General features: G+C 36.8%; 4 protein-coding genes across 6 annotated transcripts in view; 2 read left to right on the top strand and 2 right to left on the bottom strand.

Annotated features, from left to right (window-relative positions):
* LOC136842165 (uncharacterized) overlaps nucleotides 1–14,655 on the top strand; it is a 139,371-nt gene extending 124,716 nt beyond the window's left edge. Inside the window, 10 exon segments of the mRNA XM_067109526.1 lie at nucleotides 1,915–2,172; nucleotides 2,312–2,578; nucleotides 5,535–6,355; nucleotides 6,548–6,717; nucleotides 7,627–7,657; nucleotides 9,522–9,641; nucleotides 9,808–10,027; nucleotides 11,491–12,008; nucleotides 12,149–12,403; nucleotides 12,929–14,655. Coding sequence (XP_066965627.1) covers nucleotides 1,915–2,172; nucleotides 2,312–2,578; nucleotides 5,535–6,355; nucleotides 6,548–6,717; nucleotides 7,627–7,657; nucleotides 9,522–9,641; nucleotides 9,808–10,027; nucleotides 11,491–12,008; nucleotides 12,149–12,403; nucleotides 12,929–13,378 — 3,110 coding nt within the window. The 3' untranslated portion in view covers nucleotides 13,379–14,655.
* Nucleotides 14,656–28,519: 13,864 nt separating this feature from the next.
* On the bottom strand, nucleotides 28,520–29,627 carry LOC136841425 (ceramide synthase-like). Its single transcript, XM_067108353.1, is given in 2 exon segments — nucleotides 28,520–29,429; nucleotides 29,432–29,627. Coding segments are annotated over 2 exon segments (807 nt in total). The 5' UTR covers nucleotides 29,478–29,627; the 3' UTR covers nucleotides 28,520–28,668.
* Nucleotides 29,628–31,525: 1,898 nt separating this feature from the next.
* Nucleotides 31,526–60,384, top strand: Dip-B (Dipeptidase B). Of its 2 annotated transcripts, none has more exons than XM_067108351.1 (11): nucleotides 31,526–31,820; nucleotides 49,829–49,971; nucleotides 50,689–50,830; nucleotides 52,342–52,459; nucleotides 52,622–52,722; nucleotides 54,120–54,295; nucleotides 54,813–55,036; nucleotides 55,955–56,128; nucleotides 56,672–56,830; nucleotides 57,445–57,597; nucleotides 59,892–60,384. In XM_067108351.1, exons 1-11 carry the CDS (start codon nucleotides 31,801–31,803, stop codon nucleotides 60,024–60,026), a joined length of 1,545 nt encoding a protein of 514 aa, XP_066964452.1. In that variant the 5' UTR covers nucleotides 31,526–31,800; the 3' UTR covers nucleotides 60,027–60,384. The 2 variants fall into 2 exon arrangements, with proteins under 2 accessions (XP_066964452.1, XP_066964453.1); XM_067108352.1 differs by lacking the exon at nucleotides 31,526–31,820 and adding an exon at nucleotides 48,429–48,587.
* A 1,960-nt stretch (nucleotides 60,385–62,344) lies between these two features.
* LOC136841426 (pyridoxal phosphate homeostasis protein) overlaps nucleotides 62,345–72,089 on the bottom strand; it is a 251,700-nt gene continuing 241,955 nt past the window's right edge. The window contains exons 1-7 of one of the 2 annotated variants that reach the window (XM_067108354.1): nucleotides 70,607–70,764; nucleotides 68,006–68,155; nucleotides 67,150–67,218; nucleotides 66,837–66,978; nucleotides 65,295–65,437; nucleotides 64,064–64,162; nucleotides 62,345–62,990 (exon numbers count right to left, since the gene is read on the bottom strand). In XM_067108354.1, coding sequence (XP_066964455.1) covers nucleotides 62,910–62,990; nucleotides 64,064–64,162; nucleotides 65,295–65,437; nucleotides 66,837–66,978; nucleotides 67,150–67,218; nucleotides 68,006–68,155; nucleotides 70,607–70,696 — 774 coding nt within the window. In that variant the 5' untranslated portion in view covers nucleotides 70,697–70,764 and the 3' untranslated portion in view covers nucleotides 62,345–62,909. Of the gene's footprint in view, nucleotides 62,991–64,063; nucleotides 64,163–65,294; nucleotides 65,438–66,836; nucleotides 66,979–67,149; nucleotides 67,219–68,005; nucleotides 68,156–70,606; nucleotides 70,765–72,089 lie in introns of those variants that run through there. The other variant, XM_067108355.1, reaches the window with a different exon arrangement.

The raw sequence follows: 72,089 nt of genomic DNA, 5'->3' as shown, positions 1-72,089 counted from the left end.
TCTTTCCCTGATTTTGTAAATATTTCTGTTTATATTAAGTTCTTTATCTTGTAGTTGAAAATACAATTAGTGACAGATCATGTTGTGCTTAACATCAGTGGATTTGGAATGGCATCACTAATAAGAATGAATTAATTTTAGTTTTGTAGTTCTTGCTGCTTCTTTTCACAACGCAGTTCTTTTGTATGTTGTTTTAACATGTCTCAGTGGCTTTTTTGTGTTAAGCTTTATTTGATTATTTTTTGTAGTATGATTTTTGTTGAAATTCTTTGTTCTCCATTTCTTTAGGAGTTAAGGATTGAATTGCAAGTCGAAAGTTTTCAAACAATAAAAGGCAAACCAATGAAAAATTTGATTTATTTAAAATTCCACAGTGTGATGAATAGATTTTGTAGACCATAGAAACTAGTCAGGAAAAAATAGAGGTATATATACAGTATATATATATATATAGCACCTTCCTTCAAATATAATTGTGAGTAGAACTTGTAGTTGAAATGTTATCCCCTAGCTTAGTTAAGGTTAATACAGTGTATCCTCTTTCCTTAATAAGAGTGGTAGTTCAAGGTCTCACTTGAAGGTAGCCCTACCAGTGTTGTACGCTTATTTTCCTGTCGTCATAAGTTCAGTTCACATGATGGTGCCCATTATACTTGTAGGGCCAGATTTGATTAACTGTGCAGGTTCTTTAACATACTGTGTTGTGTACTGTCTATACCAGAGGGTTAGTGCGTCCTTTACCAGACTTAGTTCAAGCTATATTCCCAGGCATTGCAGTCTCTGTTGATGATATTAGTTAATTTGCGTTCAAGAATGTTTCTTTGATTTTGAGGATTCTTGAAATGATAAAGTGAGTGAAATAAAATTATTTTTTACAGAAAATGTTTACAGTTTGATTGAATGTGGGTGGAGGACGTTGAAAGAATATTTTAACTGTTTATAGACAATTTTATAGTCAAAACTTACCTTTTTCAGTACTGCAGTATCATTCAGGAACAGTTACATATGACATTTTTTATGGATACATCTTTGCCAGTGATTCTGAATTATAGCTCCTAATATAAAACCAAAAACCCAGTCTACATACCTTTACATTGCTTCTGATTCACTGGCATCTTTTAATTTTTTACTTTGAATTTTGTGAGAATGAATAGTACTACATTTGTATCTGTATTTATAGGGGTGGTGTATGGCAAGGTGCCTTTCAGAAGTGTTATTTTTGTAGATTTTTAGTCATTATTTTGCCACTGAAGTCGGCTGACATACCTGCCTGGCTTTAAGTCAGCTGACATACCTGCCTGGCTTGAGCATGAAGCATGCATGTGTCGCCCAAATTAGACGTGTGTAGGGTCTTAATCCTGTAGTATGCTGTTGGTCGGCGTACCACTGGTACCTGCTGAAAAGGAAGATGCACTGAGATGGTTATTAACGGGGAAAATATGTAAGTGCAGAACATTCATCATATTGTAGAGATTAGGATTTACATTTTTACTGAAAAACTAAGCTCGTCAACTGAAGGAAGGTTTTGTATTATATTTTATAGGACCTGAAGAAAGAAATTTGTTTTTGTTTCTTCAGTAGAACATGAAAAAGGCCATGTTGTCTGTGTGATTTTAGGGAAGCACAGAGGATCTAGAAATTATTTATCTAAGAGATCATGAGTTGCCTCACTTGTCACCCGTCCAGAGTACTTTCTATTTTCCATCCTCTAAGCATTTTGGTCTGCTTATCTGTGTTAATATATTTATGCAGAATATGTTTTAGCACAGCATGCTAAACTTTTAATAGTTCAATTACTTCTACTGTGATATACTTTCATTTCAGTCTTTTAAACCGTAGAAATGTAATATTGAAAATTATGAGAGTGAAAATGTTAAAACTGAGAGTTAAAAGTTCTCTTATTTGTCTTTTCAGAATATACAACAACAAGAACACTTCACCTTGGACTAGACGTCGAGTCAGATGTGGACGATGGCACGGAGTCAGCTGTCCCAGAAAGGGCCACCCCACTCTTGGGCAGAGGTGGAACACCTTTAGGCCGGGCCATGACTCCACTTAAGTTATCGTCGTCTAGGAAGTCCTCGTCAGCATCGGTGGATGGCGGCAAAGGTTTCAAAATTGGTGAGGGAACCATAGCAGAGGATGTGGAGGAAGAGGAGAAGGATCAGGGAAGTAAGTGTCTATTTGAAAAGTTTACATTATTGTTTTTTAATGTTTTTAGAGAAACTATTGCAAGCATCATTAATGTACTTTGTGTAAAGAAGGTGATTTCTTTTTCATATTCATATTTAAAATCATCATTTTCATCCAGATGCAGTTTGGAGATGGAGCAGGAAAACAGTCAACACCATAACGCGAATCACAACAATCATCACTGCCTCGATAGCAATGATGGCGGCCCGTGCTGTCACGGCATCGTCGTCTGGCGAAAAAATAGAAAAAGAGGAAAAGTCGTCGTCCATGTCCACCCTTGAAGTCATAACTACAAAATATCAAGCATTTTGTGATCGTCTCAGAAAAAATCCCATTCTCCTGTGGATTCCGTTACTATTTATTTTACTTCTCCTGGCCCTTGCAAGTAAGTTTCATTTTGCCATTGTGAAAGTGGCAATCTTCTCTTTTAGTTGTGATCATGTCTAGATGTCAAGTTGTTTATGGTATACTTGTAACTTGCATAAATTTGCCATACAAGGATATTCAGTATATGGCTGAAGTCTTGATATATTGATTTTTATTAGTAAGTATATTTTTTGTGCAAAAATTCTTGGAAACAATATTTACAATGTTTTAAATCAGCATTCAATTATATATATGCAGTACACTACTGCAAACATATCTTTGGGATATCTATTTTATTCATATTTCATCATTTACCTCTTGAACCTTGTGTTGCAAGTTTGCCATATATATACAGTATTGCCTTTTTTATATTTTATTGTGCTTTAGTTTAATGTTCCGTCATAACATTTTTAACAGTGAGTTCTAGACTTGACCTTTTCAGTTCTGACTTATACCTACCAACAAATTCATACCAGTTTTTTCTCTATTTTATTATATTGACTAGATACATATTTGTGTAAGTTTTCCAATCATTAGTGTGATTTATAGGCTTAATATTTGAGATACTGTTTACTGTTCCATAGAAGGGAGAAGTGTATCAGAAATGTTTATATGTAATTTTTCTTTCGAGTATTTGTGAAATATGACAATATGCAAATAGTCCTCTACTTGGAAAGATACTGGTTAATTGAGCTAGATTTTAAAAGGCATAGCACTATTATTATATACTGACATTCTTCATTCTGCACTCTTATGTCAGTAAAAAAAATAATGAGTACAATGTGAACATTATAACATACTTCTTTCCCTTATACAAGTTACGCAGTAACATTCTGTTTAAGTTTTCAGAGTGGGTATAGTATATTGGCAACTCAGTTTTCCATTTAGTTCACAGCAGATAATTCAACAAAGGCTATTTTCTGAATGAGACATTTTTATAACTGTGGATAGATAATTATCTTAAGCACCAGGGTGGTTACATGTAAAAGCATGCGGTATGATTTTCCAAGTAACACAGTAGCTGACTTCAGTCAGTGTCAGTTCAGTCTTAGCTCTGTACTCAGTAACTATACCCATTTCAGCCTTTCGTGGGGCAGTTTGTTCACCATCCTTGAAAGGAATTCTTTCACCTTAGGAAAGTTGTAATTTGGTGGGTGTATGTAGATGTAATTTATGCATATTAGTGGGATCAAGAAAATTAAACTGCAAAAAATTGACTTATTTTCATTTGTATTTTGGTCATTTACCAACAACTTAGTAAGTTCATTGGTCAAAAGCAGAAATAGAGGACATGCTATGTTATTTTGTAGATTGCAAACTTAACCGTAGTATGTAAATTTTTCTTAACTTTTAATGGTAACATGGTGGTAAATTTTTTCAGTATTTCTTGCCTCAATTATCACAGTTACTTTAGAAAATATGAAGTTATATATTAAAAAGTTGTTGTATATGGAACTGTTAAAGTGTTTTCATAAAAATTTATTACGTTTACAGTATGCGATGAATTGGCTATAGATAAGTTTTTATGAACCTGTAGTCTGGAAATGTGATATTTGATAAATAACAGGGCTCTAAGTACTGAAATTGCTTTATATTAGTTAGAATCTGTGATTTGGGAGGAGGTGTGTAGAGTAAGTTTTATATGGTTACAGAAGGGGAGAAAATTGTATTGTCCTACTTTTAATTGTATAAGAAGTGCACTAGGGTATTATTATTTCAAATCTTTCCTTCTGGTACACAGGAGAAGCTGTACAAGATCAGTGTGATATCTGTGTATGTTTCAGTATGTATTATGGTTCATGAGGGGTTATTTTTTCCTTGTGTGTAACTGCTGATCATATGCACTTTAAAAGTTTTCCTGCTCAAACACTGCCACTCTGTGATTCAACCTGTTTTCAGGTTCCAACAAGCCACTTGAAAGTCAGGGGAAGCTACCAATGACGAATGTTGGAAACGCAACTGAAACAACCATCTGAGAGTTGTGTTTCTGAAGTTGCTCTCCTCTTCTCTCTCAAATAGACACGTGGCACATGAGCTACATTGATGATGGGGTTACCGAGACTTGTAGTAGAAGTGCTTATTCTCTCGCTTTTTCTTCTGTATCATAATTTTCTCTCTGGCTCGGTATACAGTTATTGTAGTGTTGCACCGTTCAAGCGTTTGAGAAGCATTGCATTATCATGTACCTCTTAGCATCTTGGATTAAGATGGTGCTTGTATAAGTACAGTATTGTAGTAGTCTGGTAGTTCTGATGTGACATTCCGTTGAATTGTTGACAGACACTGCCTCTCCTAATCATATTGTAGGCACAGGTAAATTAACATGTTAAAAGTAAGGGAGGTTCTTCAGCTATGAATCTTTTCACCACTGTTCCATCAAATTAACCTTCACTTAAAAACAGTAGTGATGATTAATGATGCGTATGATGTTAATTATATATTAAGAGTAACCTAATTATAATGACAAAACATAGAGGCACCAGCAATCTATTAACAAGTAAAAATGCATGCACGTATACAGTATGTGTTTATGTATATATTTTTATATATATAAATTGCATGGTATGCCATACTGAAGCTTGTAGCACACAAAGTAATTTCTAAGTATGACCGTGATGTGGAAATTTGTAAGGGCTCTAGCGAATCTTTTCATGGTCTCTTATTCTTCTGAACTGGATTTTACCCCTTTAAGTTGCTTATTGACATTCACCTGATAACATGATAATATTGTGCTGTCACCAAAGGAAATGATAACCTCAAAACTTGGATGATTTGTGTTCTTAATATTATGGTGTAATACTGACCAATTGAAAGACCTAGTGCACTTCCTATTTGAGTACCGAGATAGACGGGACATTTTGTGTATTTACCCCCAGAAACCCTTGTTTGCACTTGTTCTGAACCTTGTCACCCGACTTCATGTTATCAGAAGAATGAAAAGAAGCTAATATCATTTTAATTTTCTTTACTAACAGCTTACTGGTGGCTGTTGCAGTCTCATGGAAAGACAGCTGGTGCTTCTGACCAAACAGCAGAGAATGATGGACCATCATCATCTTTCCTCTTTCTCTTCTTTGCTCTTGTCCGAGATCTCACTGTGTCCGTTGTTTCAGGGATTTCCTCCTTCTTTGCTTACCTTGGCTCATCTATAACAACAAATACAATGGGTCTGATTTCTCTTTGTCAAACAGGAGTCACAAATGGGTATGAGTCGGTTGTGGCTGCGTTCCTCTGGCTTGGCGCAAACACCTTATCCCTGTTTACATGGCTTTGGTCTTGGATAGTTCTCGCTTTCACTTACTTGCTGAAGTTGCCTTTTCTTTTGTGGGAATTAGTAAGTAATGTAGTGCTAGGTATTTATAGCTTCCTGTCATCATCTGCCACCTATTTGTACGGCTTCATTCCCTTCATTTTCTCCAAAGACCCTTCACGCAATGAAACAAGCATAGAAAATAATACTTTCAGCATTGTAGCTTGGGTTGCTAACCTGTCCCCTGCTGAACGTCTAAATGAGGCCTATGTAACTGTTGTGGCAGGAACTCAGTCCTCTGGAACTCTGCTCTGGAATGCATGGATGTGGCTTGTTTTAGGTTTAGGGGACCTTTTTACAGCTTCAGCATCCTATGTTGCCATTGGCTTGTCATCTTTGTGGGCAGCTATTGTGTATGGTCTGTCAGGACTTTGGTCAGTTTTGAAATTCGTTTGGCTAGCTTTGGCCAGCATTCTCTGGACTGCAGCAACATTTGTGACAGCACTAGCACCAAATACATCTGCACTCTACACCAGTACGGAAAAGGTGGGTGGCCTTCAGTACATTGTAAAATGTAATGTATAGTGTTACAAAACAGTTTTTGCTTTTTAGATGTTTCATTATATAGTTTTCAACTTGAATATAAGTGCAGTATTTCTAGATATAAGTTTGATGCTTAATTTGCATCAAAGAACAAATTAAAAAGTTTTCATTGAGAGTTTTGTATATTTTCCACAGAATATAGTAATACAGTCCAGTGCCAATGTGGTAAATGTATCATACCCCAAGATTGAAGAAATTGTCCAGCAAGTTTTGGAGAGTGAAAAACTGAAAACTATTATTGCTGCTGCTGTTGCTGAAAACTCTGAAGGAAGAGTCACAGTTGAGGAAGTTTATGCTGCTGCGAAGTAAGTGTTGTTTTTCATTTTGATCGATGAAACTTCTTCATGATGTGGAAATAGGCTCTGATTTTATCCTAGATGGAAGGTTAATAAGTCACTGAAGATGGGAACATTTCAATACACATGAAAGTTTAACCTTTGAGATTGTTTGTACGTACAGCATGTGTTTTAATATGACAGTAAAAGTTTTTTCTCATGGTATACAAGTTTGAAGATTTTAATATTTAAGAGAGTGCCAGTTTTTTTCTAGAAAAGGGAATAGCCTGTCTTTATTTTGTACCAGACGATGGGTAATTACCATGACATATATGTACTGTGAATTATATCTATCTATTATAGTGACTGAGTGTGTATGCTACATTCACTATTGTGTAATTTCATGAATATAATTCAGTCCTATAGAGAAAGATTGTAGCGTATTTGATGACATATCTTGTAGTCTGAATCCCACAATAGCACGTTTATATTCCTTGCGTTTTCAGATCGGTAGTTGAAAGTGAATTGGGTGTTGTAAAAGCAGACATTTCGGCGTTGCAGACTGAGGTTCATGCTAATGCTGCTGCTGCTGCAGAACACACACAAGAAGATTTTACAGCTGCATGAAGAGAAAGCAAATCTTATCAATGAACTTGGAGAGGTTTGTATATTTTCAGATATTTTTAAAGGGCTAACCTGACTAGTTTTCCTTCAGTGCGTGTAACCCTGCATACCTCAACATTGAGTGAAGTTATTGGAAATACCCTCTGGATCTAATGAAACATTAAAGAGGTTTTTGATGTAGTGTGGCCATGTTAAGACAAAGTTACTCGTAAAGTTTTTGTGTAACAGTTCCCCCATCGTCTAACTCATATTGTTATAATTGTTAAGTTTATTTTCAAGTGTTCCATTACATTTTTATTGATATTTTTTTTATAGTGGCTCGAGATGTAGAGCAGATCCAGGACGTGTGAGTTTTAGATCTCATTAATGTTGTGCAATATACTGCGACATTCATGAACTTGTAGTTTGCTCCAGACACTACAGTATATTCTCTAGAAACTTTGGTTTCTCAAATGAGGCACATGCTTGAGCTCACTCCAGTCTTCAAGGAACCATTGTTACTTGAATGTAAAGCCATGCCTAGGGCAAGAGTGATGGCAGTGCATGTTAGAAATGAGTACCCAGCTTCCCATGAGACCTGTTATGAATGTGTGTGCTGTGAAGTCTAAGTTGTAAAGGTCTGCAATGAGGCATAACACTTTTATTGTGCTGTGTCAGTTGCAGTCGAGACTTCTTTGTTATTTTTTACTGTCTTCTCATCACCATTATGGTGAAAGAAAGATCTCTTTTGTGTTTCCTAGTGATTTCAAATGTTCACCATGTCGAGAAGCTGAATTCTATTTCTTCTGTTGATTCCCATGGCCTAAGAACTTTTGAATGAATGATATGAAATTAGGGTCATGTGGCCCAAGTTGGACTTGGAAGGCCATTCAGCGCTATCTCAGTCTGGCTGAGGCCACAAGCAAGTTATGTAATTGCATAAATTTAATATTCAGATTTTCATAGTTTTATACCTAGTACTCTCCAGTTGGAGCTTGTGATCATACTTGTAGTTGCTTTAATGATTAAAAATGACAAGCTATAAAATACATTAAATTTCAAACAGTCTTTACAGGAGTTTTGAGTAATCTTTCTCTTCTGGATTGGTCACCGTTGTACAAGAAGGTTGAGCATATTGGTTTTGTAGTTATTGTTTTTTCATCATAATAAATAAACAGATTCCTTCTTGAATTTGTATTAAAGGTAGAGCCAGGTTTAGCCCATAAGACATTATTATTTGAAGAGTCAGGAATAGGAACAGATCTGTTTTACCCCACTAAGAGGTGGGAGTATATAACTTAGCGGAAAATGACTACAATTTGACTTGCTTGTATAACTCGGGAAAGTGAATGGTGTGATACTCTCAAATCTGCACTTTTTGGTGTAGACTTAACAGCTCCTGTTTTGCTTAAACCACATGGCTCTGTCACTTCCTGTTCGAAAGAAAAGCAACCATTCTAACTGATGTGCTTGACAGTAAGCAGTGCAATGAGAAACTCTTTATGCTTCAGCCATGTTTTCTTGAAGCAAAACTACTTATTCTAGCTTTTCAAGTCCAGTGAAATTTGACCACAGCTTGATTCTCATGGAGATGTTCACCCAAGTGGTATTTCCCCTTTAATTACCAGCTCTAAAGTTCTGGTAGTTTTTGCAGGGTAGCCAAAGAAACCATTTTGCACTTGTTGAGCTTTTATAATTAACTCTACTACATAAATGTGGTTGTAGACATTATGGGAGCCAATAGCGAGGGTTGGACATATGTCCATTCAAGATGTTTTGTCATTCCCAACATTTTTGGTCCGCCCAATGATAAAGTTCTTACAAGGCTGATACGTGTTTAATATATAATTAATTTTATTCTTTCAGTGAGAACAAGCGCTTAGGCTAGATTAAAAGCACTTAGCTTTGTGGTCTGGCGAAGATATTTTTATAACTAATTAAATCTTTTCCATTAGCTGTTCCTATTTTGGCCAACAAAAAGTCCTTACGTATTTACACATGAGTGTATCGTGTGATACCATCTTTTACATATAATACATAGCACATACATTCATTCCTACACTTTTCCAGGAGCATCCACGCGGCCACTTTCCTGACTTGACCTTTTTATCATTTGTTTCCTTTCTGATGGTCATAAGCTTGGGTTTGCTTAGGTTAGAAGTGCATTTTAATAAACACCTTATTTCTTTTTAGTCACGTTACTCATTGGCTGTAATTTATTTTTCAGTTAGGGCAGCGCCTGTACAACATTGAAGGAAAATTGGAGGCAGTGGATGCAAAAGTCAATTGAGGACCACCGTGACATTGAAGAACAGATCAAACAACTTTTACAACAGATTAACAAATTAGAGGTACAGTATACCAATGTAGTTTCAGTGAAGTGTTATGGCTAGGAAGCATGCTAACATTGTTCAAGAAATCACTTTGGAGAGAGAGCTTAAAGTAACATTATGATTTATGGAGATTCATCACCTATCTCAATGTTTATTTGACATTTCAAACCATGTCTTTTAACAGGTGGATCATACAAATCTGGCTGCAGATGTAAAGGCCTGTTGTGATGATAAGAAAATACCAGCTATGTTGGCAGATATATTTGGTCTAACTTCGAATGGAACAAGCGACACAGAAAAACGGGATATTGGTGCCTGGATGAAGAATTACTTTGTCGCCAAAGATGAACTTAATGACAAGCTTAGCGAGTTGATGTCTGTCATGCAACTCAAGCCAGATGATGGTGAGTTTGGATAGTGATTAGTATCATATAAAGGGTAAATATATTTATGGTGTTAAAAGAGTGAGGTCAGTAAACTTTCAAAGGGAAAAAATTACTTACAGTTAAAAACTGTCTACAGGAAAAGAAAATAATGAGTACCATGGAAGCATATTTGAAGGGAAAAAGAGTAGGAGAAATAAAAAAATAGACATCAAAAGTGTACCTATTGAGAACAAAGCTAAAACTCAATTTCTTTTCTAATCCATATTGTAAACAGTTTGCCAGCGTTAAAAGATGAAAAGCAAAACTATATATATAGGAGTGTCTCAAGTGGACCATCTGCAATTGACAGTTCCAGTATACAATGCTGGCTGTTTTGTTTAACACTGGGATTCTCAACCATTCATTTTTTTGAAGATAGTGAAAATGGGAACTTGGAGTGGTTGAACACCAGAAAAACATTGGATAAAGGTAAAACTGGGAGGAAATGACACAGTTTCACTAAAAAAATTAGAGGGGCTGGACAGCAAAATGGAAGACTTTACTACAGTATGTTGACTCTTAGGATACCTGTTTTTAAGTACATAAAATTTCCTTCAAGTTCCTGTAGTTTGGGTTCTAGCAAATTGGACATCTGGTAGAAAGAGACCAAAGATAATGGATAAAATTCAACAAGAGTTGAGAGACTTCCTCAGAATTTGTAGGGAAGGTTTCAGTAGAGATACTACAGAAGATTCACTGTAGCCTTCATTTGGCCGTCAGCGGTATATTTGTTTCTACCCTCTGACTGACTTACTGTCCATTTCCATTGGTCTCTCCTACTTAGGTGTCAAAGATTAACTTTGACCTAGCCCTTTCTTTCAGCCCTTGTACAAGAACAAATCCTTCAGGTGTGATGGCAGCGTGATTTGGTGGTCTAGAAAAAACCTTAAAAGAATCTTGTACAGTGGGAAACCCCAAACCTTTGTATAAGGCGACACCAAGCATAAGTGCCGTATAAATTGGCCTCTATGTGAAGGTAGTAATGCTAACTGGAGATCTAAATGTCTGAGGATAACTGAAAGCAAGCATGGCTGTCCCATCTTAAAGAATGAGGTCGAATGAGGACTGAAGATGAGGGACGTGCATAGTTGCACATCTCTTTGGTTAGCTAATCCCTTGCCTGAAAAGATTTGAGGAAAATCTGCTCTGCAGAATAAACTGAAAATAACTAATACTCAGTAGGAGAACATATATATAGGCAGGACATCAAACTAATTAAAGCATCAGTTACATCCTGGGTTACTTTGATATGTCAGGCAGATGGATGCTGGGAAATGTGGTTATTTACTTGATTTGTTTTACTAGGAAGTTGACTGTGCCGAGATTTATGCACTCATGAAGTAAAACTGTTATGTGTATAACAATTTAATTCTGCTTTAAAAAATAGGAAGAAATAAATAGTAGGTTCTGCCTTTGTTAATAAAATTATTTTCCCTCTTCAGATGCCACCCAAGCAACGATTAGCCAGACAACACAAATGGTCATGGGAACTGTCTTGTTGAAATTGCAAGAGGAAATGAGTAAACAGCAACAGCAGTTCTCTGTGGAAACTCAGCAGGCAATCCAAGGTGAAGTAAGTTCACAAGTACAGGCAGCTGCTGAGATTTTGAGAGCAAAAGTGACAGAAGACCTTGCCCAAGAAGTAGAAACAAATAATGTCCAACTGAAAGAAAGCCTTAAAGAAAATGTAAATTCTGTTGTGCGAGAACAAGTGGGTGCTGCTGTCGAAACTGCAGTTAGTAATGCCGTAGATGTTGCTGTCAAGAAAGCTGTTCTCGTTGAAATGGAAAAATCAGTACCTGAAGCTGTGAAGGAAATTTTACCAAGTATGGTATCTGAAGAAGTCTCGTCATCGGTCCCAGAGATTGTAGCAGCAACGTTACCAGGCGCAGTTACAGCTGCAGTCACAGAGGCTATGGTACACGTAAGTGAAAGTCAAGCAGGTGACAAGGCTACAGAGGTAAGACTTCATTTAAGTGATATATCATCCATTTATTGATAGAATGTCATTTAGTCATTATAACAGCAATTGTGATCACATGACATATGTTCAATGTCCTGTGTTTGTTTTTCTGATACATAGCTTCTTTCTTTTACCAGGTGAAACAGGGCAGTGGTAAAAATGAGATCGTCGGAGTTACTGGTTCTGCGTCAGTTAATATGTCGCATGATGGAGGTGATGCTGTGTTTGTACCTGGAATGCATCTCTCGGGTGGATTAAATGAAACTGAGGTTCTGAAGATAGTTCAAGCTGCCTTAAGAAAATATGACGCTGACAAAACGGGCATGGTTGATCATGCATTAGAAAGTGCTGGAGGAAATATAATCTCAACAAGATGCACAGAGAGCTACCAGGTAAGGGGTCAGACAGCTCTAATCTTAACGTAAGAGTAAAGTGTGGAATAGTAAATCTTGGAAATTTTGTAATTTGTACTTGTACATATCAGTAAGGTGGCTAATTCCTTCAAAAACTTTGGGGAGAGTGATGTCAGTATGTTACTGCTTTTGTTCATAAGTTGAAACTGATCTGGTAAATTCAGACCACTTTTATTACAACAGAGGGAATTTTAGATCACATGACATTCAAAATATATTTTACATTTGCAGTTGAATGTTCAGTTCCTACATTTAAAATATATCTCCTAGAATAAGTACTGCAGATATTTTTATTGAAAAATGCTTAAGTTGAGGTTTCTTATGCTAGAAAATGACATAATTTTTCATGTTACTGTAGCAAGTAGGTGTTTCCTTCATTTTCTTAAGTAGGCTGCATCATGAAATAAACATTTTCAAATAAATTTAAGAATAAAATTTTCTGCACTATACTTTATCCTTTTCATAAAGCCTAGCTTTATTGCATGGTCATCTTTGTTCTTGCAGGTACACCAGGCAGAAGTGCGGTTGCTAGGATTCCCAGTGTATCGCTATTCTACAAATAACCCTCGTACTGTCATTCAGCCAGAAACAATGCCTGGCCAATGCTGGGCTTTCAAAGGGTCACAAGGGTACATTGTAATTCAGCTTGCTGGAATGGTAAAACCAACAGGTTTCACTTTGGAACACATTCCAAAATCCCTCTCCCCAAATGGGGCTATTGACTCTGCACCTCGTGGATTTGAAGTTTGGGGCTTGTTTTCTGAAAAAGATGAGGGGGTTTTCCTTGGAACTTATGAGTACGTAGAAAATGGTGAACCATTGCAGTATTTCCCAGTAAAGACCGAAAACACCGAGTATTTTCCACTAATAGAGCTGAAAATCAATAGCAACCATGGTAATCTTCAGTACACATGTCTTTATAGGTTTAGAGTGCACGGCGTTCGTCTTTTGTAGAAGTGAAAACATAATGGAACTTTTTGTCTAGTGGCCAATCTTTTTGAGAAGTTATTTTCAGTGTTTTAGAGTATCAAAGTGGCCTTAAAGTTTTATCCTCCTCAAGGAAGTATTTCTAACAGTATACTGAAAAACACTGAAGGTGATTTTCTGTTCACCTTCTGTATTGGAGATTCTGTTTTTATGTTCTAGTTTCTGCAAAAAAAAACTAATGACAATGCTTTTCAGATTTGAGTTGATATTTTAGCTTCATGTCCTCTCAGATGGATAAAAGGATGCATGAAGATTTGAGTACCTGTTTTAATAGAAAGGGAGGAACAATTTCTGTGACAGAAACAAGTGTGTATGGTCTTATCTCAGCGAGAAGAATGTGTGAAGTTCCCCTTTTATGTTTCCTTTTGTTGTGATTGAAGTTTTCCATTGCTCGTATGTGCATTTTTGATCAGGAAAATTTTAAGTTTCATACATCGTAGGGTTCTCGAAAAAATGTGGAGTTCTAAATTACCAGAAATCAAATATGGGTAGAAGTTCCTTCCAGTCTGTAAATCTACAGTGCATGAATGCTGTCCAAATGTTGATATCCAGTACAAATGCATGCATTTGCACAAAGAGATAGCTTGACATGCATATATTTGTACATATTGACGAAATAAATCATGGTGCTTTAATATGGCCTTTATAAGTCCAGTTGAACAGAAGCTTCTAGTTTTTATACTTTAAGCTTACCAGAGATCTCTAACAAAAGGAGATAAGTAGAGTACAGTAAGGAGTAAATTTTATATTTGCCTCATTCCTTTCGACTCTGCTGGTTTCATTTTTTTTTTATTTTTTTTTGTGTAATTTTGGTCTAGGCTGTAACATTGGTTGTTAACCTGTTGCCAAAGGTTGCTTTTGTTTGTACGATCACAACCATCATTGTAATTTGCCCAGTTTTAGCGAAATAGACGTTTCGCGACCCAAAGATGTGTAGATAGTTTTATCCTATTTTTCCTTTTACAGTGAGGTACAGTACAAAGAGAGTAAATGTTAGTGCTGTATGTGTATGTAGATGTATGTACTTATTTTGTACAGGTCTTGGACATAAAGTGAATTTTTGTACATTTATTAAAAAAGACAGAAGAATTATCTAATGGGGGAGCTGTTGTGTATGCATAAGGTGGCTATGATGGTCATATCTACCCCTTTCATTTTCTTCTTTTTTCTAATGCTTCCAAAAAACTTTCTCTTATTTTCTGTTTGTCTTCTGTCAGCCAAACAAATAAATATGAAATTTATTACTTCCTAGTTTATTGTATCCCTTGAGCATATCCAGTGTTGTATTCATTGTGAACTTAGTTATAAAACTAATTTTTCCTCTATCTACTGTAGTAAGTCTACTAATTAGGATGGCATCAAATCCTTAGTAATAATTATTTTCTGTAACTTGGAAGAATAGCCCAAATTGTTCAAGCAATACTGGCTTCACTTGAGGAAAATTACAAAGAAAATGACAGATATTGATAAGGTTTGATCATAAAGTGTTGTGATTCATGGGTGCAGTATTGAAATGCAAGCAGAGGAAAAATTGGTCAGAAAATCAGAAGATACAGGAATGAAAAAGCAGAAAAAGATTACTGGTGGGCTTTCAGGTGGAGTTGATACGTGACAGAAGAAAAGAGAAAATCTCATAATCAAAGATTGATATACAAACAGCTATCTGTCCTGACCTCTTTGTCTGTAAGATCTGGGTCAGTCCTCTTTCTCCATGATTCCTGGATCTTAAAGGTCTTTATCCTGCTGCTTGTAAATCTTTTACTTTTCTGACCAACTGTTCCTCAACTCTTCCCACCAAATGTACAAACCATCTAGATTTTTTTTCCAGCTTCATGTAATTTTACTGCATCAACATTTAAGGTTAAACATTTTAAAAATATCCTTTTTTCCGTTACGGAAAAGATGATGTAAAAATACTGATGCATCATGATGAAATCAATACTTTTTAATATAATTCCAACTTTTACAGGAATATTAATATTTAAAATAGAACACGCAGAGCTATCTCCTGGGTAAACCAGAGCTGGAGGCATATACAGTGAACGTCATGAATTTTACTGCATTCAAGGAATCTGAATACTAAGAGTATTATAATGGAATGGCCTGGCAACTATTGTCAACAGGGTGTCTCATTTTGAGTACAATACACACAAAACATTTGTCTACTTAAAGCAGACTGCGATGACAAATGGCATCAATTATATTTTTAGTTTCAAAGACCCACACATAACTGCTCTGTTAACCAGATTTATTAATAATTTTCCAAGGGATGAAACACTGTCCTCCAAGTTTGCAAGGGCTAATTCTAGGCTAAACAAATGTCACGAACAGTGCCCTAACATTTGTAAATCTATCGGTAATGAAATCACCTATCCACCAGCAATGACTGGCCATAAACACCATCTGTAAACCTGATTCACAACTCTCAAAAAGATGACAATTGTTGAGTGACATTCCTCCAAGATGACAGAAAATGTAGACTGCACCTCTAGCAACAAGCACGAATAATTTCAAGAGCCAATGCTGTATTCAAAAGTAAAAGTTCTAATTACATGCACATCAAAGCTAGATAGCGTCCTTGACAATTTAGCGCTACGACAGACCATAATTGTAGAAGGGCAAAATCCCGTAATAATGAGATTAACACGGGAAATTTTTAGGTAATTTACATTTTTCTAACAAGTCAGGGAAGTCGAACCTTCCTGAACTCTGCATGACAAACAGAATGAGGCTCAATGGAAAACAGATAGATTGCAGAGTCAAAATCTCCAAGATGCCTATGCTGATAATTCTTGCACAAGAAGAATCACCATCATTCCGAGCACAATTACAAAAAGATGGATTCAAAATCAGGCCACAGTCACAAACCACTCGATATCAGCTTCCACAACAGCGTGGTGGAGAGCACATCAAGTCTATCTACACTACACTGGTTGAAGGAGATGGTTTTGTGCATCTATGCTTCAAGGACCGAACCATCTGTTGCCAAGGGTATCCATATAAAGGACAAGTTTGTATCACTGTAGGAACTTGTTTACCAAAATAAAGTTCTCTAAATTACATACTATACCCCAGGTTACAGCTTTTTGTATCCTGATCAAAGTCTTGGACATTCCTTGCCTTCATGCTGCTTCCCATGCCATAATTTGACTACAGTAAGTCTAAAAATGTACACAGTGGTCTTAATACACTTTTTCACAATAACCTGTGCAAGTAAATGAATGAAAACCAAAGTATCAAAAGCAAATAATATAAGAATGTGGAAAAATCCTATGTAACAGTGCAAGTAGTACTACAGCCTTTCTTGGACTGAAGGCTACTCGTGAAAAAATCTAAGGCTCGTACTTTACAACAGAGCTACAAAAAAATGAGAGCCATTTCCTGCTCGTAACAAACTCAAAACATCCGTACATACCTTACGAACCTTGGCATCTGAGTCACGGAACTACGCTTAAGAGCTATTTATAAAGTATAGAGCTGCATTGTGTCTCAGGCTCGGTGCCAAAAAATGTTACGCGTTATCAAGGCTATTTTTCTCGCTCTCGAGCAAGTGCAGGGTAGTCTAGTCTTTGACTCATTCCTAAGAAGAAAATAACTAGATCAATGCTGGTGAAAATCACAAAAAACATAAAAAGTAAACATATACAAAAATCTTCAGTTGAGACAAGTCCCTCAAGTGAGAGAGAGAGAGAGAGTGGGGGATGTCACCTTAAATAAGCACTAGAGTCTCAACTTATGAGCATCAACACCAATAAAAAAATGAACAGTTGAAATACATAATCTTTGACACAGTTCTTTAATATTCAAAAGCAAAAATTTTACAGGACTACATATGAACCAAAAGTTCTTTCATAAATAAAAATCAATCAATTCTAATCTCAAGTGTCAGGGTTTAGAGCATCAGTTTTAAAATCTAATTATTAGATCATATTTAATATGTACTGCAACTCCTTAAAAATTTAATAACTGTATACACTGAAAATTTTAAAGATTCCAACCAAATTTCTTTCAAGGACTTGTTTCCGATACTTGATACAATGTGTTTGTTGAAAGTTGGAATCTCGCGATAGATATGCTTTATTGTAAAAGTTCCGCATTCACGTCATATTGATTACTCCTACAAATAAAAGTTCCAAGCTAGTACTGCATAATGTAATGTCTCTAATTCATGCTCTGCTTTCTAATCTGCCATTGGAAACATCCTATATTAACATTCAATGGTACCTAATAAGGGTAAACAAGTAACCTAGCTGCATTAACATTATGTTACCACATTATTAACATAAACCGGTATATCATGACAACATTGGTCGCCCATCCCAAAAGCGCATTACAGAAACATTACTGCATAATGAATGGAATAAATGAAACAGAAATTAAGAGTTTAGTTTTTAATATTACAGACTAGACTTCTGGCCACATCATGAATATGGTTATGCAAAACTTGTAGCAAAATAGGTAACAAACACTTCCATTATAGTTCTATAAATATCTGAGTCTACTCCACAGCATCCTTTCTCTCGGGACAAGGGGGAAAGGGCCTGCTTCGACTCTCTAATATACAGAGAAACGTCTGAAGCGCAATTCGTGTTGAAACGGTCTTTTTCTAGCGGAATTTAAAAAAAAATACAATTGGAAGAATGACACAAGGCACTTTCATACCTTCCCATGAATCTTACACAATACAAATATCAAATATATTTGCCAGTCACAAATACAGTACAATAACATCTGCGTATGAATATCCAAATTTTTCACACCCTTTGATTTTATTACTTATCAGAAGCAAAATATGAAAAACTTGTAAGCATCATGATATGCATAGCTGTTTCCTTAGCGACGTAAAACCTCTTGGCAAAATGTTACACCCTTCTTTGATGTTTTCCCAACATAAATTCACAAAAAAATCTTCCTAGTTGCTGGAACTGACTGCCTTCACAAGTCCCTACTAGTCTTTAAACAAAGGGTGACACCCTTTCTTACTAAAGGGCCTGTCAGTCACTGGAAGGTGAAGGAGAATTGCACAAAGTGGAAAAACACCCGAACACCAAGTCAGTGTCAGCAAACTACAAATAAAACAAACTGTAGCAAATAAATGAAGCTGTACACTTTGACAAAAGACTTAAGATGCAAGTCCTTTGTTTATTCTAATTAAACATGATTTCCATGAGCACAACAATTCAATCATGGCTCTCTAGTATTTGAAATCGGTGTCTTTTAAAACATGCCAATGTGAATTTGATTTGATATACGTAGGGGGAATAAACAAATATTGCCAATATCACCGTGAATAAATAACATACAAACAATACTGTACTACCTTGAGACTCAAATTCGATTACGACATCCCACTGTGTTCTTCCTAAACAGCAGCTTAACTTTCACCAGAAATCAGTGCAATACTAAGCGCATGGTTAGTATGTTAACAACTATAGCTTTTAAATGGTCAGTGTCATCAGCTGAAAATAATATTCAACACATTAGTTCACACATATTAACAACAATCTACCATCAGTATGCACTGAATGACTGTCACATTCCTTTACCCGGCAAATGTATCTCGATATTCTATTACAGTACAGTGGTACACTGTATCTGCCTTTCACAGTTCTTTAATTGAAACCTCCTACAAGATACTCACAAGAAAGATTTATTATTGACAAGAAAATAAATATTAGTCAATACACGATCATTTGAAGCTCTAGCTACCATGCCCTTCACGTACGGCAAGTTATATACTGCACGTCAAAAGTTAATGTGCTGACGCTAAGTGTATTAGAATAACATAACCATTTAAATACATGATATTCTACAAAATATACAATGACAACAGGTGCAGGCGGTCTGCCTCATCATCAGTAGCACAAACGTAACAAAATGTCGGGGTTGGTGTTAACCTGAAAATCTTCCTGACCACCTAGCACTGCGTACTGGCCTGGGATGTGACAAAACGGAGAAAAAGGTACCCTCAACTATTATTCTGACGTAAGTGTTCTCGATCGCAACGAAAAACATAACGTTATTAGTGTAATTAAGTAGATCAACCTAACCGCTGAATTATATCAGAGAGAAATCAAAACTTCTTGATATGGTACCTAATTTGTGTGATGTACAGCAAATATAATTAGACTACGGAATAATATGTATCGTAACACACAACAGCTGCAACAAATATGAAGGGTTGAAATTACATATGCCATAATATATAGTATATGTGTATACATGCATTTATTTGTAAAACAAAAAGCTGCAATGTTGAAAAAATCTTTATCATTACTGCATTAGTAATTATAACATCACTAATCATCGAAACAAAAGATACATGTACTATTTTCAAAATGTAACATGATCACTCATAGTATGTGATGCCCATACGGTATAACAAACACTACATTCTGAGAGATGAAAACGCATCCTTCCCAGGTGCTTTCATATATTTATGGTGCACACACACACACCTGGAGAAGGATTTTTTTTTATCATGTGAAGCAAGCAAATTAATCCTAAAATGCATTATTTAAATAAAGAATACAAGTTTGATATGAAGAACGACAAACTCTTAATTTTTAAAAGCCATAACATCCATAGTTTTACACAAGCCTTAATGCAAGTCAATCGCTTGATGAAGACAATACACAACATCATTCATATCTCTGCAACTGAAGATTCTTGTCTACAGCAGATGCCCAAACCAGAAATGAACTGCAGATGCCCAAACCAAAAATGAATGGCATACCTTTTAATATTGCTGATAGTAATTCTTGTCAACTGGTGCTATGAGAAATGTTCCCTCAATGTGAATAACAGAGATAAAGTAAATATATCATGAATGAGCATTAAACATCATTGATGGGCACCCATTTTACCCTTTATGATTCTGCCTAACATTCAGATGATGAGAATGAGGCGGTAACACATTCAGACAAACTGTCTTGCCATGAGAACCTTAATGAATGTGAGGGGCGATTTGCAAATAAAGGCAGGTGATGGTAATTTACCATAACCAAGCTATGGATCTGTCACTTGAAACAGACAAGTTGCAATAGGGGCAACAACGTACGCTCATGATCAAGCGAACAAAAGACCACATGATCTACCTTCCACGAACTTCTCCATGGTACAAGGTTCTCTGAGAATGACAGATAATGAGGATGTGTCAGTTACAACTCTGCAATCTCCAGCACCTCAGAAAGAAAGGTTACTGTAATAGCTCACTTATGAATCAGCTGACTTTTGGTCAAATAACACTTGGTAACTTGTGGACAGTACGGTGCCAACATATGATGATTCTAGGAAGCCCAAACTCCTTACATATACAAACATTCTAATTTAAGAAATGATATGAGCAATTGTCAATTTTGCTAATAACCGGAAGATACACTTTTGATCCAGAAGGGAAACACTTAAATTCATAAACCAATTTGAAAATCAGAACCACAGATCTTGATTCATGACTGTGATACCTTCTCCTTCCGTTAACTCCCAAATTCTTCAGCAAAAAACCCAAACAGAGATTCTTCCTTCCAGAGACTGAGCAAACCGCACAAATATTCTACTCAGCGCAGCTGAGCATCATGTCCTGATTAACATATGCACCAGGAGTTATATAAGGAAAAAAAAAAGGACATGTCGATAACAAAAGGGACTGAAAAACTTCCAAGAAATTTTATTCCAAATGAGCAAAAATTCAAATGGGACAAGTCTAAAATTCACAAACTCCTGTGACTGGTAGAAGCCTGCAAAAATACAAAAGGAACGGCTTCTTATGAAAACAAACGTGATGCCAGCTCCGGATTTGTTATTCACAGCAGTACAACCAGCAATGCATAGGAACACACCAACCTAAAAATGCACACCATTCACCAGCAGGTATGCAAGTATTACTAATCACTGTACTGGATATGGTCTATCAAAGGTACCAATGCAAGGCAGCTGGGTTCTCATGTAAGAGCAAAGGTAAAAGCAACGGGTTATCTCGAATAACTCTACAGACATCAAAGAAAAATACGAGAAGACAAAGTGAAAAAATGGGGCCTGATTGCACGGGAGATTACAGATACGTTTCTTGAAAGAAAGAGGTTGAGATGCATAAAAACTCTAAAACACGGAGACGGACGAACAGAAGATTGCAAAACAACTGAATTAAAATACTGACATGGACTAGAGAGTAATACTTTATACAAGCAATTATAAACAACTGCATAAAACATGTAAAACTAGCTTGTAAGTCAATGGAATGTCTTTAAAGAAAGAGATAAATTCATTCTCACTATTCTTAATCAAAAATCACATAGGGTAAAGAGACTTGTACCGCATAAAACCTGCTAGAGCTACGCTTGCAGAAAATACAGTATCAGACTACATTCCTACATCCGGGAGATTTCTGTGTTTCTAGATCAGTATTTCTGCTTTCTAAAGAAAGGCATAGCTTTTCAAGATCAATAAGACATCACCAGTGGAAAGAACAGCTGAATTATGAGTTGAAAACAGAGGCCCAAGTCATTAGTATACAAGGACTCTGGTCACTCCCCACATTGCACAAAACAGGATCATGTGGTAGTTCCCTTTTAGAAGCAAAGATAATATGAATTTACTATATACATACATAAAAAAAAACCTGCTATTTATTAACATATCTACGGTTGTAGTTAGACACCGAATGGCACTTTAAAGTGATTATGAACAAAACCTTGGATACATAGTACGATTTCCATCTTGCCACAATGGTTTCCCGGGAGAGAATCATGGGTGTCAATGTAAAAAAAATTAACCTAAACCTTTCAACATCTTCTAACTAACAAAACCAAATAATTACCCTACATGCTATTTTTGCCTTAACACTGTTTGAACATCATCCAAAAAGGAGTCCTAACTTATTCAGTCAATATGGATTTGGGAGAAATTAAATTGTAGAAAACAACACATAAAAACAAATGCAATACTGTGTATATATAAAAAAACTGGTACAATGCAGTGATAACAAATAGTTCTTTTTATGCTGAAATGGGTGACAGACACTGACTCATGCTGGACAGTATGATAATCTGGGCTAAAGAACTTTAACTGCATATCTTCAATATCATGGGTGCTGAGAAATCGTTAAGAACAATGCACCTTGATTTGAGAACATAAACCAGCAAAACATTCACTTTCTATTCTACATGACATGTCTGACTGCTCGTCATGCTGGTTTCAGGGGGATTTTTAGATGTCACATTTCCTAAATTCCAAAACACTCAGACATTGTCCCAGTCCTTCACACACAGTGAAAAGAAACTCAACTGCATAAGGTTTACGAACAGGAGTTACAGAGCACGTGGTTGGGATTCCTATACTGAAGACAAAAAGAAATAAAGTGCCATCACAAAGTTGTGGAAGCTTCAATATTTTAATTACATAAAACCAAAAGATGGTGAAATATAAAAGAACTACAACTTCCATCTTTCAGTGCAATATGGAACTTCAAAACATAACAAAGCACAACGGAGCTAAGGGCCAAAACTGGTCCATTTTAGACTCCTATGCAATTACCTTTCGCCAATATTAACTACTTCATTAGTAGTTAATGCTCTCCCTGACTTATTAATTTTTTTTTCAGAGAAAGACCACCAAAAGCACCCTATGCCCTTTACCTGAAAGGTCCAGTTTTGGAAGGCTTCAAGTGTAGTAACTGACATTTGCCTAACACCCATGCAACCATTTTTGACATGACATCCCAGCCCTACTCTATATGACGTATGTACTGTATGTTTAAAAACTGTTAGACATAAAAATCAAAATAAATGCTGAAATATACAAAATGCCTTTCACAGGGTGATAGTTCAACGACCTTCTGTCCTTAATGTATCAAGCTACGTGCATTAACAGCCCCACTGATAAGGTATGTATTACCAGTGATAAACACTAGCATAGTGTCAACAACCTCCAGATGAAATAGTGATTAAGCCTAACTTAGTAAATGTTGTTTTATGAATAAAGTAACCGGTAAATCTGTTAAAGGAATGAATAGTTTTATGCTAAACTTTGGTCATAATTTGGATCAAGAATGCTGTTGGACGATACTACAGGTAATGCACATGAAATCTGAATTACTAAATTAAATACAAATTACAATGAATGGAAGAGGTCCAAGTATGATACTGATAATAATCGCATCATACATACACAATACCATCATGAGCATCATAGGTACAATATATCACACGGTAACTTCAAAAAATGTATCCGTTTCATTCACAGCACATTAGCTAAAATTAAAAACGCACAGAATTTCTAGGACAAATCAATTCATTCTAAAAGAAATATTTTACTTTGTGTACTGTTCGACACAGCATCAGGGCATTAAAGTCTGTTGACAATCCTGACCACACCTCACTCCTATATCAGTTTCTAAATTGTATAACTGGTATTTCTATACTTGATTCACGGAGATATTTCTCGAATGAAGTCAGCCGCATCATAGCTAACCAAGCTCAATTGTCAGTTAAATTCTAGTTTGTGACATTCTCTTCTTCAACCAATATCGATAGTTTACCTTTACATTCTGTAAGCCATTCAGGGCATTCATCAGCTTTTCTATAAAACAAAATTTTATTTTCGAATAACTTCTGTGTAGGCAAGAAATATTCACTTAAGCCACTGGGTGTATTCTGCATAAAAAGTGTCCTGTACTGTACATATATGACATCATTAATGTATAATACTTCCTACAGTATACTGTATCAAAGACTGAGCATGTTTGACTAGTGACTTCTTCTTTCCATAATGTTTAAAACTGTAAACCTACAGAAATGACAAAACTGGAAAGGGCATTTATATCTTAGAATATCAAAATAAAATATAAACAAAGTGAATGAAAAGGGCACTGAAGCCATTTAGCAAAATTTCAAAAAACAAGTCCCCATTCAAAGGCCATCTATGAACCGGTTTGTACAACCGCACTTCCCTTACAAGAACATATGGCATGGCTCTCAAATTTTGAATTTCATTCCCTTTTAATTTTCAGACACAAGTGCCTTTCCCATTTCAGTCCTTTCCCACGTCATGTGACAAGAATTACAGAATGTAACTTCCCAGATATTGTTGGAAACTAAAAAATTGAAGGCAATTTTAACATGTCCAAAAATTGGCGAAATTTTTACCTTGAAAATGATTTATTTTATACCACTGTATTTGCCATCAACCCCTTAATATCTGATGGCATTAAGTATAGTAAAAAAATCCCATTTTAAAGCCTGTAAACTTAGTATTATTGAAGGGGAAAACCTTCCAGGAGACACAATAGCAATCAAAATCTCCTCTCAGCAAGAAACACCTTGGCATACTATGGACCAATCACACAACTCCAAACATCTCCTATGGTCAACTTCCCTTGCTATCTCCCCTGCCGCACTAGCCAACTTGTCTTCATGATAATATTCCAAGGAAAACTGAAACTTATTTTGTGTTTCTATGTGGGCATTCCATAAAAAAAATAGTTCTCCTCATAATCAGTGTTGGTGATATGTCAAGAGCAGTTGCACGGTAGAGAGAAAAAAATCTTAATTGAAACGTGTACAGTAACGCAAAAGCTAAAGCGAAGAATACGTCATTGGCAAAACTAGGAAAACGTTGGAGCTAACTGAACCGGAGATACACTTTGAAACGGGTATTTTGAAAAAGCTAGTGATGAAGGGTGCAATGTATTTTCACACGATCTTTGGAGATCGGCCCGTAAGTTTAGATGCTATGAGCCTGCTAGCAATATATAATTCAAGGTGTCCAAGACCAACAGCCATGCCAGCAGATAACGATGAAGGATAGTTTTAAAAATCAATCTCCTAGACAACGGCCAAAAATTGTGTAGTGCAATAAGGGCAAGGCATACACAACCCTTTAAGTGAGTACTGATATGCTTATATTCATTAATAATACAGTTAATAATCATTACTATCCAAGCTATACATTTACTAATTGCCTTCTGTAAATCTTGCTATGCAAACTTCGCCTTCTTACGTACAGCACGTGTATTCTACTTTCTGTAAGAAAAATATTGAGCAGGCTCAAATATATCAAGTAAGAACAATATGCAGCATAAATACTCTTAAACACTTAGACTGCCTAAATGTATGATGTTTAAGCTTTATCATATGAAATTTATACGTACTGTAACACTTTTACATAACTATTTTTTATGCCTGAAACGTTCAGGAAGAAATTCTTATTTTAAATCCTTAAACTGAATCAACGTTCATCCAGGGTAAATCATTACGGTAATCTGAGTTCTATTCCTGCTTGAAGCACATATCACAAAAGTACTCTCACATCCCTGATTACTTAATCAAAGAGATCTAGCAATTAACTTGTGTGGGAAGATGAAAATTAATCAGGAAAGAAATCATTTCCAAGGATGCAAGACTGGGGTAAGGTCAAGGTAGAAAAATTCCCATTATGCCCTCTATTACCAGTGAGGTTAAGTAGCCCACGCTGGGATTCATAGGTAAATGAAATCAGGAGAAATGTTGATAAAAGTTGCTAAGACAATACACTCCGTACTGTACCCTGGCTACTAATGTAATGTGGTTCTGTACAAAAAAAAAAAGAAGAAATTCAAAAGGCTCTATCCAAACTATGACCTAAAACAAATGAAACCCAATACCTGAAGCAACAGTAAGGGTAACTGCCAGCCTCGACTGCGATATTTTGGTCCATGTTTAGATATATACAGTATCTACATCCTTTATAGCCCTTCTAAGTGCTATATATTCTGACGTTAGAGCATTGAGAAACATGTATGTACATGACCGTAACACCCACAATAAATCAGGCATATACTGCACTGTGAACATATACAAAAAAATGCATGTATATATAAAACATTCTAAACCTCTACATACATATACCTACATAAAATAAATAGCTAACACATATCTAACTACATAGAACTTGTTAAACTGCACAGAGAACATTTTGTCAATGCTTACTAACATAAGCATTTCTCCAAAAATAATATACACAAAATAGACAAAATGCAAAAAGCTTCTCCAAACACTTCATATGTTCTACTTTGAGACCAACATTCATTACATTACAATGGAAAAGTAGCAGTGCTAATCACTTTAACAATGATAAAATATTGTTTTCTTCCAATGCGTATGTGAGAAACAGCATGGTTTAGTTTTCATTATTCAAATTCTAAATAGAACTTTATCACAGCAATGCTTTTTTTTTCTCATTAATTTCAGCATTTTTACTTAACCTTTTCCTATAAAATGCGGCACTTTAATCTACCATCCCCGAGTTAACTTTATTTAAAGAGATCATGAGTCAAATCACTGACATTGATTTATCTTAAATTACTGTGTAATCATAATGCTTATAATGAACTCTACAATTTTTTTTTACATACACACTACAAAGTGTCAAAAATATACCACATTTAAGATTAACTGTGTTGTGTTTTGCATAAAATCTTACGGTGAATAATTATACTATTAGTCATAAGACTCTGCTACAGTTCCATTAACCTGGTGCCATCTACAGGTTACCTTATCACAGAAAAATTACCCATAGAAGATGGCCCAAAAATCACAAAGTTTTAAAGCAATTTGTATTCTTCCTAGGCATACAAAACCATAACATTTTATGTAGGAGTATTCCTTAGCATTAACTTGGATCAGCCATTGAAACTTGGTAACAAGATAGTTAACTGGTGGCAGGTGGAAAACCACACTCACAGGCCATCAACAAGCGCCTTTTCGTTCAGTATCAGGGATGAGGTGGGATGCAGAAATACTATTCTCAACTGATGACGCAGGAGAACACTTTTTTAGCCTTCCTCCTTTTCTTCCCAACCTTTTTCAACTGAGAAGGGGACCAACTCAAACACTCCTCACAAGGGAAGATCAAGACTGAAGGTCATAACTCAACAGATGTAACAACATCGATGGGGATCCAAAGACACAAAGGATATGAAACAACCTTACTCTTGCTAACGTCCTTCACACTTTTGCTGTTCAGTCTTTTTTACGACATCAAAGGTCTAACGTAAAATCAAACTACATACAGAAAGCAGTGAGAAAACCTTTCAAATGGGTTTGAACATTTCAAATCTGGTAGAAGGGCAGCAAGATGTCCTTACTTAAGAAAAAGAGCACGGTGATGGCACCACTCAACTACCGTGTTACCAAGTTTCAAACCACTGATTCAAGTTCACGCTGAGGAATACTCTCACATAAAAGGCTCTCGTTTGTACTCCACTAGAAACTAGTACCATTGGGTGACAGGAACCAAACAATCATGCTTGACAATACAATTTTTTCAATCACTGTGGTCTAAACTTGTGAAATAATTATCCTAATAACCAAAAAGTAATAATTGATGCTGTCCACTGCATCTGTCAGCTCACTGTGTTTCCAAATCATGGTTAGTGATTACTTGTGATGATAACCCAATAGCTTTGGTAGTTTTCCTCACACAGAGCTATGAACTAGAACATGAAATATGTTTCACTATGATGAAGTAAACTGGCATGACTTTTATTTTTTCCCTGAAATATTTAAGAAAGCTAAATATACTGATATACATTGTATTCCCTTGTCTTTTATTACATTACAACTACGTTAATTCTTCGCTATAAATTTTGTATTTGGCACTAGTACTTACATGGCTGACATGTTCAAAACATAAAGAATGAAAAACTTGAGTTAATATTTGGAATGACAATACTCTATATTATTGACTTTACAGGAAATAATATAACCATGGCTATCTTTACAAATTCTAAAAAAAAATTGGGCCTATACAAAATATTAACAGCTACAGATTCATATGCTACGAATTTTTAGTAGATTAATTGACAGATCTAACAAGACAGCTGACTACAAATTCTTTTTAAATAAAACTTTGGTGCTTAAATACAAAAATCTTCATACTGAACAAACAATTGTTTAAGTAGACTTTCTATATATCACAACTCATTATTTACAATCACATTAGGCTACTATAAACAACTTACAGACAATCTAGTCTTTGATAAATTCTTTCTTAAATAAAGCATCCCTCAGTAATTGCAACGATTCTTAAGGACATGTCAACATCAATACCCGAATATACATCAAACTGACCCCACGTACAGTTTTTTGTCTTCTAAACAAATTTACGTAATCTAGGCGTACGTCCACATTTCAAGACAAAGCCTTAGTTCCACTTTATACTTTCATAATTACAAACAATAAGAATATTCAAGGACCATTTGCAAAAACTAACTTAAAGGATCATCAATCATCCTTGTCTATGAGACTGGAGGCATCTTTCCTTAAAACGGCCAACGCGCCTTTCACCATCAGGCTCAGCCAATAGATCTGCGGTGCTAGGACGACAAGGCATGACAAATGACACCTTAGGGGCACGGACAAAAGAGCCTGGATATGCGACGGAGCAATTGTCTGCTGGCTCAGGTAGGCCGCGTACATCAGGGGGAACAGCGCGACGCGGCACATGGCGAACACCGTCAGCATCACGAGCCCGTTGACCACATAGAGCTTCGAGTTCTTGAGACCCAGGCGGCTCAGGATGACGCGGGCGTTGACGAACGGGGTGGAGAGCTCCGTGCAGAAGAAGCACCCGCAGAAAAAGTCGCCCATGGAGGAGTAGTACACGAGGGAGGGGAAGAGGACGAAGATGATGGCTATGTGGTGGAGGATCATGAGCACGTTCTTCTGGAAGTACGACACGAGGAAGGAGACGGGGCCGCCGTACGCCTTCTTCGGGTAGTGGCTCATGTACATGGCCCACAGGTCGTAGATGAAGTAGGCCGTCCCGATGGACGAGTAGTAGAGCGCCAGCGGGTACTTGGCCCCCATGACATCATGCCTGCAGGCGGACACGGTGGCTAAGCCCACCACGGCGCAAGCGACGCCCTGGACGCCCGACACGAAGCTCTCGGTGACCTGCGCCCGGTGGAAGTCGGAGAGGTGGCTCGTCCTGGCCCACATACGCAGTATGGTCGAAATCAACAGGTACAGGACTATCCAGGCCAAAAGGAGTACGCCCCGATGGCCAACTGCGTCTTCACCATGTCCATCATTTTCGGGGGAAACTTACGTGCTTTTTTTGACGTTGTTGCTCTTGTTGTTGTTGTTCCTCTTCTCTCCCGTTGCTCCAGTGGTGACCTCGGGTCTTGCGAGTGTTTTCACTATTGTTCCTCGCTAATTAGTGACCTGGGATCCTCACGAAAGCTTTTGTTGTTGTTGTTGTTACTTCCCCCTCTTCTTCTTCTTCCTCGTTAATTAGTGACCTCGGGTCTCGGAAGCACTATTAGGAGCCTGGGTTCCACGGCCTTTTGAACACTCCCACCGGACAACAGCGTTTGTTTATGTTGTTTATGTGGTGGTGAAGCGGTGGTGCCACTCTCATCACACTCGCTGATTGGTAAATGATGATGAAAGCCCAGAATCCGCCCAATCAACGGCCCGGATTAAAAGAGAACGGGATTGGATTCATTCACCTTGAGCCAATTTTCTCTGGTCACCTCCTCCCCCTCTCTCTCTCTCTCTCTCTCTCGGGTTCGTGAAGCTTCGAAGCGCTTCGAACAGTAGGGCTTAAGTCGGAGGAGTTGAACAGTTGGACAGTTTCGTTCGAACAGTCACGTCAGGAATAATAATGATAATATTCCTGCACATTCCATTCATGGCCGGGTGCCCCTTTTGAGACATTTTCCTGATAGCCGGGCGGTAAAACATACTTTCGAGGTAATTTCATCGGTGAAATAAAACGAAACCATTACGGTTATCTTATCGACACCAAAGAGTTCAAATGCTTCCTTTTTTAAAAGGATATCTAAATTTCAATTAACAAGATCTTATAGAAACTTATTTTCAGAGCTCTCTTTTCAATGATTGCCTTGTCTATGTATGTCAAACGGTATTAATCTTACGTTTAGAAGTATTTCGGAACTATATCACACTGGCAAACTGCTTTCGTCAGCTACCAATAATTAAATTTTGACTTATGCATTGGTTCCACCGAAGTATCACTCAAACAGTCTGTTCTAAATGCCTGTCACTCTGCAAAGAAAGAGAGAATAAAATAGAAATTAATAACTATTTACCATAATCGACACCTAGAAATTTGTCTCACTGTCGTTGTGGTTCATGTCAATCTATTTTGCTGTAAAAGGGATTAATTTAACAAGATGGCCAAGTGCGAACGTAATTCTCTGATATAGCACTGAACACAGTGAAGCTCCATTTTTAGATTTGCTCTCGATAATGTGGAAAATTCCTAAGTTTATAGATCTCTGTCACGTATAATTTCCTGGTGATGGGATGACGCAATACGCAGAGAAATTTCCACGTATATTTTGAGTCACTTGTTTGTAAAAACCAATCAAATTTACATATAAAACACGTGCTAAAATTAATTCGTAAGTGAGGCATTCAAACCACAGAAAACCTTTTAAAATCACAGCCTTTCGAACACTGACTGCCCATCAGCTGTCAGCCTGAGAGGTTTCACGAAAGAGCGTTTGAGACTGGCTTATGAAGAATCAGTCCCAATTTATGTATGTATGACATGAGAAAAATTAACTTCATAAAAAATCACAACAAAATCACTAAACACTTTTAAAATCCACAGCAACCTTTCGAACGCTGACAGCCCATCAGCTGTCATTTTGAGAGGGTTCGCTAGAGACTGGCTTACAAAAGTCAGTCGCAATTGATCTATGCGTAACGCGAGGAAAATTATAACCCGCTCGCAGACATCACAACCAAATCACTAAAAAAGAAACCAAACTTAAAATCCACAACCTTTCCGAACACCGACAGATCAGCCGTCATTACGAGGAGGTTCGCGAGAGACTGGCTTATAAAATCGCAATTTATCTATAATGTAACAACTCGATCACAAAAATCACAACAAAATCACAAAAAAACTCAAAACCCACAACCTTTCCGAACACTGACAGAAGTCAGCTAGCTGTCATCCATAGAAGGTTCTCGAGAGACCGGTTTATAAAAGTCAGTCTATAATGCAACACTTGGAAAATTATAACTCGCTCACAAAAATCACAACAAAACCACTAAAAAAACTCAAAACCCACAACCTTTCGAACACTGACAGAAGTCAGCTGCTGTCACTGGGGGTATGGAGGTTGGCGAGAGAGTGTTCGGTGTCTCAGGCCCCGAGTTCGAATCAATTGAAGCCAAACAAACGTCCTCACCCAACGTGGAGGAGGAGGAGTGAGAGAGAGTATATCCCGTCGTTTTTGGCTTCTCTATTTGCTGAGTCGACATCTTTCCCTCTCTCTCTCTCTCTCACTCTCTCTCTCTCTCTCTCTCTCGTCTCTTGTAGGAAGTTGTGTGCGTTTACTTAATAAGGAAGAAGGAGAAAAAAAAGAGAGATTTGACATGACGGCCCAATTAACGAGGTAAGATGGAAAAGAAATGTTTTTTTCTCGTTTATATGTTTGTTTCGTTAATTTAAACTTATTTGATAAATTTGTCTTATATTTATCAATTTTATGATATTAATTTCTCATTGTATAAAGGAGAGTCTTTTCTCTCAGGTTTTACCATATGTAACTTGACCCCCCCGGGTCACGCCCCCCGCGTTATTTATTCAGCTCAAACGTTATTATATTTTAAGACATTTTCATGTATATATATGTTATTTTAATTCAATCCTAAACGCTTTGTAGGATGATAAATGTTTCCGGTCATTTCAAACGTTTAAACCATTAGGCCTAATTAGGCTATATTCCAACCATCAGTTTTTAATGTAGGCCTAATTTGGGGACCGTAATTCAGGTGTTTGGGCTGAAATCAATTAATTACACCGACGGTAATGATAGTATTTAATAAAAACAGCAAAACTAATGACTGGAAAAACATACTTTATAATTGCAGACTATAGGCCTAACCATTAATTATAACGAGGCAGAAACCTAAATAGGCCTATGGCGGCGTGTTTGAGGTGTCTGGATACAAAAAAAGAATTAATTACACCAACAGGAATTTTTTATTTGCTATAAACCACAAAATAGGACTGGAAAAATGTGGGGGGTTTATAATTGTATACTAGGCCTAACCGAGGTGGGAAATTTTTAGGCTATACCTGGTCCAGGGATAGGCGCCGGTCCCCCCTAAAGTAACCTCAAGTAAGACCCCATAAACCACTAAGCAGTAGAGGCTTATAGGGATACATCCTAACCTAACCCAATTTAGGATACCGGGTCCTACCTTGCCTTGGGGAGCTAGGATGAACTTTGGTTAAAAAGTAGGTAATAATATAATAATAATATGATCTTACAAGAAAAATGAGGTCAAAATTTCCGTTGGCGACCGGCAGGAATTAGGCTGCGGTAGTAGTCTTCAGTTTTACCCGTACATTTTCGTTACTGCTTGTCTTGTGATTTATGCATTTGTAACCATTAGCCAGATTATTTTTTCCCTTCCTTCCTATTGGCCAGTAATTATGGTTGGTGGGGGGGAGCCCCCTGTGGGAAACTGGGGTTTTGTGTGGAAAAAATTCTAATTGGTTGCTAGGTGGGCCAAGATATTTATTGGGGGGCCAAAGAAAATTACACAACATTAATGTACCAATTCTGTAATCAGTAAGATATACTATTCTCGAATGCATGTATCCATGTGATTGAAGGCAAATAATAGTATTAGTAATTAGTAAACCTGTATTTGAAATTATAGAGCTCAGTTTTCAATTAATTTTCAACTCGTACTGTGTGCAAATGTATCAAAACTGTAAGAAATTAAAAAGTTTGCTACAAAGGAAATTTCAACTGGGGTGGCTGGGGGCAATTCCCCCTCCCCTCCATAATGACGCCACTGCCTATAAGCATCACATAAGTGCATGCACTAGAAACACCTGCCACCTCCCTGTGTCAAATTTGTGTTTGACATAACTTGCAAATCGGTTAAAATATTTTTTAGCCTTTTGTATCATGGGATCAAGTGATTTTACCAAACAATTAAAGTTATATGTCAGACTGTAAAATTAACAGGATAAAACCCCAGTTAGAATTATTTAACATTACTTTGTTCCCACTTAAAACTGATTATAACTAAGTATATAAAATTTCTTTGTTTCCAGTAAACTTCAGTTAGACTTGTTTACCATTATTTCTTTTTAAAAATGTGATGGATATTGTCTGATATTTTTTCATATCGTGCTGATATTTGCATCACAACTTTTGAAGATTTATTTGATTCCTGTTAGGCTACGACACGGTTTGAACAATACCCATTGTGTAGTTGAGTGTAACATGGATAAAACTGGGGGGAATCCAGAAATATTCAGGAACATGTAAAGGTTGTATTGTTGTATCAGCTTTTATTTGTTAATTTTGTAACTTTTTTTGTTTAATTTTATGATAGCTAATTATTTATAAGTTGTAAAGTGTTAAAGATTACTGGGATTTATTAGGTGTAAAAATTATATTTACAGTGTTTTGTTGTGTATAATTTACTGTACGAAAAAGAAATATTAAGTGCTTCAGTAAAAAAAAATGCAAAATTTTTTTGTAGGCAAAAAGTATGAGGGTGTTTACAAAGGTATCAATGTAAAATTATAATATACAATTATGCATAAGTAAGTCACGGGCTGACATCAACAGTTTCTACCAAGACCGGGATCATGTTAGATTGTTTTAAGCAATGGTGTACTTTAGCACTCCTCTGAAAACAGCTACAATAGTAGCATTAAAGTACAAATGAAACAGGGCAGTTGTTTTGTATGGACAGAGGTTCAGTAAAACTCAGATGTCACTACTAACAAAGCTGTGAATGAGATTTGGTATGATAGGTATATAGTATAGCCACAGCACTAATTTGATTAGAACAAGCCTGGACTGTCAAGGTTTCCGTGGATTCGATGGTTTATATCTAAAAGTGCTTTACGGTACAGTCCTTTATTATTTATTTCCATGAAGGTCATTTTGGTGGATAAGACCATGGATGATGGCCAAACAAAATTTATGTAGGTACTGAAGAGTGCAGAGCAATGTTTGTTATTAAAGAGGTTTTTTAATGCTGTAGGGATTAAGGTTCATCATTCAATGTAAGATCATAGTCTGGGACTTCGGTTTATGCATTGAGCCAAACAGCATGAGAATTCACAAATCATATGAGAATGCTGTTAGAATCTTCCCTTTTTTCTTTTTTTCTTTTTATGTTGGTTAAAACATTCTCATGACCTTATGTAGTATGAAAGCAAATGAGTCTCTGAGCAGGTCATATAGTAGTTAAGAAAACCTCTTCTCTACAGCATCAAGAGGTCTTTGCCACCATTTATTCCAAAATAATGATAGACATCTGTAAAAATCTTGTCTTGTTATCAGCCATGATGCTGCTCTTAGACCTACATCCTGTCAAGTCATTTCCTTTCCACAAGGGGATACCACTTACAGTGTGCAACAGACTCACCCAAGATGGTACTGAAGGTCTTTTGCACAACCCTTTAGGCCCCAGCTTCATTGCATTTTGCTGTTGCTGTTTATCTGTTCCCTTGGCCTCTTCTTCATAGTTTTCTTTTTAATATTAGCTTGCTCCAATTTTTTCACTTTGTGTTTAAAAACAAATCCTTGAATTTCTGTTACGTTGTTGCTTTAGGTTACTGACTTACGTGGTCATTTTCTTGGCATCGATTGCAGTATTTACCTTCAGGTGCCTGGTGTCCTTCTCAGTTGGGTTCCTCTTGACTATTTTCTTTCATGTGACTGATAAATTGACTTCCTTTTTCTGACACCGCCCAGGAGACTTATTCCTTCACAGTTGCCCAAATTTTTTATTGAACTAGTCATGTTTGTCATTTGCCTCTTAATGCCAGTACTCTTTACTGTTACAGTGCTGAGTCTGGAAGGGTTCTGCCCCTGTATTCTGCCTAATGTTGGCAGTTTTGGCACCATTTGTCAGCAGAGCCTTGCCTTGTGGATGGCATTCATCATTCATCAAAATCTCAGGGTTCTTTTAATGGTTTTGGTTTCTTTGTCTTCTGCATTTACTGCAGATCCAGACATATTTTCAGTAAAGGTGCCCTTGGTCATAAGAGTGGTTGTAAAACTAAGGTTTGAAACAGTTCCCAAGACACAATACTGTGTGCAGTACGTGTGAGGATTCTAACCATTAATAGAATTGAAGTTCCCAAGGGCACCATTATAATTTAAGAGAATATTTGATACTCTGTAAATGTAGTAATCAGAAATACAAATGTTAGCAAAGATGCAAGTTGTAATAAAAGTCATTAATATGCTGAGAACTGTAATGAAAAGTATTTAAGAGCTTCAGAGCATTTAAGAATTATTTCAATAAAATTCTGTTAATAGTTACCATGACAAAAATTATTATAGCTAAACTGTGCTTAGTAGGAGGTTTTATAAATGATCCTGGTTGAGGGCGTGTCTGGTGATAGAAAACATAATGAGTACAGTATTGTGGTCATGTTAGTCAAGTGTCTTAAATATGAAGTGTGAAGTTTGAATATTATAAATAAACTCTGATGTATCTAGGTTAGAAAAGTTGGTAGAATTTATTTATATAGGCTATGATGCTATATACTGTATGCATTTTGTAGAACAAAAGATGTAAGCAATGAACATTTATATATATTTTTTCTTTCTTACAAAAAGTAACTCTGTAAAGGAATGAATGCCATTCAGATCTATTTGTTGTCCCAGAAAATTGTGTGGCAGATATAGAAAGAAGTATTAATTACAAAAGTTAAGTATACCTTAGTTTTACCAGACCACTGAGCTGATTAACAAAAAAAGCAGAAAAGGTGTAGAGTATTGCGTCTTTGAAGTAGAAGGCACATGAAGAAAAACCATCACACTTTTATTTTTGGAAATGCATATTGCACAGAACTTTTCAGACGACTGATACTGAAAAATAACGAATGATTTGACTCAATTTAAAAACTTAATTTTTTTATTTAATCATGATAGCAAGGCAACTAGAAGATGCGTGCGTAGTGTAACGCTTCAGTAACTTGAAGATAATGTGCTTTTACTGTAAATTTAGAGCACCAAAGCACGTTATCTTCGCAGACAGAGGCAATTTAACAAGGGTAGAGATACTCTTCTTCATCATCATGCTTTAAAAATCAGTAGTTAATTTAATATCTGCGGTCAGACAGTATAGACAAATGACAAACATTTTGATAGATAGCCTGGGCACAAAGGCTTTTCAGTTAGATAACGAAGAGAAAATATGCAATGTGTGAGGCGAGGAAATGTTGCAAGGTTGGCATTAGCTGAATAGTGAGGACAGGTTTCAAGAGCGGTTTATACTTGGTATGAATTACGTCTGGTTGAAATAAAGAAAGTTTGCTCTGTTGAATTTATCAAGTTACTGCGTTGAACAAGGAGAATAAAAGACAGTATTTTGTGACTTCGTGAGAGCAAGGAATGGCCATGGTATCTTTAGATAACTTGATGACGTGAATAGTGGGAGTGTTGAGTTTATACGGACAAGTAAAGAGGAAGGTTTGGGATAATGGTAAAAAACAAAAGCTGGTAACGAAGCGAGGAGCTGTGTCAAGACGAATGAATTTCTGGTGTAGCTGAGAGTGCATGACTGATAGCAGAGCGAGAAAGCTCAGCACAATAGTATCGCACTTGTTTTGGAGGGCAACTAGGCTAACTTGTTGCTACCGGACTCGCTCCGGAGTGACTGACCCTCTCTCTCTCTCTCTCTCTCTCTCTCTCTCTCTCTCTCTCTCTCTCTCTCTCTCTCTCTCTCTCTCTCTCTCTCTCTCTCTCTCCGAATTTGTCGCTGAATTCGGCGACTTTTTTCATCTCTTGGTTACTTTTTACTTCATTTAGCCGAATTTTTGGGGCATCTGAGAATTTTAGAGATCTATCGATTTCATGTTTCAATTCTGCTTCAGCAGCAACTACATAATTCTCTCTCTCTCTCTCTCTCTCTCTCCTCTCTCTCTCTCTCTCTCTCTCTCTCTCTCTCTCTCTCTCTCTCTCTCTCTCTCTCTCTCATCAGCTTAACAAAAAATGATTGTGGTTTTGAGTAACTGTTCAGGGTACTAGGAAATCGATTGGGCATAATTGCATAACTGCTATTTTGCTGAATATAGTGTTAAGGGTTAATGGGGGTCATTTGGCTTTCATATCAAACACCAGTGGTTTATTCCTTCATTATATTAGGGTCCAAAAAGTTAGAATAGTATTATAGTTGCCGCCAACGAGTTGAACTGTGCATCCATCCATCTCTCTGCCCCTGCGTATTTTATCTGTGATTCTTTTAACTCGGAATTTTAGTACAAATTGAAAACAAGTTAAAAATGCGCCGAAGAAGTTTCTTCAGCGCAGTCGAGTTTCTATACAGCCGCTACAGCTTATAATCAAGGCCACCGAAAATAGATCTATCTTTCGTGGTCTCATACGCTGTATGAGCCCGCGGTATGATTGAAACCTTAACCACGGGCCGTTGGTGGCCTATCTTATATCGTGTATACGATTATGCATAACTTAACCAGCCAAATAAAATAAAGACTACCGAGGCTAGGGCTGCAATTTGGTTTTGTTTGATGATTGGAGGGTGGATGATCAACATACCAATTTGCAACCCTGTAGCCTCAGTAGTTTTTATGATCTGAGGGCGGACGGAATAAAGTGTGGACGGACAGACGAAGCCGGCACAGCAGTTTTCTTTTACAGCAAACCAAAAATGAGTAAGAAATACTCCCAAAGATTCCGAAAAGCATGGTTAAACGATCCCAAATACGGGAAGTGGCTAAGACGCTTAGCTGGTGACGACACGAAGAGTTTCTGCAGTTACTGCAAGTGCACACTTTCTGCGAAGAAAAGTTGCATTGAAAGCCACCGGATCGCAGTGAAACATAAGAAGATAGAGGAACCCTTTAGCAGTGGGAGGCAAAAGGTCCTCCCTTTTCTGAAAATGAAAAATAGAAATCGGGAGGCGGAAGTAAGGCTCGTCAAAAATGAAAAGTAAGCACTGTATTATTTATTAGTTTGTTATTATTTGTAAAATAGCCTTCAGTATTCATCTGAAGGTTAGCGACAATTTTAGTGTCTCATTCAAAATATATAGCGACTTTTGCGACTTTTTGACATGAGTTTGGTGATATTCATTCGAAGCTAGTAGGCAGCTTCTCTCTCTCTCTCTCTCTCTCTCTCTCTCTCTCTCTCTCTCTCTCTCTCTCTCTCTCTCTCTCTCTCTCTCTCTCTCTCTCTCTCTCTCTCTCTAAAGGAGAGGGGACAAGGGTTTCTCATAGTGAATTAAGAAAAAAATGAAAAGGAAAATTCAATATGTTGTAAATTCAGAACGTATCAAATAGACTGTACATGAAATGTGGCTACATTACCAGATTTTCTGTTGCAATTTAGGCAGCCCTAGCAAATTCCTGAGATGTATGCTAGTATTCCAACAGTCCCGTTTTTCTTTTTTTTTTTTTTTGGCCATGCACATGGGCTAGGTTTGGTTAGATGGTAGGTGGGGGGCTAATTTGGGTGTGGGAAACATAATGAGATTATTTTCAAGAAGATTCTATGGTTAGTTTTGAAGATATGGCGTCCCGCTTTTTTCAGGGAAAGGTCTCGGTACTCGGTTCCAGGTCGGGAAAATGCAGTCTCGTAGAATGTAAACTGATATGTTTTAATTGATAACTGAGTGAATCATTATATGGTACTGACTTTCTACTTCATGTTCCTATTCTGGCAAAATCATTAGAAATGAGCTTGTTTTAGTCTAGGCCTGAGTTACATTCTTAAATTTTCGAAGGACTCTTCAAGCTGGTGTAAAGAATATTCTTGTATACCCATTCCTTCCATTTCAAATCCATTATCCTCAGAATCGTGTAAGGATTTAAAATGGTCATCATTAAAATCTTAGTCACGGTTGTGTTATGCGCTAGCCGGTCAGTTCACCTAAGAGAAGTGATAATGGTATCTCCCGTTAAAGTTTTAATGCTCTATTGTCATTGCTGATTGCCAGCTCAACATCCGTCTTTAATTCGGTACAGAACCCCTCCATTTATGGTCTCGTTCAAGACCAATATTGGATTATTTGTGTACACAGAGTGAACCACATTAGGTCACATGATACGTGGAATAAATTTTGAAATTATTCTTGGGGACGCGTCTTATTTGTTTTCTGTCAAAGAAAACTGTTGTGCCGGCTTTGTCTGTCCGTTCGGACTTCTTATGTCTGCCCTCAGATCTAAAAAACTATTGAGGCTAGAGGGCTGCAAATTTTATCCACCCTCCAATCATCAAACATACCAAATTGCAGCCCTCTAGCCTCAGTAGTTTTATTTCATTTAAAGGTTAAAGTTAGCCACAATCATGCTTCTGGCAACGATATAGGATATGCCACCACAGGTCCACGGTTAAAGTTTCATGGGTCGTGGCTCATACATCATTATACTGAGACCACCGAGAGATAGATCTATTTTCGGTGGCCTTGCTTATACGCTGTAGCGGCTGTACAGAAAACTCGATTACGCCGAAGAAACTTCGGCGCATTGTTTACTTGTTTATTTATTTTTTTACACATTACAATAACACTGTCATTTTGTTCACTTTGTTTGGTTTTATGTACAGCCCTCCACAGGGATAATTCCCTCTGGCGGACCCATGTACGTTTCGAAATAAGGTGCTTCTTATATTTTATAATTGTCTTTCAAGTGTTTTCTCTAAGTAATTGTAGCTCCTGCATTAGGAGAGTCTTTGGTTCCTTTTAAATTTGCATTTTTTTTGTATACTCTTCACTTCCGGATCATTTGTCAGATTTCTAATAGTGTTAGTTTATTTCTACGGACTGTATGTTTATTAAATTGCATAGAAGATTATTAGTCAAAGCTATGGTCCGTATTATTTTTCACCATTGACACATATTCTTTATGTACTGCGCACTTATTGCCATCATATGTTTTATGATTGGTATCACTATGGCCTTTCTTTACACAATTTTTACACTCAAAGATGCTGCTAGCACATTCGATCTGTGATTTTCACCACATCTGGGGCAAGCTTGGTCATTTCTACAATTTGTTGCGCCGTGACCAAATTCTTGACATTTACAGCACTGATAGGGCATGTAGGCTAACAGTCATATACTTTGCAGCGGCTATGCAGTGTAAACAATGTATCACCTCTATCATAGATAGCCTTTCGCATTTATGGCGTGCATTTGATGGTATAGTGTTTGTATGTGTCATCTTTGGCAGTCATTTCCTTTACAATTTTAGGTCGTCATTTTTCCAGAGATGATGTTATTTATCCATGGATTTTCTTACAATGTTAGCGACAATTTGCCATCTTCGTCCTTCAGGACATAGACTACTTTATTTTTGGTTTGCTTTATTTTTCTCATTTACTGCTAGATTGCTGGTTTCCTGAATCTCCATTTTTACCATTTCTAAGTTTTTCCTGTCTGGAAATCTTACAGTTAAGTGTCCATCTCTTGTCGTTTTAACCTGTTCAGCTGGGGTCGTTATTTGACTCATAATTTGTCTCCTTTCATATGCTGCCGTGCTCTCTCCGTTTGTAGATTTGAGCAGAAGCACTTTTTTTTTTTTGTCTTTAATGATTCAGCATACGTCTTATCCAGTTATTACAGATGTACAATATGTTCTCACTACCAAGTATGGGTGTGTACTCTCTACCGGAGCAGCCATAATGAAGTTCCTTCATCAACAACCTCTCCAGAGCAATGTCCGCAGGTTGCTGACTCTCTCTCTCTCTCGATTGGGGTTGACTCAGCTTTCTCCAGTGCTTTCTTTAGAGTTGCGTCGTTACGTGCTGCATTGATAATTATGAGAAAATGTTCGTATGATAGACTGATATTCCCTTTACTTGATTTACTTTCTATAATGCTTATTTTCTCTTTTTTCTTCTTCTTCTTCTTCTTCGTTTTCACTTTGAACATCGCGCAGGACACTTCAAAGACACGTCCGACCCGCACGAAAGGTACTATCGTACATCGATATTTTATTTTTACTTATATATTGCAGCATTACAGTTGAAGATTTGTTATGTTTTTTTTTTACGCAATACAGTCGCACTTTTTTTTTACACAAATCATCCTAATCGACGTTTTTTTATGCATTACAGCCGCATTTTTTTACACAAACTTTTATAATCGAAGTTTTTTTTTTATTTTTTTTACAAATTACAACATTATAGCCGTACTTTTCTTCTACACCAAGCATCACAGTCGAAGTTTTTATATTGCTCTTATGCATAATACAGCGTTACAGTCAAAGCCTTCGTTTTGCGTTCAGATAGGCCTACGCTCCTAAAGATTCCGAAGCAAGGCGTTTCAGTTAGGTTTTAAACCAGGGATATTTATAAATAAATTGCCCTTCAGTAATTGTTGCTGACTCCGTAAGGTTGAGAATCGATACCTTGCATGGAGACTCTCCTCTCGACCTCGAGTTTCTCTCTCTCTCTCTCTCTCTCTCTCTCTCTCTCTCTCTCTCTCTCTCTCTCTCTCTCTCTCGTCCCGGGATGTCTTGTAATTGGATGACGACAGTGAGATGGATGCCGTAGGATTAATAGACTGGCATATATAGCCCATACCTCATTTTAGAGTTAAGCAACAATGTAACTTTTTTCTGTCACATGCATACGGTATTCCTCTCGTAAGTGGTATAGGCCTAGTAAGGTACTGTCTTCCGGTCTCTCTCTCTCTCTCTCTCTCACAGACATATAGAATGCTATGTAGGCTATAACTGATATTTTAGAAATGAGCAACAGATTTAACTTTCTATCACACACATTTCTCTCGCAAGTGGTATAGGCCTAGAAAGGTACTGTCTTCCGGTCTCTCTCTCTCTCTCTCTCTCTCTCTCTCTCTCTCTCTCTCTCTCTCTCTCTCTCTCTCTCTCATAGATATATAGAGTGTTATGTAGGCTATAACTGATATTTTAGAAAAGAGCAACAGATGTAACTATCATAGATATTTCTCTCGTAAGTGGAATAGGCCTAGAAAGGTACGGTCTTCCGGTTACTCAGTAGGTCTAGGTCTCTCTCTCTCTCTGTATATTCTGCATATTCTTATATACACAGAAAGAGAGAGAGAGAGAGAGAGAGAGAGAGAGAGAGAAGAATAATTAATGATATAGCCTACTATGACTGCCATTACATTAGGGTAGACTTCCACGTCCGCTTAACATAGAACCGTGTGACGCTGCTGTAGCCAAGGTCGTGAGCAGCCGGTGTTAATGACCTACAGAACTTCTCGGGCTTCGCTTCGTATTCAGGAAAGCTTCCCTCTGCCCTTTTTTCCCCCTTCTCGGGTGCTGTGCCCTTTCGTTATTATGGGCATTCTCGTTCTTATTATAAGCAGCGGCGTTCAAAGTTGGTTGTGAAGTTAGTATTTCGAGAGGTGGTATTCAGCGGGAGGTATTGTGTCCATAGTACTACAAGCAGGCCTGAGGTGGTAGTCGCATTGCTGTCTCTCTCTCTCTCTCTCTCTCTCTCTCTCTCTCCTCTCTCTCTCTGCATATAGAATTTGTATGTATACAAGGCAGTGCATTATTTGAGAGGAATATAACCCTTGTTGTTAAACTCGTGCATTGCTGGAAAGTAATATAGCCTAAACCTTATTGGTAATCTCTCTCTCTCTCTCTCTCTCTCTCTCTCTCTCTCTCTCTCTCTCTCTCTCTCTCTCTCTCTCTCTCTCCGTATATAAAATTTGTATGTTTGCGAAGTAATACGTTGATGGAAAGTAATGCAACCTTTATTGACCAAGCTTGTTTATTTTCTAATTTTTAAAGCAGTGGAGCCAGTGTTGACAAACCGCTTTGTCAAAACAAGTTTCCCTGAGACCATTAGGAAGTGCCAGCTCTTGTTTGGTTACTTCGTTCATCTGATTCCATACTGATCATCAGGTTTCCTGGCGGAGTAATTCTAGTTCCTCGTTGTTTTGATCATGCGAAGCATTAATAAACATTAGAAAAATTTAACAAATTATTTAGAAAACTTCCAAGTTATACTGGCACAGTCTGACATGTACAGTGTGTACGTAATTGTTAACGATTTTTATTAGTTTTCTGAAAATAAAACTGTTGTGCCGGCTTTGTCCGTCCGCACTTTTTCTGTCCGTCCTCAGATCTTAAAAACTACTGAGGCTAGAGGGCTGCAAACTGGCATGTTGATCATCCACCCTCCAATCATCAAATATACCAAATTGCAGCCTTCTAACCTTGGTAGTTTTTATTTGCAATAAGGTTAAAGGGCCGTGGTTAAGGTTTCATAGGCCGCGGCTCATGCAGCATTATACCGAGATCACCGGAAAGATATATCTATTTTCGGTGGCTATGATTGTACGCTGTACAGAAAACTCGATTGCGCCGAAGTTTCGGCGCATTCTCAACTTGTATCTTTTCATTTTACGTAACTTTGTAAATCCCCAAACAATTTGGAAGCCATCGAGGTAATCTAATCTCTTCGTATTATTTAAAGCAAGCTGCCACCGATAAGTCGTCAGCACTCCCCTGGTAAAAGATAAAAGCCTTATCAGTAACAGACATAGACCGATAGATGAACAGTTTACGAACGCCACCGTTAATTTTTGTGCCCGAGATAAAAGAGGTATCTCAGGGTTTGGGTATTGGGTAGAGAGAGAGAGAGAGAGAGAGAGAGAGAGAGAGAGAGAGAGAGAGATAGATCACATATGTTATTCCAAGTCGGAGTCGTATCCACTTGTTCATTGTCTTTTGTAGATAGGAGGCAAAAGTGCTTTTGATAAGCAAGTACAGATTTGGGGTTTGACGTCGGCAGATTCGGTTGCTGTTATACTGATTTGGCGCTGAGAGAGAGAGAGAGAAAGAGAGAGAGTTTCAGTTATTCGTCATTTTGCACATTCAGCCATGTTATAACTAGTGCTTATGATAGTAAACATGATGATGTGGCTTCTGTGAGACGGTATGAGGCAGCATATGTTGAGGGAACCTTTTTATTTAGACAAAGTATATGTTTCAATACCAGGGAAGTAGTTAATGATTAATAAATACATTCATCGCTATTTATTTATCTGTCGTGGCTATAATACTATTCTATAAATAATGATATTGTTAATAATATTTAAGTTGATAATATGCCAACACGGGTACTTCATTTCTCTCAGCGTTAACAAGCCATTAACAAACCTGTTCTTTTGAAATGCGAATTTGCTGCTTCTAATCCGTTTTCTATTAAATAGATGGCGCTCAATGTGCTGTTTAGGGAATTCAAGCCACTTCGACGCAAAACTCGACCGAGAATATATATTTTTTTTCTCTCTCTTTTTACGAAAACCAGTATACACGTGGAATTTTTGTGTGGTCATTAACCCTTGCAGCGAGTTTCCTCCTGATCTCTCTCTCTCTCTCTCTCTCTCTCTCTCTCTCTCTCTCTCTCTCTCTCTCTCTCTCTCTCTCTCTCACATATTATGTCCTTTGATGGAGGGGAGATTCAATTAGGCTTGCTTTTTGTTTAACGCTGTCCAATGAATGAATACCACTGATAGGGATGAAAATGGATTAGATGCATTCACTTGCTTTCTTCAAGATCTAAATAATAATACATTTGATTGGGAGGTACCTTATTCACATCGGCCTAATCGCTCCATCCTCCTTCTCAAGCCCCCCCACCCCCCATTATCCCAGGCTGCTTCCACCTCCAGTTACCAACCTCAAGCGCATGAAAGCAGCGATAATGATATCGGTTAATTTAAAATTCCTCTCACCGGTAAACGAAGCCTTTAGATGCATATGTTTGCAGAACATTTTCTGCCCTGAAAATGATCCGTATGTAGAACATTTTCTGCTGTGAATGAATTTGTCTTTCATTTCCCAAAATATTTGCGTAAACTCGTGTCACACCCTGCATATACAGTATATATATATATTATATATATGTATATATAGATATATATTTAGATATTTATAATTCTAATTTAGGACGAGGTTATTAATCTCTTGCATTCATCGAACCTTGGCACCAACCTGATGTAGTTGACAGATTGCCACGCAACAAAATTCATTATTAAGGTCACGAGGCAAGATATATTTTTAAAAGAGTGTACCCATATCTCTCCGTACTTGTCAGACAACGCTGTGTCATATGCAAATAAATAGCCTCTCTTATTCCACAACTCTGCACTTAATACTCAAGTTTAGTGGTCCTTTACACTTACTGGTCGTTATTTATATAGTGTGGACTTTTAGATTTACAATGTACGTGACTCATTCTGGTTTCAGACCCGCTTCGTATCTTTTATTCAATTCAGTGTTTTGTTCTCGAACCAGACGAGTAGGGATGAATGGTAGCATTTCTTTAGACCTACATGCCTTTGTTGACTTATGCCCGTGAATTGTGTACCTAGTTGTTAGTCGACTGTTGTGGGCAGTAGCTAGGAATGGAGAGAGAGAGAGAGAGAGAGATTGAACTGACAGATACCCATACACTAGGCTGACTCAGTGACCTCTCCCTTGAAATATGCATATTCCTTCCACTTTGGTGTCATTAAACTTGACCAAGTGCTCATCCTCCCATTCCTGCATTTGATTTTCTCATTTTTTTATGCAGTTCACTTGTTTTAATTACATTTATGGCCACTTTGTGTGTGTGTGTGTAAACCTAAGTAGAAGCGCTTGGCCAGGTAGAATTAAAAATCAGGTTTGACCTTGTTTTGCGATTACATTGTCTTACTCTTACAAAGAGAGAGAGAGAGAGAGAGAGAGAGAGAGAGGAGAGAGAGAGAGAGAGAGAGAGAGAGAGAGAGCAGTTCTTAAAAAGAAAAAAAAAAAAGAATAGAAACCTTGAGGAAACTTGTAGAGTAGTAGGAGCTGGTGGGGAAAATATTAGTACACCGGTTTTCAATTGCCTCTTAGTGTTGTATAAAGTTAAGTGAATTTTTTTAAATGGTTGTTTTAGAAAGTCGTTTCTACAAATATTACCATGAAAGCTGTACATAGGTTCTTGGGATAAGCTGATACTGATCTTATAACTGAATGGTTTCATAGACGAAACTAACCAGATCTACGTTGAATTTAAGAAATGAGAGGTTAGGCATATATATATATATATATATATATATATATATATATATATATATATATATATATATATATATATATAAAAAGCATCTCTATATTCCTCTTAAGAACATTATAGCTTAGACTTGTACAAAGTTAAGATTCAGTCAACGAAAATTTTCTGACTTGTCTGAGAAAATTAGTCCTTGAACGGTTGAACCGTTCATTGACTTCATGTAACTGTGGGTTACAGTTACAACTTCCCTTTTTTTCTATTATAGTTTTTCTTGTATTTAGGCTTAACCAGATGCCCGTCACGTTGCTTTCTGCTTGAAAACAATAGCATCCTTGGTTTCGTGTCAGCTTTGAACTTACGAAATTGACATCATGCTTGATACTAAGCTTTGATTCTCAGCGTATTCAACAGAAAACTCCAGAACGTCAGACGCATGAATAGATGTGCTGTATATTTTCGCTTCATTGTTTGATGTGTTGATATTAAGCCACTAATTCGCTTCTGCTATGAACTGGCACGTTGGACATATACACTTTTAGGACATGCCTACATGCACAAACATCCATTCGTGTTTAAAAAACTGTATTTACTGGAGCTCATAGCCATTATTTTTTATAAATTTATTTTGTTACAGCTATCTCTGGTGTCACGTGGTCTCCCAAAATCTCGAATAAAGTGAAGGTTTGGAAGTAATTTTAGGGGTTTCTTAAATAAAGATATAAGGTAGGTGTGTGAGTGATTGTTAACTTATTCATTTTTGTATGTGTGGCATTATTGTTGTTGCTTAAGCTATGTTTGCCATTTATGTTATATATATATATATATATATATATATATATATATATATATAATATATATATATATATATATATATATATATATATATATATATATATATATATATATATATATTTGCCTAAGCTATTTATTATTGATGTTGATATATATATATATATATATATATATATATATATATATATATATATATATATATATATATATATATATATACACTGTATGCGTGCATACAAATTTTGAGAGAGAGAGAGAGAGAGAGATGTTATGTTAGTTACCAGACCATTTTAAGACATTTCTGGAAAACTAGTTCATCAGAACACTAGTATAAACTGGAATTTATGGAATAACAGATTTGTGATGAATTTCTCACTACGCTTTATAACGGATTACGTAAGTTATCAGCGGATTTCATAGAAATTGTTATCGCATCAAGAAAGCATTATTGGATTTTCGCCGACGTAATTGATAACCCGTTATTAAAAAGTTCATTGACCTGGTAAACTTGTTCTTTTCGATGGTTATGTAAAGATGATTTTATTTAATTATTTTTGCCCGCGTAATGTTCATCTTGAGAAAGATGTTTGAAAAGAGTAATGTTTGCATATTTTTGGCAGAAGACATATACCCTGCCGAATGCTAGTTACGTAACCTAAGAGAGAGAGAGAGAGAGAGAGAGAGAGAGAGAGAGAGAGAGAGAGAGAGAGAGAGAGAGATTAACATCGGTCTACTCACGTTTCCACCAGAGCTTTCGGTAACTTTTGTGTTACGAGAGTTTGTTCCTCTACCGTTTATAAGGCAATACGACTAATTTTTATATTTGCTAGAACTTAGAGTAATTTAACTTCTTCCTTGCGTACGAATATTACAAAAAGTGTTAATAATATTGAATAAAGCGTAATATGACAAGGTGATGTCATCTACCAGGAAAGACGGAAATATTACAACAGCTTAATATTGATTTTTCCTTGTTATTTTCCTCCACTTGCCAAAAGCCTTTAACGAATATCCAATAAAACCTTAATAAGTACGTAAATGCATCTATAAGAACAACAGCCATTCATAAATATACAAACTTCATCGTCGTGTTCCTGTGTATGTTGACAACTTATCCTGTCAAGTTGTCAGTGTACTCGACCTTTAATTCGATGCAAACACTATTGGCAACACTCCAGCAGCGCATCAGTTGCCACGTACCTTTTTTAAAAAATGGTGGTTATCTACAGTCACCACCTTGGTCCAGCCCCCTTTTGGGATCATCGCTGTGTTGGTGATCGTTTGTGCGTCTCCTCCCGGGGTCGAAACCTCTCTCTCTCTCTTCTGCTTCTGCTGACTGAGACGATCTTTTGTTTTTTTCGCCATGGCAGCCAAAAGGTATTTTGCTTATGCTTGTTCGTTAGGTCGAAATGTGTGTCATTAATACGCGCTTGCGTGTGATTGGTTGAAAGTGTTTGAAAGAAAGGTGACGAATCATAATAAAAAGGTGGTTTACTTTGCTGAATGTAATTTGTAGGATCGTGGGTGAGAATACTTTTTTATGATGTTGCAAGCATTTTTAATATTCATGATTAGATGATAGCAGACTTCCCAGATTTCAGGCTTAGTAATGCATGAGAGAGAGAGAGAGAGAGAGAGTTAACAACTTGCATTTAAACTTTGCCCAAGTTAGTATCTATTGAATTAAATATAATTAAAAAATAAAATAAAACACTGCAGTCTGCCATTGGATCATAAGATGCCCAATCTGCAAGTGAGTTATGTTATATATTATATTAATCCAAGTGGAGTGTACGTCTCTGCTACCAAGTAGACTATTCAGAGGAGATGTCCCATGATGAATCTTGATGACAGGGAAAGCGTTAAGATCACTCAAATCTTGAAAAGAATTACACCTCACTGGTTATGCAACGCTGACGTTTCTCCATATTCCTTGCCCCCTTTTTGGGTATTTAACCTCACTTACCTTTTCCTAATTTTCTGAAGGCCATTTTAGTGATTTGCTAGGAATTTCCCACCAAACGAAAACAGTTTGCAGAAGGCAGGCAACTGTATTTTCGTCTTTTTGCATACAGTGTTAATATAGCTTGCAGCTTGAATATTGCTTCGAACCCTTAAACAGGAATTACAGGGAATTTTCAAACTGTTTGCAGCTGTTGGATTGATGCCTTTATTTGCAAAATGGGGATGGCAAGCAAATTTTGCCTGGCTGTTTCATTCTAAAACCCACCATAACTATTTAGTAGGATTGTAGGATGTGTCAGACAATCAGCAGAGGATTCCAGATTCCATAGCTATATCTTGCCTGGATGTGCGGGTAGGGTGGTGTTATAGTGTGCATACAAAGGTCATTATTGCTTGAATGAGATGTTCAGGCTCGTTATCTCATGTCAAGTTTTCTTTCTCTTTCATACTCTCCTTTCTCACTGATCTTGTCTTCATATTTTGTACAATTTCCCAATCTCTCGTCCTTCCATGGATTTTACTTATGGTAATGAATGTAAATCTTCATCACTGTGAATTTTTATCGTAAGAAACCATTCCATTTTGACCTTCAGATTGATCATCTCGAAACTTCTTGTTTATTTTCATTTTCTTAAAAAAATATATTTTTCCAGAATTGGCTGCAGTGTCAAGGCCGAAGTGTCACTCACAGCTGCCTCTGGTTACGATGGCATCATCTTGGTGGCGGAATCCCTTGATAAGGTGGCAGGACAGTTTCAGAACCTGCATGCTCCTTTGAAAGCACAGGAAGAAATTGGTAAGTTCCTGGATGCTTTCATTCTTGAATAGCTGTCCATTTTAAGGTTTTGATTAAGTATGGAAAGAACCTTTTATTAGAAGTTACAGCCTGTAGCTTATAATAAGGTGAGGTGAAATATTTATTTGGCATAGGTTATACTATATTTTTGAATGAAAATTAAAACTCATTGAATACTCCTCAAAGTTTTTATATACTAAGTATATACAATATGTAAGTCAAAATTCCCTTTTTCAAATTTAATGTCAACCATGCAATCTTTTAAGTCTCTTGTATTCATAGTTTTGCTGTAAAATCCTAAGTACAGTGTAGACCATATAGGTTTGCAATTGTGCATTGCTTGCCAGGCAAGAGTGTGTTTGCTTTTGTAAGTGCTTGTGAGACATAACCTAGATAGACATTTTGTAAATGGCAGGCAAAATTCAATTGTTTTTTCTATGAAAATGTAATGACAGGAAAGTCCTTGTTAGTGGAAGAAAAGACATCATGAAAAATAGTATATTATAAATACTGCAACTTATTATATTATGCTGTACATAAATTGCGGAACAATATTTTGAATTCCATGAATTTACAAATGTTAAATGTTGTGCCATTGTGTTAGAGAGAGAGAGAGAGAGAGAGAGAGAGAGAGAGAGAGAGAGAGAGAGAGAGGGGAGTGTAGGGTAATGTTTTGAGGACACTGTAGAGATTGACTGTATTGTTTGCCTCTTACAGATATATCAGTTGCTAAAGATGGTGCATGTGTGAAAATTAGCAGTCATGGAGGCCGTCTGGTTTATGCCCCAACTGGACAGCTGAATAGAGATTATGACGACGTACGCCGATTTGCAGATGCAGCTGCTGCAGGCATTAAAAGGTTATCTTTCATCTTGTTGAAATGGTCTTAAACTTGTAAGACAATTTTTTCCTTAGTGGGATAGTAAGTTTTGCTTGTTGATCTTTGTCGAAGTAGTTTTGGTATTCTTCTTGTTTCCAGTTTTTTTTTTTGTGTTCTTCCAATACACTTTATTGTGTTGTGATGTTTCTTTAATGGATCATTTTATGTTCTCTTATTTTTTTGTCCATGCAACACACAAACTCCATATTGCTCTTATGCCTAGTGACTGTAAAGGTCAGTTTAGCCAGACAGTTATATCAAAAGACTTTACCTCAAGTTTTCTTGCCAAAGTAAGTACTCCCCAGTCTCTCCCTAACTTTGCACATCACAGTACATCCTAGTCCCATTAATAACTCATCTTGCATTGTTTATCGTTTGATAAGCCTGTGGTTCCTCGTATTTCACTCATCGCTTCTTCTTTGCTATGGGATAAAATTGGTACTAGAAAGTGAATTTTGTTTTCGTTACTTGAACTCAGAAGATTATGTGATAATAAAAATTGCCTGGATGTTAAGTTCATAATAAAACAGCAAGGTTACTGTCATCTTTAATGTGCCAGAGCTAATTACTGTTGCATGGCCAGCAGTTAAAAAATAGAAATAACTTAGTTTTTGCGTTAGTGACAGGCAGCAAAGGTTTGTTGTGGTTTTCAGTCATTTATTGAGCTTTTAATCTTTTCCAGACTTTGGTGTTAGGCGTAAGGCTTGCATATAATATGTTGTTGCTACATATGGTGGTTGTTCTGCTGTACTGAAAGTACATTTATAACAGTCTTTTGTTAGGTAATCTCTTGGTGATTAATCAGTGAGTGGTATCTAGTATCTTTGTGTGTGTGTGATTAATATTTTTTTCAAATTAGTAGTTTTCAGGCCTGCAAGAAATTGCCGTATTTAAGATAAACTTTAGTCATCTTTTTATTCTTGATTATTTATCTATATATTTTCAAAGTGCTGGTGAGTAATTACTACTCTGACCTTGGTTTTTGAATGTCAGTGATTATGTCGTAATTAGCGTTAGTATTTCAGTTTTATTAACTTTTAACTTAAATATTTTTGCACCCTATTTATTATTTTCATAAAAACAAGTCTTGTTTTTCAGACTTGATGACTTTCTTATCATCACATTAGATAACTAGAGATAACTGTGATTCGGAGATAAGATGATTATGAGAAAGAATTACGTACAGTAGTTTTTTAGTGGAATTACAAGTGCTTCTTATGCCAAGTGGATGGTAGTAATTACCGTATCTGTCAGGTTATTTCATATAGTTTGTTGAGGTTAATTGTTTTGAATGAGCTTAATGGTGAATATGGTTCTTACAAAAATCAGTCCCACTGCTTTAAGAAGCAGTTTAAAAGATTTCTAAGCTAGTAAATCTGTCCGAGCTCTTATTTTGTAAGTACCACACTGCTTTATTTATCTCTGATCTTATTTTTTTCAAATATATGCAGTACTGTATTGATAAAATTGATTTTTTGGTATCTTTGCAGAGCAATCAAGGCAGGAATCAAACGGCCACTGCTTGTACACGTTCCTGATCAGAGTTATCAACACGCTGACCTTGTGACGCTCCTGGGGGCACTTCATGCGTTATATGTCCCTCTTGAAGTAATGATTAAGAATTTCTACTCTATTCATCACTTCTGATTACTGGTTATTCACCCATCATATGAAGATACGTTGATGTCGTACTGAATGGGCTTTATGTATTTAGCTTAATTTCCTTTTTCATATTTTAATTCATTGCTTATTTTAGTTGTATATTTTCAGATTAGAGAAGATGTTCCTACAAAAGCAACAAAACTAAGCACACTTGGCTTCTTGGGGAACGAGAAAGTCATAGAGCTCGCTCTTGCTCTGGAGAGTGGCAGGTAGGCATAAGCTAGTCAAGAGATTGTTGTCAAGTTTCTGCTATGTATTTACTTGTGAATATTTGGTTCCTAGGTACAGTATATTATTTTGATTAAATGCCACTGCCATTATTCTCTGCTTTCTTTCAACAATGATATTTTTTTTATTAAGTTTTAAAATAAATTTCCTGGATGAAAGTCAACTATTTGAGTTTTTGAAATTAAATTTTAAAATAAATTTCTTGGATGAGGAATTAATACTTTCCATTTACTGCATTGCATTTTTCAAATACAGTACCAATTCATGTGGCCAGTATGTTAACACAGATTTTATACATTTAAAAAAAATGTTAATTTAAATATGGACTTTAAGTCCTAAGCTTTACACCTGTATAAGGAATGTCATAACTGGCCTCGTTAACAATGTTGGGTCAGTAACACTTTGTCTTTTATGCCACTCCTCCCATTTCTGCATTCATTGCTCCAACTCTGCTCCCTTCTGTGACTCTTGTTCCACCCGTTCCTTCCTCTTCGATGGAGCTGATTTACTCAAAAGATGATGCTCTCTCTCCAATTGTGATGGCAGCTTTTGAGGACACTGCTCCTGTGTGCCAATGTCTTTTGTTTCAGTCGTTCTTGCATACGTGTGCCTTAAGATACTTCACTGGCATTGAATACTGTTTACATCCTATGTACTTGACTGCTCCTGTATACCTGGCTGTCCCTTCTTACAGTTATGTACGTATAACCTGAAGTTCTCTGCCATGCTTAGAGCAGTCACTCCGCATTGCCAGATACTTTCGACAAGGATTTTTATAGGATGTGACCCATAACTCTTTTTATGTTTATTGTTGGGACATCCTAAGTGGATACAGGCCATTCTTCCTCATTCTCTTCATGACTTCATCCCTCATAGTTAGAGCACTAGCACTCGTGGGGTGCGTGTACCTTGCAGTACCTGCCTTTGTCTCCAGTTCATATTGAATTTATTATCTTGGACTATTTATTGTATTGCAAGTCCATTTCTTATGGAAGCTCCCATGGAGGTTTATACTGGGTCTGTTGTTCATCTTGTTAAGGTAATTCGAGTTCTTATATCTGAATGTACTGTACCCTTTTTTTCAGTCTTATCTGCTTCTTCCTCCCACAAAAAGTGATTCAGTCTATGTTTGTAAGAACATGATGTTTTTACAATTGAACATTTTTCTACAGACCCATTAATAAAATAATAGTATTTATTGCCCTCCTCCCATCTATGGAGGCTAGGACAGAGGAATGCAGGACTTTCCTTCAAGATTCATGAAGTTAATGTGATTGCGTTCATTTAACATGGAGTAAGGCTATTTATGATTACTTGAATGGGTTTGTAGACAAGTTTTTTCCTGCATTGTAAAAACGTTTTTATTTCCCTAACTCAGAGCGGTTGCTCGTGATGTTGGCGGCTCAGACCCTGAACGCATGGCACCTCCCAAGGTTGAAGAGTACATAAGGGCTACTTTCCAAGGGTCTAAAGTCAAAGTGGATGTTGTTTCCGATGATGGAAAGTTGTGTAAAGATTATCCACTATTTTCGGCCGTGAACCGTTGTGCCAAAGGTATGGAGGGAAAGGAGTGTTTTGTTTTTAATTGTAAAATTTTAATTTTGAAGATTCAGTGCAAGTACCCCCGACATCTTTTGTTCTTTGACAAGTACACAAAAATTTATGAACTTTATTAAAAACCTGCCATTATTTGCCTTAAATTTGGCCAAATTTAAGGTATTAATAAATTTAATACAGTATTAGTTGAAACTAACATTTTATTAGGAAATTATAGAAGTGTAATTTGCCCTAAGTAATACTGCACAGTATTAATCATTATGTGGAATACTGTAGAATACCAGAAATAATCTGAGGTCATGTGAGAGAATAAGCAAATCTTATCTTTAGTAACGAAACACCAATATATTTTTTTTATTTTTATCAGACTTACATCTCTCTTTACTTTGCTTATGTGTAACAACTAGAAAGGCAGAGGAAACAAATATGATACTTTTATTTATAGTTCATAGAAACTGATTAAAATTTGCCTTCTTCACCATTAAACTTAAACCAGGCGCTTTAATCTCTGCAGGTGTTGATCGTCATAAGGGTCGTGTGATTTACCTTACCTATGAAGGTGAAGGTCCGATTGAGAAGACACTAATGCTCGTTGGAAAGGGCGTCACTTATGATACCGGTGGCGCCGACATTAAAGCTGGAGGAATCATGGCTGGGATGCACAGGGATAAGTGTGGATCAGCTGCTGTTGCAGGATTCATGGAAATTGTCAACAAGTTGCAACCAAAGAATTTAAAGGTTTGCAATTTATTTTTTCCTCAGTAACTGGAGACCCTGTTAAAATTTGAAGTGTTCTATGAAAGACAATACAGCGGCATTGTTTGCTAGAGAATTCAGCATTATGTATTCTGTGGCAGATAGTGCACTACACTGCTCTCAACGAAAATAGTTTGGTAATAAACTCTTTACCTGAAACAACTATGAAAATGGGACCAATTTTGTTAAAGGTGAATAAAAATAATAGGAGGTAGCTGCCAAATATTGGTTTGTGTGTGATGGGAACAAGAGTGACCCACACTGATGCACTTTCATTGACACTACAGTTTGCTTCCCAAGGATGCATGTATAGGAGTGCATATGATCCATAACATCGATTCCTTCCTGTAGAAACAGCACATGAATGTTTTGTTCTTAGTTATTTTACCAGTGGTTAATTAAAACATCATTCTTCCACATCAGTGTTTTAAAACAATTTGCAACAATATCTCTGTCATTTGTGTTTTCCATGCAAACTTACATCCTTTCTTATCCATTGTTCAATGCCCTGCACTTCATGTTCGCATTATTGCTTTTCATCGCCAGATAACGATAGTAGTAGTTGTTATGACTGTGTCTTATTGGGTGTGAATTTCTGTGAATTTTAAAGCCAAAATTAACATCTTTACCTTGTATGTAAATTGAGATTCCAGCGCAAACATACATCTGTTGACAAATAACTTATGTCATTTATTTTGCTGTTAATTTACCTTAATTGGAGTTCTTGGACACCCCAAACATAATAAGTATGTTAGCAAGAGGTTCTGCTGTATTTTGTACTTAATTTCAAACTACATAATAAAAAACTGCTTACTAATATAGTACAGTACTGTACTTTGTATGTAAAATCATTTTCCATTGATTGCTAAATAACCAAATTATATTGGATTGCCTTTACAGGTGATAGGTAGTATGGCCATGGTGAGAAACAGCGTTGGGTCAGAATGCTACGTAGCAGACGAAATCATAACTTCCCGTGCAGGCGTCAGAGTCCGAGTAGGAAACACGGATGCTGAGGGACGAATGGCTATGGCAGATGTTTTGTGTCACATGAAAGAAATGGCTGCCAACGAGGTGAGTCTGTGTTATTACAAAGGTTCATAAGATCACTTCACGAGTTCCACACCTGACAAGAGCAAGAGTATCTTCGGTAATGTTTGTAAAAATGGGCTCACGTCAGAACTATCTGTAAGAATGTGTCGAAGCATAATCCTAGAATATTTGAAGGAACCATCTCCAGGTAAAGGAGCTATAATTGAAGTAGTCACCAATATGTTTTACTAACATTTGGAAAAGTTATTCACAAAAATGCTACTGACAGTGTAGAGGCGGATTTTGCTAAGCATTTTGTAGGGTAGACCCTAAAGGAGAAAATTGTTATTTAGACTGTTTTGAAAGGTAATTTATGGTTAAAGTAATTGCTGGTTAGATCACCACAAACATTGTATCATCAAACGTAATTAGAGCATTCCTGTAAGAATTTCTAAACTTGTAGAGGGTGCAAGTCTTTTATTGCCTTTCTTGTGCCTGTTTTCTCATTTGCATGTTGAAACAGCATTGCCTAAACATTTTGCATGTTCCATACTTTTTTACAAAATGTTCCATTGATTTTCTCAGATTGATCCTCATTTGATGACCATTGCTACACTTACTGGGCACTGTGTACTTGCATATGGTGAAGGGTACTCTGCTGTCATGGACAATGGACCAGCTCGCTTAGCTGGCGTGTCTCAAACTCTGCAGCGGGCTGGTGAAGAAATTGCAGATCCATTTGAGGTATGCGGAGTTCATTTTATGGTCTGTGTGGTCATGTAATTTAGTTTGTAGATTGTCAGTTACAGGTAAGACTATACTGATATCAAATCTTGTTTTTACATTTTAGCATTTTTACATTTTAGTACACTAAAGTGTTAGATTATTTCTGCTTGAAAAGTATGAGTGAGGATAATACTGTGCAATAAATTTCCAATTCATGAAAATTTTTCAAATTTTCAAGCATAAGTTCTTTTGGATATGCCATTTTTTGTGTATTTGGATTAAACGTATGGTAATTTTTTTTGTGTATTTGGATTAAACATATTAATTTTCAAGTTTGAAGGTTTTATTCAGTAAAAATTTCTTAAACCAGGAAAACAGCGACAGCTCTCTTTAGAAAAACGTTTGTTAGATTAAAACACCCTTCTCAAATGCTTCTGTATGGTATTTATTTTCTTAGAGCCTTTCACAGTATTATAGGATTTTCTTATTGGGAAATAAAAAGAAAAAGGTTTTTGGAGCTTATATATTTGTAAAGTTCCAACTTTTGTAACTTATGAGAAAATTAATGACCTGTTCTGAAATAAATAAAAAAGCTGTCATCTCATTTTTCTTGTGCCTTTCTGTAATTACAGATATCATCCATTCGACGTGAAGATTTTGAATTCCATGCTGGTAAGAGCGAGTATGAGGATGTGCTTCAGTGTAACAATGCACCATCATCTAGAACCCCTCGTGGCCACCAGACCCCTTCTGCTTTCCTCATTCTTTCGTCAGGTCTTGATAAGGTAACTTGAAAATGGTGTTGAGTCATTACTTCTATTAAACATTTTTAAATTTATCAGTATGATGTACAAAAGATTGTATACTAGGATTGCTGGGGCACACTGTGAAAGTATCAGAGGATTTACAAGAAAGGCTTCATGCCAGGGAAACATATAACTAACGCACTTTTCAAAATTCAGTAACTTCAGAGGCACCATTTGAAGAAAAATGCCATACTGTAGAAAATATAGGGAAACACTTCAGAGGTACCATTGTAGAAAATAGGCAATACTTCAGAGGTACTTTCGAAAAGAAAAGTTTTCAATTTTTTAATCTTGCAAAGGCAATGTCAGAACGACCAGTAGAGAATATATCTGAAGAGATTTGCGAGATCTTGGAATGATTGAAAAAAGGAAAAATTTCTGTACCATCAGGAGAACAAAGTGATTTTCTAATGTTGGAGCATACCATGATATTTGAAAAGGTGTTGGAAGAAAGGGAAGAATGTATAAAACCCACTTTTGAATCATACAAACGATAACAGCTAAACAGTGCCCAAGCAGAGGATACTGGAAAAACCCTAAGACATTCTTTAGAATGAAGCAAGTACAGCACAAGCACCAGGTAGTTAGGAAGAGGTTACATCAGACTTATGATTTAGCACATCACAGACACAAAGATCTTGACAAAGGAAGTGTCATCTTGTGAGACACACAGGTGGTCAGAATTTTGTGTGTGAATCCTCAATCAGCATCAGTGTGTTTTGAGAAGAATCAGACCTAGCTCTGTTGGGTTTAAGAACAAGAGGCAAGACCTAAAGTACCAGAAGCGAGCAAATGGTCTAGTCACAGCAAACAGAGTAGCACCTTGGAATTTAGGCACTGAATTGTTACAAAGTAAAGTAGAAGACATAAGGTGTATGCTCTGCTTGCAATTGTCAGCAGCAAGCAAGGTCATAGTGCAAGCTGAAGGACAACCAGAGGAAGATGAGTGTGGGTTATTACAGTGCTTCAAGGAGCAAGAAGTCCAAACAAATCTTAATGGCAGTGACAGCGGAATGATGAACATCCAAGACAACAGGCAAGGACTGCAGCTGAAGGCACTGTGGAAAAACAGGAACTGCAGTATGTGGAGGAACTGAAGGCAAGGCAGGAAGTGGAGATGGTGCATATCTACGAGCAAGGAAGTCAAGGACAAAGGAACCATTGAAGGCTCAAGTGACAAGTACCCATGGATGCTGACGACAGTATGAGAACAAATTTAGGGTATAACAGCATGGGTTGCATGAATCAGATGTGAATGCCTGCATTGCTTGAGGTCATAAAATTGGACATATAAGGAGGAATGGCCAAATAAACTGAGGCACAATGAAGAAAGAACATGGCATTGTGTAATGTCATGGAATTGAACATACAACCTGGAATGGCTGAATACATCGGAGCAGTAGAAAACCCAAGAGTGACAGCACACAGGATCAGAAGGATCAGAAGGGAATGGCAGCATCACTAGGCAGTGATATTGGGATGGAAGCAAAACAAGGCACCAAGACCTTGGTGAGAGTGACACTAAAAGCAGCCAGCCCATAGCTTACCAAAGTCGTTGGCCTGAAAGTTGAAGTGGATAAAGAAGGTTTCCCTCTAGTTGAAGACAGGGCAGACAAATGGATGGTACGAAGGAAGAGAGAGCAGGAGGAGGAGGAGAGGGCAGGCACAGAGACAGCAGGAACTGATATGTTTATACCAGGGTAGTCAGGAAACCCTTGGGCAGCGATGAGAACATACAGCAAGAGCTGTCAAAAGGCCTACTTCAAGGCATGAGAATCTACTAGCAGCAGGAAGTGGCATGTAAAACGAGGAAGCCTCAACCACAGGAGCTCGAGACTTGACCTTTATGCTTATTGCTCTGTGAATCAAAGCTGGTGATTTGGCAGAAGAGCAGGGAGGATGTTGCTGGAAGATACGAAATTGCCCAAAATAAAACTCTGCAAATAAGGACGCCTACAAATGGGGTCTTTCTCCAAGGGCAACATCATGGAAGTGCTGGAAAATTAACAGTGCATGCATGAATTGTTTGTGTAATTGTCAAAATTTGTTTGATTACTACTCTTGTTATATTCTCCTTTACTGTTTTTCCTTGCTTGAGACGTGCAGTGACATCTATGTAAATTATTACTTTCAATTTTGTCTTGGTAAACAATTGTAAGAATAATTATACTGCACAGCCATATGTGTATGCTAAAACTAAGCAATTTTTCCAAAAATTACTACACAGATTCACCATACCTTGGTTTAATATTGAATCTCATTATCATTTTCAGCATGGAAAGGACAGCACTTCACCCCTCAAGTACTCTCACTTGGATATCGCTGGGTCCTCTGGACCATTCCCCGGAGTTCCTTCAGGTGCTCCAATCCTTGCACTGGCCAAAGCATATATCCCAGGTGCCTTTTAATAACTGAAGTTCATTTAAAGTAATGTGTACTTAATATTTTAACTTCTTTACTTGATTATGCCATATCTGTAATTCAAAATTCAAGATGTTTAACTTATGTAAGAATTGAGTTTATAAGGTACATGTACTTATTCAGCAAAGATGATGTACATACTGTTAATTATGACTCATAAGTTATATTTTATTTTAACTCACTAGTGAAAGGCCTATAAAACTTACAGTGACTGTGATATTTTCAGACCTCTGTAATTCAAAACACATTAGTTTGATGGGCTAGGTCATCGCAAAGTATTTTTGTAATTATCTACTGTATTAATATGAAGATCGTAAGTAACATGAAATAAAAGTTCGACAGTTGGTTGTTTTGTTTCATTATATGCATAGAAGATGGTAAAATTATAAGGAAACTAGGTATCAGGTTTGTAATTCTTAAAATGGATCCCTTAAATGAATCAAAGAGTAAGCTGCTGTTGAAAAATACTGAACTAAAAATTCTTAAAACAAGCTTTATATAAATCCAAAGTTGCAAATGTGTTACTGGTTAACTCAGAAATAGGTTAAGAAGAGTTCTACAAAAGTGGGGAGCTCTACTCACCTCGTTAAGTGTCGTTCCCATGCCTTGGCAAGGTGAAGCTATAAAATTAATGCAACTGGCAAAGTAGCCTGCAACGAGGAAAAGCGCAGGAGAGAAGGACTTCTTATGTGAGACCTTAGACATACAATATTCTTCTTCCTTAAGGCAGCGAGTCTCCGGATAAGGAGGAAGACATTATTCTTCTTCCTTAAGGCAGCGAGTCTCCGGGTGAGGAGGAAGACAGAGACTATCTCGATGATGGTGATGTTGAAAAGTGGGCAATGAAAAGGAAGACACTTCTTCCTTTTTCTCCAGAATGCGTTGTTTGATTTCCACATCAAAGGGCTGGTCTGGTCTGGGCTGGAAACAAATGCTAAGGTTCATCTACTGGAAGAGTTACTGCAACTGAAGGATAACCTTCATTACAGAGAAGACAGAGATGCTATGACTTGTAAGACAACAACTGCTGAGTGTTGCACACATTGTTTTCTAACTATTAATAAAAAGGGTTTGTTACATTTGGGCTGGAGGGGTCTGATGGTGTCGGATGCCAGTGAACACCTCGCTTCCTTCCACCTCATGCTGAACTGCTACTCACTAGGAAGAGAACCACTGCACATACATAACAGGGGAAGACTGCACTTTATCCCTACAAAATCGGTAACTAGTATGTGGGTCTACCAATATGGGGGGGGGGCCATGAGGCAACCACCTGAACTCTGAAGTCCCTTGCACTGGTGTCAGTCATGTCTCTCCTCCATAAACGAAAGAAAAACAAGACCAAGAGCGAGAAAAGAAACTAACAGTGTACAGTAAAAAAAAAAAAATTAGGAAAAAAAAAAGAATCCAAAGCCAATGTAAGAAACAAGAGTGGCTACTTGTCTATCCAATCCAATGACCAAAGGAGGGGCAGGGAAGCAGCACTACTATGATGGCCAAAGAATAGTGACTGATGTCGACAGGTGAGTGAGGGTTACTTCCCCCCACTCCAGCCCCTTACCACTGTTCACAGTTCAACAACTGTCCCAGCTCGTGCTGAAGGATATCTATTATAAAAGATGATGGTCTTATTTCCATAGGAACATATAATTTTTATATATCAACCCTAATTTTCAGAATATATGGACTTTGATCCTACATACCAATTCAATTACTTGAAGAAACGATGACTACCTGACATTAATATGCCAACTCCCCTATCCAATTGAATCGAATTTATGTTGTAGATTATATAGTTCAACTATAATGCCAACATATATCCTCTACAAGAATATCACTCATAACTTGAGAACTTGATCTTGATAAGAAAGAACCAAAAGACAATGACTCCGTTGTTATTCCTTTTCTTGGTACTTTTTCTCTGCTGAAAAATGTTCTCCCCGTTGTTTTTCTATGGTACCATTTAAATCATCATTTAACTGGTCTGGTAACCCCCCTCTTTCTCTCCATTAATTGCCATTCAGTAATTTTATACTGACCAGCTTTAAAAATTAACCCCTCCTCCTTTCACTTTCCATATTTCCTACAATCTTCCCTCTTTCAGAAGACTTGTGTGCATTGCCATCAAGGTTAGGTTCAACTCTTATCTTTTCCTTGCTACTTCTCATTTCCTTCAGGGTTTGGACTGATAAAACCATCAGATTCCATGCCCTGTTGGATGTAACACACAAAAATACCGACTGATGAGTTTGTTTACATATGTTCTTAGAAGCTTTAAACAACTGATTTGATAAAAACTTGCTACTGTCATATTCCCTTTATTAAAATTGTCAAAACCATTGACTTATAATCCTACTGAATACAAGATAAAGTAGTATCTGTTCGGAGCAGTAACTCAAAAGTATTTATATTACCAACAGAAGTTTACTCAGTTAAATTGCATCCACAGTAACTGGAAGACTATGTCAAGGCTTAAAGGAATAATCAACCTATACTCTCCCGTCCCATTATGATTTTTCCTTTATTTTCTGTATGCTCAAAGTCAATGAAGATTAAATGTTTCATGGGTCAATCTCTCATGAAATTGGGCATAAGTGAACTGGTGATCATCTACTTTCCATAGGCTTTTCATTTCAATTACATTATGGCCATAAAACAATTCAACATGAATGACAAACAATACACATTTGTGACTAGTCCTTTGTTACTAAAAACTTTAGTACACAATGATGCACTATAAAATTAAACAGAATACATGGTATTCCCGTATGAAGAATGTATCACGACAGAATTAACTTGGTTAAAAAAAACCCAACAAATAAAAATTTAAAACCAAAAGGAGACATATCACAATATTTAAAATTAAATACCTAGCCTAAGACTAACTTTTGATAGTTACGGGCACCGAATATTGTGCTGCCAACCCTCACGTTGGTGCTGCCTACATCAATCTGCAATAAATGAAAATCTTATGATTAATAGGCACAAAACTCTGCACTTATACTGTATTTTGTAGGCAAATGCTACAGTGCACCTTTTGCCTTGTATGTGCTTATTACCTAAAATCTCTTATAATCTTAAATCCAGCACTAGTAAGCCTTCATGAGTAAATTTACATGTGTTTATTAATACTACAGTACTGTTTTATAATGACTATTCTCTTTACAATAAATGTATAACGTTACAGGAGTGTATAACTAACTTCAGTATTTGATAGAATATTTCAGAACAACATGAACTTTCTTTTATTTTCTAACTATTCTGAGGCAAAATGAATCAAGAATCAAATATCCCTGGATGATCCTACAACTAGGTGAACCCACGGAAACATTAAATTGAGTAATCAAGGTATCTATAAGTCCTGGACAAAGATTTTAATTAGATTAACAATGAACACAAATCCCTTTTCTAGGGGGAAACAAGTAAAGCAGAGAGAGAGAGAGAGAGAGAGAGAGAGAGAGAGAGAGAGAGAGAGAGAGAGAGAGAGAGAGAGAGAGAGAGAGAGAGAGAGAGAGAGAGAGAGAGAGAGAGAGACTTCACTGTAATTACAGTATTTACCAGTACAATACGCCTCTTTCCATATGTAACCATAATTTTGTTCCTGTACTCTACTGTCACAACTTCAGTTTTTCCACAAGGTCTGGCTTTAATTTCTTTCATTAGGTTTTTGCACTCAAAATACCACAAAAAATGGCAAAGAGAACAAGGGTTAAATTATTTTTCTGACTTGCATAACTTAGGACAGGCCTCCATCTTCTTAGCTTTATATTGTAAACTAAAATTATTTGGAAAAGTCTATAAGTACATGTAATATACTGATTCAAGACTTCACCATCTATCATAATAACATTTTGTAACGTAATCAAGAAATAACTAATTCTACAACTGAAAATGATCTATACTGCATTAAGACCTATAATACTAATTACAAAGTTAGTCTGACCACACTAATCCGGAAATATCTAGTTATACGTCCTGACATTTTAAAATAATTTTTCTACGAAAAACAATTTACAACACTTACTGCATGTTCAAAGTCATTAGACATCCCCATAGAAAGTTCTATATCCTTTGGTTCCATGCACTGGGCTTCACAAACTTCAGCTCTACACTTGAGTAAACACTACAAAGGAAATACAAAATAAATTAGATGAAATGAAATACTGGAGATATTTGTGACTGAAGGTTCTTCACTTCTAACCTCAACTAGAAACCTATATTACTTAGGTGATTTTCCTGCAGGGTTACATATACGAGTATTTTCTGATCAGTGTTACTTATATATTGTAAGCATTTAAACCTGATATTCTGCGACTACTCCCAAGTTCACAACCTAAAACAATACTCCTAAGAATGCTGTCATAAAACAGTATTTGAACTATTTTTACTATAAAAGCATTTTCATACAAACCCAATACTCATAAAGTAACCTTAAAACTGTACAGGGCTCATCAACATGCACAAAAGCAAATATTAAAAAAAAAAAAAAAATTATTCCAGCTTGTAAGCTTTGCCAATTCTCAAACCCAGCAGTAAAAAAGTTTTACTACTGTGTAATGCATAAAACCTAAAACTTTCCCTTGCGTTACTGGTGAATAAATAGAGGCACCTGCAGATCACTGGCAAGCACTGTTTGAGATGGAACACAACTTTAATATATATTTTTCGATAATCATGAAAAAACAATTCACAACTGTCTCTTATTACTTTATAACACCACAGCACTCTCCCTCCAGGCAGACAGTATTAGTCATGGTAATACAGTATTACATCCACTACTTCACCTTAAACCCTAGGACAAGAAATGTATGGCAATGAAAAAACATGGTTGCTGTTGGCACTAAACACCAAAGCACAGTCGTAACTTACATAACCAAAACAGGCCTTTATTTGTCAAAATACTCGCAGATCACTTATCTTACATCTTACTTAATTGTTATTACACATTACTACAGTACCAAGTTTACTCTTAAGAACAAAAGAATTATTGAAAACCAGATGCTCTCAACTGCCAAGGCATTATGAAAACAACAGAAGCAGAAATAATGGTTGGGTCTAATAAGACAAGAGGGTTTGTTGGCAGGGAGGTTTTCCCAGTGGCAACTTGTGTATTCTTCTGTCTGTTGCTGAGACTTGGCAATTACATATTCATGTTTTGCTAGTTTTTTTTGTCAAATATCTGTCAAAAAGTAATTTACTATTCTATTATTTATTTACTATCCTAATACTGCTACTAAAACAAGATTATACAGTACCTGAAAATCTGGATTGGGTCCCTTTGAGAGATCATGATCAAATGCTCCTATGGTCATGAGACCAGCCAGCTTCAAGTTAGGGCAATTCTTCAATACATGGCTCACCAAATCATTCACACTATCAGGATTGACACCACTTTTATCTGGAATACATTAAAAATTTTCATTACATGTATACTGTACTAACAGAAGCTTGACAGGCTTACAATATGCAGATGATACTGCTTTGATCAAAAAAACCACAGGTTTTACAGAGCTTGCTTAACAGAATGCAACATGTATCTGGGAGAGAGAAGAAAATAGGAACACATTATCAATGTAGGTGGCCCCAAGTTGGAATTCACTGAAGGATTAAATACAGCAAATCATACCACAGGCAGGTTGAATGATTTTGAAATTAAAGAAACATTTTCTTCCTAACTCAGACACCCCCCTAAAAAGCAGCTATCATAATGAACATAGAAACTTTACCCAACAATCAATTTCCACTCATCATCTCCATTTTCAATTACTACTTCTGTTCATAATGTTTAAGTGTGTATATACAAACAAATATGAAAGAAATATTTTAGATATAAAAAAAATATAAGAACAAAAAAGAACACTGCATAAAAGTTATGATATACTGCAGTTATTCAACATGCTTTTAAATCGTCTGAACACATCAATTGCAAGAAGCTGTAGCGTACAAACTTTATATAGAAGGTAGCAATAACAGAGAAGGGAGCTTGCTACTAGAGCTAACACAGATGCTTCTCTACTAGAGTGACCAAAGGCAGCTAATGCCATAATGCCATAACATAATTAGTAAGACTCTCACAGAGATTAAGACATCTCACAGAAGGGAAGACTCAAGACTCTTTGAGCTAATATTTTTAGCTCACACCACATTACAGCATAAGGCAAACAAGTTTAAACTGAATGACTCAGCATGACATGAATAACTCAGCCAAGAGAGGAGAGGGAATGTATTTATAGCAAATACCTACTTTACTGCGAAAAGAAATACAGTACGTACCCTATACTATGTAAAGTTTACCAAGGTAGAAGACGAAACATGAATATCTACAATACAGTAAACCCACGTATTTGCGGCCCGTGAATAGTTAAAATCTGCGAATACCTAAAACCCACCTAAAAACACAGAACTGCCTATTTTGATAGTTCAAACACAAAAAAAAATCTCTAAAAATCCTTATACCTGAGTATTTTAATAGTTTTGTAACAAAAAGTGCATTTAGTCATGAAAATGTGAAAATACAGTACTTAGGGAATATTTCTTAGTGAAAAATACCACAAATGGGTGAATTTTCCGCAAATAATGTGTATATACGTTCCAAAGAGAAATCCGCGAATAGGCGAGTCCGCGAATCACGAGACCGCAAATATGGGGAGGTTTACTGTACTGTCATTTGTTTGTGTTACAGTTACAGCAAAATGCAATATTTCTTATGCATACCTTTGTTTGTTATGATAAATGAAATAATTCTTTTACTAAAAAACAATCAAACCTTGCAAGTGTTGAAAGCACAAAGTACTTACTTTCTTCACCGCTGGTATTAACCTGAACGAACACCACGAGCTTTTCATCTTTCAAGTGTTTGCCAGCTGCATTGTTGACTGCTGTAGCTAATTTTGCTGTATCGATTGTCTCAATACAGTACAGGTTTGGTACGCTCACAACCTAAATGGGAATGAGATAACACAGCATAAGATTAACACAGTTTAAAATGGCATAGAATTCCAACATGACTCAATCAAGCTTGCCAAGACTTTTTACAGCAGATTATAAGGTCAGATAATTAGGTTAAACGTACTTGTACAATAATATATGAACAAAAAGAACTACACCTACCTTGTTAACTTTATTGCTCTGAAGATGCCCTATCATGTGCCATTTAATATCAGGACATGTTGCTAACATCTGTAAAACACGAATTCATCAAATATCTGAAACTTTAATAGTACGGTACTGCAGTCAGACATAAGTTAATTATTGAATCTTTTATAAAATCTTTAATACAAACTCATCATTCGTTTAGCCCAATTCTGGCTTTCAAACATCCTAAGACACTATTGTTTTGTCTAACAAGCAGTAGATTAGTAGCGGCACGGCGCATGCACCACTCACAGCTTCAAAAGTATTCTGGACACGATGCAGAGACCAGTTCCAAAGATATCAGTCAAAACTAACAACTTGTCACTAGGTTGAAGATCAAAACAGTTAAACCCAGAAGTGGCTATCCATCCACAGGATAGCAGATATGACTGATACTGGGAATGAAACCTTCTGATCTACTTATGCTTGAATATATTTACTGAAATGAAGCATTAAATATCTTTTAACTCTCTAGTAATTCAGCAGACTTCTCAGCTACAATGAGAGGATATCGCCCCAATCAAAGTGCAACTGGGTCATAACAGCTTCTGCTCTATCTGCCACAAAGCACAGAATGAAGTCAAGTCCTACTGATAATGATCCCAAGTATGGTTCACCTCAATAACCAGTATACATTATCAACTTATTCTTTTATCAGCCATCAAAAATAACTAGGTTTTCAAAGTAAAGTCTTTGGAATAGGCCTTATTCAGGGGTTCACAGTGTTTGACATTCTAAAAATGATTAGATACAACAGAAATTACCATAACATAGCCTATTACCAGTTTATTCTATACAAGTACGGTACAAAATCTGGCATGTGCTTTCTTACCTCTTCATCATGACCTTTATCCACCAATTCCTGGACGTAATTTTCACCAAAATGCCTCTGACCACTAGAATAGGCCTCGACAATCATTTCTTTAGGCTTGGTTTTACTGACGGCAACCAAACGTGGCTGTGGGAACAGCGCTGCAACATCCTGTAAGTGAAAACAACATAATGTACATAAGTTTGTAGAGGCAGCAAATGTGAAAGCTTATTAGAGAGAGAGAGAGCTTATTAGAGAGAAACCCATAATAATACATTTCACTACAGATTACTAACAAAAATTATAAAGTAATCAGGTTACAGTATAATAAGAGGTTTAATGAAACTTATGAAACTTAACTGGGCCTCTGTGCTGGGAAGTTGATAAGTTGTTTCCCTCACCTTACATTGCTGGGGATGTACTAATAAGTAAATCTGTGATACTTGCTGACCAACACATATTCAACAATCAATTTAATACAAATGTAGTGTCTCTTGTAATGTATTTTAGACTTCTAAAATCTCTTACTCCATATATCTTTTTGTATTCTTCACTGCCTCTTGTGGCACCAACTGTACTTGGTGCACAGTTCCGAGTTCACACCCATACCTTTCCTACCAATAATCACACAACCACTTAACTGGTACTTTTTCCTCTGCTTACTTTCCAGTCACTATAAGCTTTGTTATGCTTATTTCATTTTCAGTCCTCTCCTCTCAACTCCACTCTTCCACCTTTTAACATTTAAACATTTCCAAGACCTCCTACTCAGGGACTGCAATTACCACAGGGTTATCTGCATAAAGCAGCTCCATGAAGCCTCCTTTCTTAACACCTTTCCCATTATACTACACCTAACGCCAAGGGCTCAATGTCGATCCCGATGGACACCAAGATTTACCCTTAATTCTTTTTATACTTCTACCATCGGCTTCTCTTTAAAGCAGCATACACAGTATCATATCAGTGACCCACAACTACATAATATAACCATTATTAACTATATATGTCTATAATATATCCAATGACTCACCTAATCTTATTTTATCATGATTTTCTTACTTCAAACTTTAGTCAGCACACTGTGCTTCTTGAACTCAGGAAAAAATTTATGGTTAATGTGACTTAGAGCAATAGTGCAGTTAATTATGCTAGTTATCTGGCTACCACACAAACTGACAATACCTGTAGAAGGGTCTCACTAAGCATGAGTTGAATTATAGGAATCTCTAATATACAAAATGGGTGCAAAATTTTTTTTTTTGCTGGGTAGGCTCACATGACAGTTTTATCTTATTTCTTCTTCATTAGCCTACTTCTCTATATCCTTTTCTGCACTGGGTTGCTCATCCTAATAAAGGTGCTATGCCTGCAGATTTTTTTCTTTCAGTTAGGGTTACAGCTGGCTAATGGCTAACAGTAATAACACAGTACTAGGATAATAAAATGCAACATATTTATTACACGTTTACAAATTATCTTACTGATCAGTCTATCTTTGCAAAGGAACACAATTCTCATTTGCATGAATACAATTGGACCTGCACTGTATGTATGAATCAATATCCGGTAAACTGTTGAACAGCCATCGCTTTCTTGTCTTGCACATTGATGCTAATAGACCTAATTCAATTTTATACAAGCACTCTCACTGCATAACTATGTTCGACAGCCGAGCCTATCTGACTGGTCACAGCATGAATGACTTTGCACAACAAAACCCCTTCTGGATCTCATATGCACCCCTGTTGTGTGCATACACAGTAATAAGATTTTGCAAATTTGCTCAGCAATATACTAAGCTAGGTCTTTCTTTAACATCAGTTACAGACACTTGAGTTTCCTTGCTTTGTTCTTAAGTCTCTTTAATATGCTTCATAAGAAAAGCAGGCTAAAATTTATCACAACTTACTGTTACCATGATAATGACCATCTTCATGTTTATATATTCATGCCCTTCAAGCTGGTATGAAACACAGTCTACATGCAAATGGGGCTGGTATTAAAAGTAAAAATGGTAAGACTGCATACTACTACCGCAGCCTAATTCTTGCCAGTTGCTGACTGTGATATTTATACAGTAGTCTTTTTATTTATGCTTACGTTCAGGATATTTAGCCGACTGTCTTTTGTTGAGGGTTTTACATCCATCCCCAAGCAGCTGATACAAAGGAGGCTCATTTTGCATGGAAACTGGTAGTTGCCGAGCTAAAGACTGTGGCGGTAGGTGCAATTTTATTGTAAAAATCTTCCATTTAAGCCTACTGATCTTTTTCTTTCGTGGCCTAACCAATAATCTGGTCTACCTTACGCTACTTGACGATACCTCTTGGGCAAGGTCTGCCTGACACCTTAACCAGTTGTCCCATTGGCTACTAAACTACGCTATTGGGCTTCTAGACAATCCTAAGGCAAGATTTAACATACAAATTGCTCTATTATTTAAATGAGCAAAATTTTCTTATCTGCCACATCGACTGACCGAGTCTGGAAAATACGACGACGCAAAAATAACCTAACCCACTTATCGCACACCGGCCGTTCTTCATACCACCAAATCCAACCAATAATACGACACGGGCAAATCATTTCCTACTTAATTAGACACGTCTTAACACTAACTTGATTTCTCTTCTGGGTAGCAACTGCTACTCGCTCTATGACGTGCTTGAGGGCCCTGGCAACTTCCCCGTCTGCCATGATACGTAACATAAGGATGGAGGTCCTGGACTTGGGCAACAAGCACGTAACGTTTGTTTACATTCTCGAAGGATCGTCCGTTTGGTGTCATAAGCGACCTGACTTGTGACGTCACGCGACCCTAAGAGTGATTTTACCGTCTCTTATTTCGCTTTATAGTCTGTTATATTGGTGTGAAAGCATTTTACTAAGTTTGTATGCTAATATATATGATATGTTCGAAAATTGAAGCCTAAAAAGCAGGTCAAATTGGGTCAAAGATACGTTGAGCACTCTGGAAGTGGGAGAACCAATTTGGAATTATCCTGTATACTACCAATTATACACTTATTATAATTATTATTATTATTCAGAAGATGAACCCTATTCATCTTGAACAAACCCACCACAGGGGCCACTGACTTGAAATTCAAGCTTCAATCTTATGATGGTGTTCATTTGAAAAAAGGTAACAGAAGGTAATAGGAGTACAGTACAATTGATAATATTAAGAACATCTATTTTACGTACTAGGAAGGAGATGGCTTTGAGTTTTAATTAACAGTACTCTACAAATGCAGCAAAGCTACAGTCTTTTCCCATGGCATACAGAAACCACTCGAATGTGTCTTTTCTCCGAAGCAAATTAGAGTCTACGGTAATTGGTGTGACATGATCTCTTGATATCATGTAGTATCCCTCCATGGATATCATTAATACGCTGGGAATAGCATGACATCAAGGAACAGGCTGCAAATCATAAATGGGAGGCTTTAGAGAATACTGTAACATGCTGAGTCGACATAACAAGAGTTCTGCGTAACGTGATTAACCAATTGCCTACAGTTTGTTTCCCAGAAGTAAGTAAATTTGGGAACATCAAGTCTATGCTAAGAATGGTATTTTTTACCTTTTTACACATCCAGTACTGCAGTGTGTATAATATGATACAAAACTTGTTGCATTTATGCCCACATGAGTGTCGCAGATATGCATTGCATTTACAGAATGAAAAACAAGACCACGTACGTTTTACTTGTTACTATTTAGTCTTATTGTGATGTTCATTTAATGCCTCCACTTAACTAGGAAGAATGGAAACCACGGCACTAAATCTGGAACTTGAAAACAGAGAAGATATCAGCCTTGGCGTAATACCTTTGGCTTGATGTTTAAACATCACTTTTAAAGAAAGAATCTATAACCGTATATTTTCCCTATGGGTAAAACTGAATTGGCGTGGTTAAGTACAGAAATGTCAAGACGAAAGGTTTTTGAAGTGTGTAGTACAAATCGAAACGTTCTGGAGGAAATAAAATGGGGAACAGAGAAAGCGTTGGATGGACTGATTATAGGATAAATATACAGGTGCAATATCTTTGTCAGAGGGAACTGATATGCTGGACTTTTCTCCCTACTTTAAAGA

Source organism: Macrobrachium rosenbergii, chromosome 9, assembly GCF_040412425.1.
Source record: "Macrobrachium rosenbergii isolate ZJJX-2024 chromosome 9, ASM4041242v1, whole genome shotgun sequence".
NCBI classification, from domain to species: domain Eukaryota; kingdom Metazoa; phylum Arthropoda; class Malacostraca; order Decapoda; family Palaemonidae; genus Macrobrachium; species Macrobrachium rosenbergii.
This window is presented reverse-complemented; position numbering and strand designations above follow the sequence as displayed.

Bases quoted from the DNA above. Each gene is read 5' to 3' on its own strand.
- Dip-B (XM_067108351.1), top strand. From the start codon at position 31,801: ATGACGGCCCAATTAACGAG. The intron at 31,821-49,828 runs GTAAGATGGAAA...ATATTTTTCCAG, and splicing joins ATGACGGCCCAATTAACGAG to AATTGGCTGCAGTGTCAAGG. The intron at 49,972-50,688 runs GTAAGTTCCTGG...TGCCTCTTACAG, and splicing joins GAAAGCACAGGAAGAAATTG to ATATATCAGTTGCTAAAGAT.